Genomic DNA, 72089 nt, shown 5'->3' on the forward strand with positions numbered 1-72089 from the left:
AAACCTGTTGGAAATCCCACTGATTATGAAGTTGGAGCAGGCACCAGCAGATGGGGTTCATGTCTGCAGTATGTCAACAAAGTGGCAGGATTTGAATAGCCCCAACTGGGAGAGCAATGTGTTGCTGTTAACTTGCCTGAATTTTTTGTCGCTCTGAATCTTTCATACTTCATTACTGGGTTCCATGATACTCAGAGCAGTGTAGTACTCAGATGCATTGTGGTTGTTTCACAGTGGCTTGTGGTCCTTTGCAGCACAGGATTCTACTCTATGAACTAGAACTAGAGATCATAGGTTAAGGGTGAAAGGTAAATTATTTAAGAGGAACTTGAGGGGGAACTAATTCACTCTGAGGGTGGTGTGAGTGTGGAAGAGGTGGATATAGGCTTGATTGCAACATTTGAGAAACGTTTGAATGGGTACATAGTTGGGAGGGGTTATAAGGGCTGTGGGCCAGGTGCAGGTCGATGGGACTAGGCAGCTCGGCACAGACTAGGTGGGATGTAGGGCCTGTTTCGGTGCTGTAGTGCCTCCATGGATCTATGAATCTGTGTCACGGATAAAGGAGTAAGGTAGGTGTAGTTGCATACTAAAGATATCAGAAGCCTCTCTCCCTGTTTTCCCTTATCTCCACGGCCACCTTCATGCTGTCATTCTGTGGCTGTTACAAAGAGAGTTCTTTCCGGATGAGACCTAGTTTCTAGTGACAAAGGCACAGCAGCCATGACATCTGTTATACAAACAGCCTTTTGGGAGTCTTCAAGAAGAAAATCCCCAAATTGGTAAAAGTCACTTTTAGAAAATATTTGGGCTGGTTTTCATTTTGACTGCTGCATTAAAATGGGAACAGTGGGCTTCATATTGGGAATGGCTTAAATTTTCCCAGTTTTTGGACTTTGTTTTACAGATTTTCCCATCTGAGTATTCATGCTAAACAAATATGCTATTTAATAGTAAGGTGAAATGTATTTAATTTCTAGGCAAATATCTTTTTGATGGCATATTAACCAATCCAAAATGCACTTTCCTCTATTTCTTAGTTAACTTTAACTTGATGTATAATTGTGGGTTAAAGCTTTCAGACCTTATCCTGTTCAATGCCAATGTGGGCCATTGATGATTGAGTTTGTTGACAATATTTTGTTGCCATCTTCGAGAATCCTTTTCGAGATTATTTAGAGAACATTCTGGTAGTGTTTGGACTATATCCATTTAAACCTGTCCAATCCATGTGCATGTTCAAAATTCTTTTTTTTTTAATGTTGTAATTGTACCCATTTCTATGGTTAGGGTGCATTCTGGAATTAAATTATATAGCAAAATATTAACTTCAGCAACCAATCTTTATTACAGAGTACCATTACCATTATGGTTTAACATGCTCTTCATGACTTGGTGTTGTGCTCTGTCCGTGTCCTCTGCCTTTCCATTTGCTGTGGCTCTGTTTCCATCAGCTGTGGTCAGGTTTGATGCAGCTGGATGACGTTCATCGCATGGCTTCTCGGCATTGACACCGTTACAAGGTACACTTGATCTTTGTCTGTGAGGGTGACAAGAAGGTGGGTCATACGGTTTAACTTGAGTCCTGTGTTTCCGCTGGCTGCCTTGCCATGACTGTACACCAACATACAGTGCATTGCAAAAGTTTGGGCACCCATAGAACCATAGAACCATAGAACACTACAGCATAGAAAACAGGCCATTTGGCCCTTCTAGTCCGTGCTGAATTTTTATTCCGCTAGTCCTATTGACCTGCACCCAGTCCATATCTCTCCAGACCTCTCCCATCTATGTATCTATCCCCTGGTCAAAATTTCTGTTACTGTGAATAGTTAAGTGAGTAGAAGATGAACTGATCTCCAAAAGTCATAAAGTTAAAGATGAAACATTCTTTTCAACTTCTTAAGCAAGATTAGTGTATTATTTTTGTTTTGTACAATTTTAGAGTGAAAGAAAGGAAAGGAGCACCATGCAAAAGTTTGGGCGCCCCAGGAGATTTGAGCTCTCAGATAACTTTTACCAAGGTCTCAGACCTTAACTAGCTTGTTAGGGCTATGACTTGTTCACAGTCATCATTAGGAAAGGCCAGGTGATGCAAATTTCAAAGCTTTATAAATACCCTGACTCCTCAAACCTTGTCCCAACAATCAGCAGCCATGGGCTCCTGTAAGCAGCTGTCTAGCACTCTGAAAATGAAAATAAATGATGCCCACAAAGCAGGAGAAGGCTATAAGAAGATAGCAAAGTGTTTTCAGGTAGCCGTTTTCTCAGTTTGTAATGTAATTGAGAAATGGCAGTTAACAGGAACGGTGGAGGTCAAGTTGAGGTCTAAAAGACCAAGAAATTTTTCCGAGAGAACTGCTTGTAGGATTGCTAGAAAGGCAAATCAAAACCCCTGTTTGACTGCAAAAGACCTTCAGGGAGATTTAGCAGACTCTAGGGTGGTGTTCTACTGTGCAGCGACACCTGCACAAATATGACCTTCATGGAAGAGTCATCAGAAGAAAACCTTCCCTGCATCCTCACCACAAAATTCAGCGTCAGAAATTTGCAAAGGAACATCTAAACAAGCCTGATGCATTTTGGAAACAAGTCCTGTGGACTGATGAAGTTAAAATAGAACTTTTTGGCCACAATGAGCAAAGGTATGTTTGGAGAAAAAAGGGTGCAGAATTTCATGAAAAGAACACCTCTCCAACTGTTAAGCATGGGGGTGGATCGATCAGGCTTTGGGCTTGTGTTGCAGCCAGTGGCATAGGGAACATTTACTGGTAGAGGGAAGAATGAATTCAATTAAATACCAGCAAATTCTGGAAGCAAACATCACACTGTCTGTAAAAAAGCTGAAGATGAAAAGAGGATGGCTTCTGCAACAGGATAATGATCCTAAACACACCTCAAAATCCACAATGGACTACCTCAAGGGGCGCAAGCTGAAGGTTTTGCCATGGCCCTCACAGTCCCCTGAACTAAACAGCATCGAGAATCTGTGGATAGACCTCAAAACAGTGCATGCAAGACGGCCCAAGAATCTCACAGAACTAGAAGCCTTTTACAAGGAAGAATGGGTGAAAATTCCCCAAACAAGAATTGAAAGATTCTTAGCTGGCTACAGAAAGCGTTTACAAGCTGTGATACTTGTCAAAGGGGGTGTTACTAAGTACTGACCATGCAGGGTGCCCGAATTTTTGCTTCAGGCCCTTTTCCTTTTTTTGTTATTTTGAAACTGTAAAAGATAGAAATAAAAAAGTAATCTTGCTTAAAGTATTGAAGAAATACGTCATCTTTAACTTTATGCCTTTTGGAAATCAGTTCATCTTTTACCCACTTAGCTATTCACAGTAACAGAAATTTTGACCAGTGGTGTCCAAACTTCTGCATGCCACTGTAAACGTCAGTCGTCCAGAGCATCACCTGTGGTTCTATCAACCTGGGAAGAAAAACTGTCTTTTCAACCAGCTCCCTTACCATGACTTGGTCACCTGGCTGTGGGAGGACTACCTCCTTTCCCTCTAGCTCTCTCTGATCCACTGTATGTCGCTGCTGCTTTGCTCGATCCCTCAAAGTGTTGCCATGGTTACAGTGGTCCTTCACATCTCCATGTAATCTTGCTAACTTGGCATTTCTTCCTGTACACTTGTAATTTCTGTTGCTTCTTGTTTTTCCACTGCCCTCTTCACACTGATGTCTGCCCTCTCGTTCCCTTTGTGCTCCTTACTATCCCCTTTCTGATGAGCCTTTACTTTCATCTACCTTCTCAGGCAGGGCTGCACTACTCTAACAGCTCCTGGCTGAGCTTCGCCCCTTCCCTTGGAACCTCCAGACGTGATTTCCACACATCACCCTGTCTCCCCTCCCTGCTTGGGGCTGCTGTCTCTCCGTGGGCCATGTTCAGTAGATCACACATATTCACTGTCCCTGTCTTGTTCATGTTATTTTTCTTTATCCTGAGTCTATGATAGCACCTGCCTTACTCAGTGTGTCTGTCCCAGCCTAATACCTTCATTGTTCGGGCACATCCAAAAATCTACGGGAAGCTACACTCCCTCAATCTCAAATACTCAGGGCTGATTCCTCTCCGCTTTCACTCTTTCTCCTCCTGTATTGAAAGTGTAAATCGCCTCTCCAGTCATGGGCAAGGGTAGATCCATTTTCAATACTGACGATCCCATGTCCACTAATATTTCACATAGCCAGCCCCCTAATAAACCCCTTGTGTACATCCATTGATGACCGCCATTGGCAATAGAGGCTGCCGTCAGCCGTTTGTCTGACCTCACCAGCTCTATAATCTGGTCAGAAGTCAGATGAGAAAGAGAGGACACTGCTCTGGACTCTGCCTGCTTTGGAGAGTGATTTTCACACTTTCCTCTTTTTTCAGGGTTCTGCATCCAACCGCAGCTTGCAAAGCCACAGCTGTAACAAATCATCTCCTTTTCCTCCCCATGTCTATTCCAGCAGATCCTTACTACGTGCTTCAGCTGCTGACACACAAAGCAAGTTCTCTGTGACGTCACAGCAGCTACATTCACCCTACAGCCACTTTATGACTTCTCTACCCCCTCCTCCGGTCTATCTCATCAACCCATGATACTTTCATAGAGTAGGTCGATTCCACCACTATTCCCAAATCTAAAACACCCAGGTGGGCTCTCAGGCCTTCCTTCAGCATTTTCAGGAAGACTGGGCCATCCCTCCCTGGATTATCCAACCCTGAATATTCCTCTTGCGCTCAATATTTATGTTCCGCTTAATCCATGGCACTCTCGTCAGCTCTCTGAACTATTAACATTATTGTTCCCCAGTTACTATCACCTCCCTCCAGTCGCTGCCTCACTTCCCCCTTAAAGAAACACTTTCTCTTCATTGCTGGCATTCCCGGTAGTTGCCCATGTGCCATCCTGCATCTCCTAGGACATTCTGTCCCACATATTCCTCGGGCACTTCACTTTTACCAACGTGTGTATATCTTTAAGGACCATCTGTTGAATTTTAATCATTTCCTCCAGCTTGCACCAGAATTCTGCAGTCGTGAAAGGTGATTTAATGGAGGTGTACAAGATGATAAGAAGCATATTTATCAAGTGGACAGCAGCACCTATTTTCCAGGACAGATATGGCTAACATGAGGAGGCATAATTTTAAGGTGATTGTTTGAAAGTATGGGGTGGGGCGTCAGAGGTAAGTCTTTTACACAGAGTGGTGGGTGCATGGAACATGTTGCCAGGGGCAGGTGATGTAGAGGCAGATACATTGGGATATTTAGGATCTCTTAGATAGGTGCGTGGATAATAGAAAAATGGAGGATTATGTAGGAAGGAAAGGTTAGATTGATTTTAGAATCAAAAGGTCAGCACAATTTCATGGGTTGAAGGGCCTGTACTGTGCTGTAGTGTTCTATGTTCTATTTTCTAAGATGCTGGATGGACTCGATGGTCAGGAAGTATCTGAGGAGGGAAGTGGACAGTTAATATATAGGGTCAAGACCCTACATTGAAGTACAGGACAAAGAATGATCTCCAGTATAAGAAGGCAGAACGAAGGGATGGAGCAAGAGCTAACTGGATGCAGATGAGAAGTGTCCCTAGGTAGACAGAGGAGGGGAGAATAGGAATAGAAAAGAAACCAGGAGGTGATAGGTGGAGGTGACAAAGGGCATAAGATGATGGAATCTGGCAGGACATCAAGGTGGAACATGGATACAAGTAAGAGGTGGATCAGGCAGATGGGAACAACGGGGGTGGGGTGGAATCAATGGGAGGAATGTGTTTGTAATGGGTAGACGAAGACAGTGGAAGAGGGAAAAGGAACAGGGTGATGGGGCATGGATGAATGTAGATCAGAAGATGTGAGGACGGGGAACAGTTATCTAAAGTCCCTCCACAGATGCTGCCTCCACTGAATTCTTCCAGCATGTCCTGTTTCTCCAATGATGACAGAAAGATCACTATCCAAATTGTTTTCTTAGAATTGCTCTTCCCAGTCTATTCTGGACAGAGCTCTGAATACCCAATACTTTGTGAACGTTCATCCATCTAGGTTCTGCACCAGGAATTTCAAATTTTAATATTTACCAAATCTATTCTTACTTTCCAATTCAAACCATACCCTCATACAATATGTTTTATTACACATTGCTCTACCTCACTTTCAATGGGAATGAGCCTCAACTGACATCCCATTCTGGGTGTTTCTTCTTTGATCATAATGCTTAGTCATCTCTACATTGTTTTCTATGTTACTTCACTCAACTTCTCTTTAATTACTTACCTGCTTATTGTGCATCCCGTGCTAAAAAGCCAGGGGACATTAGCGAGAAAGATGCTGCTTAAATGTGAGCTATCAATTTTAATGACAAAATCAAAGCCGCAACTTATATAGATATCAAAATACCTCTTGGAAATCCAGGAAGTGACTCAAGCACAACTCCAAAGAGACAGCCTTGGAAAACTTGGATATCAGTATCTAACGACAAATATATACATATAAGATTAAATTAATGACCCTTCATTTATTGATGCCTGAAAGGTTGTTGATTTTCTTAATTACAGTAAATAATTTAAGCTTAATCCATAATTTTAGCCTCCTTTCTGCCATGATAACAAACAACCTATTTATATATATTTTCATTCCTTCTTTTTTATTCATTTTGGCACATGAACATCACTTCCAGCAAAACCATTTATTACCCATCCCTAATGATTTGTTGATGTCTGTGGTGATAGTACACCTACAATGTTGTTAATCAATTAATAATTCTTCTTCTAAGATCTTGAATTAGCAATGATAAAGAAATACTGATGTCAGAATCAGATTTATTATCACCAGCATGTGTCATGAAATTTGTTAACTTAGCAGCATATCAGCAACTGTTCAATGCAATACATAATATAGAAAAAATAATAATAAACAAGTAAATCAATTACACTATACATATATTGAATAGATTAAAAATTGTGCAGAGAAACAAATAATATATACTAAAAAAGTGAGGGAGTGTTCATGGGTTCAATGTCCATTTAGGAATTGGATGGCAGAGGGGAAGAAGCTGTTCCAAAATTGCTGAGTGTGTGCCTTCAGGCTTCTGTACCTCCTACCTGATGGTAACAGTGAGAAAAGGGCATGCCCTGGGTGCTGGAGGTCCTTAATAATGGACACTGCCTTCCTGAGACACCACCTCTTGAAGACGTCCTGGGGACTTTGTAGGCTAGTACTCAAGAGAGAGTGGACAAAATTTACAACCTTCTGCAGCTTCTTTTGGTCCTGTGCAGTAGCCACCCCCCCCGCCATACCAGACAGTGATGCAGCCTGTCAGAATGCTCTCCACAGTACATTTATAGAAGTTTTTGAGTGTATTTTTTGACATACCAAATCTCTTCAAACTCCTAAAGAAGTATAGTCACTGACTTGCATTCTTTGTAACTGCATCGACATGTTGGGAGCAGGATAGGTCCTCAGAGAACATGAAACTGCTCACTCTCTCCACTTCTGATCCCTCTATTAGGATCTTACCCTTCCTGAAGTCCACAATCAGCTCTTTCGTCTTACTGACGTTGAGTGCAAGGTTATTGCTGTGGCACCACTCCACTAGTTGGCATACCTCACTCCTGTACACCCCCTCTTCTTCATCTGAGATTCTACCAACTATGGTTGTATCATCAGCAAATTTAAAGATGGTATTTGAGTTATGCGCAGCCACGCAGACATGGGTATAGAGAGATTAGAGCAGTGGGCTAAGCACACACCCCTGAGGTGCACAAGTGTTAATCATCAGCGAGGAGGAGATGTTATCACCAATCCGCACAGATTGTGGTCTTCTGGTTAGGAAGTCGAGGATCTAATTGCAGAGGGAGATTCAGAGGCCCAGGTCCTGCGACTTCTCAATCAGGATTGTGGGAATGATGGTGTTAAATGCTGAGCTATAGTCGATGAACAGCATCCTGACATAGGTATTTGCATTGTCCAGTTGGTCTAAGGCCGGGTGAAGAGCCATTGAGATTGCATCTGCCATTGACCTATTGTGGCGAGAGGCAAACTTCAATGAGACCAGGTCCTTGCTGAGGCAGGAGTTCAGTCTAGTCATGACCAAACTCTCAAAGCATTTCATCACTGTCGATGTGAGTGCTACTGGGCGATAGTCATTAAGGCAGTCCACATTATTTTTCTTAGGCACTGGTATAATTGTTGCCTTTTTGGAGAAGTAAGAACTTCTGCCCATAGCAGAAAGTGATTAAAAATGTCCTTGAATACTCTTGCCAGTTGGTTGGCACTGGTTTTCAGACCCTTACCAGGTACTCCATTGGAACCTTCCACCTTGCGAGGGCTCACCCGCTTTAAAGACAGCCTAACATCGGCCTCTGAGACAGAGATCACAGGGTCACCAGGTGCAGCAGGGATTACCAAATGTATAAGCAAGAAGGGATCTTGCATGTTCCATTTTACTTGCTCCCGTTACCCCTTTAGGGTAGGAACCCAAAAATTTGTGAAGTGCTGCTAAACGGCTTTGACAAGTTCCTGCAAAGTGTTTTATTGGTTGCATAGAATGAGGCTGTGGTGCTGTGACGAAGGCTTCTGATGGACTATCGGTCAAGTGAATGCTCTTTAGAGCTTCATTTAAGCAGAAAAGTGAAGAATACTCCATCACATTTCTAATGTGTATGATGCTACCATCTTTAATGTCACCTCTCGGGTTATCATTATTACAACAACTTCACTCTTATAGTGGTGAAACGCTTGAAATTTAGTTCACAGAGGCATATAGGGAAGACGATACCAAGGTAAATAGTGAAGATTTGGGAAGAATAACCATAGACTCATTTCTACGAACAGCAGAACTAGTTTCCCTCATTCTCTCTCTGCTTTTATTGCTAACTTGGTCTCATGTGTGTTGATGCCATCCGTTCCAATACTGCGGAAGATGGCTGCTATATTGAATGACTTTTGTGTATTTTACTACTTAAAGACAAAATATGAATGTATATAGAAATGGAACCTATTGTCTACAGTGGTCAGCCTATAAAGGCACACTCATCAGTGCTGGATGGTAAAAGGGGAATTCTCAGACCAGCAGAGAATGATAGAAATGTACAAATCGGAATATGGATATTCAGCCCTTCTTGTCCACACCAGCTACATATGGACCTAAGGTTAACCCCACCCCAGCTCTTCCTCTACATTCCTGCAGATAATGGATCTTAGAGGATTTCTGCCTCCCTCATTCTTACTGCATCCTTGGAATTTGCAGATACCCCACTCATTGAATGAATTATAATTTTCCATAATTTCCTCTTTAACTTTCCTAACAAGTAAAATCTTTGTCACCATCTCCTCTCTCATTAACTGTTGACATCTCTCCTCAGGGAAATAATTCTAACCTCGTCTAGCCCAATCAAACGTGGCCTTTGTCTTCTTTGTTTAGAATTATCTACCCAGGTTGAGAGGGTCTCTCCTCATATCTGTAATCGTCCAGCCCTAGCAACATGATTGTAAAGCTTCTCGGCCCCTTTTTGGGTGCTATCACAACTTTCTATTGGGTGGTGACCCGAAGCGTACACAGGTCTCCATCTAACGACTTATCAAGTTATAGAATGACTTGATGAAGTACCTTATGCTTGGCCAATAAGGGCAATATCCTACTGTTTCATTCGTCACCCTAGTTACCTGTCACGCTGCTTTCGGGGATTTATAGACATCTACCCTTTTCCTCTACACTTTTTAGTACAATGGCATTTATTGTGCATTATTTGGTGTTATTTCCCTATCTCAAATGTATGACAAGTGCTACTGAGAAATGTTACATAGATAAGGGGTGATAGATTTAAACAAGGTTGGAAATACTAAATCTGAGACACTAATATGCTGGGGCAAGGGTTGGGAAATTCACTTTTGATTCCCCACACTAAATGTAGGTTACAAATATTGACTACTGATTGTAGCGACCTCTGGACATTTGCTTCTATTGAAGTCAGTGGGACTAATAGAGTATAACCAGCTGCTGATTCTCTGTCTTATGCTTAGCATGAACAAGAATGAGTTTGTCCCCTTGTAGGTCAATGTACTTTAGTGAATGTTATAGATCTGTAAACAGCATTTGGTGACATTCATAATGAATACGTTGGTGGGGGACAAAACGGATATATCATGGGTAAAGCCTTCCCAACCATTGAGCACACCTTTATGAAATGCTGTCGTTAGAAAGTAGCATCCTCCATCAGTGATCCCACCACCCAGGTCATGCTCTTCCTCACTGCTGCCATCAAGTAAAAGGTGAAAGGACCTCACATCTCGCAGCACCAAGTTCAAGAACAGTTACTACCCCTCAACCATCAGGCTCTTCAACAAGGGAATAACTACTCTCACTTACCCCATCATTGAGATGTTCTCACAACCAATGATCTCACATTAAGTGCTCTTTATCTCATTATCTCATTATTTACTTATATTTGAATTTTGTACAGTTTGTTCTGTTCTCCAGTCGGGTTGATCTTTCATTGATCCTGTTGTAGTTACTGTTTTATAGATTTGCTGAGTATTCCCACAGAAAAAAATGGATCTCAGGGTTGTATATGATGACATATATGTACTTTGAGAATAAAATTTACTTTGTGCTCTTGAACTTTGATGCATGATGTCTATCAATCTAGCAAGTGGACAGTCCATGTATAATCTGAGCTGGTTTTGGTTGAAAAACTTGCATGATCTTTTTTCTTTAGGGCAGCTAAATGCAAATAAAAAATATATCAGATTCTGTAAGTATAAATTGCATTTAATTGGACAGTCTCTATCAAATACTATTGTTTAGATACATAAATTGATGAAACAAGAAGGGAGGTGCCCACCTGATGACCCCTGGGAAGCACCTGCCACCCACCAAGCCCCACTGCAAGATTTCCATGCTATGACCCAAGTTAAGAACTGTTTATCAAAGGGATTGGAACACCTAGTCCTATGAGCTTGAACAAAGAATGAATTGCTGCAACTCTTGGGTCAACAAAAGACTATTACTTTGGAGAGGAAACAGGTTGCTAGGAGATCACATGACCAACATAGGAAATGATTCTCACTTGTAGAATTCACTTGTCCTAAGATAACAAGAGCCTTGATAATATAGTCTTATGCATTTCTGTGGAGTACAAACTGTGTCTTCAAGCCATTTAACAGTTGGACTATAACATCAGTGGTCAGCTAAAGCTGAATTGGTAGCATGGGGTAGGTTATGTCCAGAAGAATGAGTGGGAAATGATTCTATACAACATAAGAAAATCAAGAACTCAAAGCAAACTTGAGCTTCTTGCTTTGAAAGCATAAACTCTTAAGGTGGTTTCAAATCCAAAACCATCAAAAAGCCTAGAATTCCTGATCTGGTCACCTTATATTATAGCTTGATTACTTGTTTTTTATTTGTTATTAGATTCTCAACTCTTAGTTACGACTGTAGAATTTAAAGTAGTTTACAACTCAAAAGTTAAAAACAAAATTGCAAATGGGAAGCTGCCAAAGTCATATGAAAACACCAGCTCAAGGTTGGCAGGTGCAAAACAGAGACCTAAATATCCAATGTGGTAAGTGTATGGTCTTTTTGATCCAGAAAGATGTCACTGTATAAAACTATTGACATGGAAAAAGACCTGAGTATGAAGTGGTTATTGAATATGATAAAGTAGTGATAAAATTATTGGATTAAAAGTGTGCGTTCTGGAGCCATTATCTAGATTCATAGGTTTGAATCTGACAATGACAACCAAGGACTTCATATTTAAGTAATTAAATGAATCTGAATTTTCTTTTTGAAAAGGAAAAGTTAGTCTCAGTCACGATGACATAGCAGCATAAGGATTAGTACATCACTTAACAGTGCCAGCCAGCAATCATTGATCGGGGTCAATTCCCCCGCTCGTAAGGAGCTCGTACATTTTTCTCATGGGTTTCCTCCGGGTGCTCCGGTTTCCTCCCACAGTCCAAAGACGTACAGGTTAAGGTTAGTGAATTGTGGGCAGACTAATCTGCCACTGAAAGTGTGGCAGCACTTGCAGTCTGCTCAGAGCAAACTTGCTGATTTGGTTTGATGCAAACGTTGCATTTACTGATTTACATGTGACAAATAAAACTTACCTATCTTTAAACAATTGGGTTATTGTAAAAACTCATCTGGTTATGTGTAACAAAAAGAGGATGTTGGAAAACTCAGAGAGTCAAACAGCCGCTGAGAAAGCAAAGGATGCAAGTCAAGCATCTGCATCCGGGTGATGGGGAACATTGTCCTTGACGATCATAATTTCTCTTCCATCTTTGGAAACAAAAGGTGTAAAGCACTGTTGACTTACATCTTTTGTTTCTATAGGTTCTGCCTAACCTGCTGAGTTCCTCCAGCAAACCCATCTGTCCAGATAGACCTGTTGTTTCTGCTTGTTCCTGCCCCACTCAACTTAGTTTTTTCCCTCTGGTTCAGTCCCTTCCTACATACATCCATGACACTTCAGATGCTCTTGATCTTTTCAATGATTTCAAGTTCCCTGGGCCTAATCATCTCATTTGCACTATGGATGTCCAGTCCTTACATACCTCCATCCCCCACCAGGAAGCTCTTTGTTATTTTCTGGACACCAGACCCAAACAGTTCTGCTCCACCAACACTCTCAACCGACTGGTGGAACTGATCCTCACTCTCAAGAATTCACCCCCCCCCTTCACTATTCCCCATTCCCATTTTCCTCTCTCACCTTATCTCCTTATCTGCCCATCACCTCTGTCTGGTGTTCCTCCGCCTTTTCTTTCTTCCATTGCCTTCCACCCTCTCCTATCAGATTCGCCCTTCTCCAGCCCTGTATCTCTTTCACGAATCAACTTCCCAGCTCTTTACTTCACCCCTCACCCCCCAGTTTTACCTATCACCTACTGCCTTCTGCTTCTTCCGCCCCCTCCCCTCTCTTTGTTATTCTGATTTCTCATCTTTTTTCTCCAGTCCTGATGAATGGTCTCGGCCCGAAACATCGACAGTACTCTTTTCTACAGATGCTGCCTGGCCTGCTGAGTTCCTCCAGCATCTTGGCTCTTGTTCCAGATTTCAGCATCTGCAGTCACTTTTGCCCTCAGGTGACTCCAAAGCAGCAGTGAACTTGATTACCTACTGAGTTCAGATGTAATTAAAATGGATGACAACTGTCCCTAAGCTCCTTGAACACATTGATAGTGTTTTATCTATTTCCCTTCTTTCCAGGAAAATGTGGAAAATCTAGAAAACTCTTATTTCTCACATGGAAACCTGATTGGTTGAGGTCTAAACAATCAGGAGGGATGGATGACAGGAGTTGAGTATATATACCACCGGACTAGACAATCCTAGGCATCATACCTGACGAAGGCGGCAGAGTTTGTCATTGAAATATTGGTTAAAGTCAATACCTGGTCCGGCTGGAAGCCCCAGGAGAGTTTACGTGTCGTACACCAGGAAAGCACTGGATCCTCTGATTTTCTCTTTCAATTTCAGAATAAATAATTTTACCCATAAACTTTGTTGATCATGCTGCAGTGGGTGAATTAGAATGAAATTATCTGCTATTGATTGAAAGCACTTGGAAACATATGGGATTTTTGTTTGAATCTGATATTTTGGTCATATAACCCATTCGGCTGTTAATGGGTTTTCATTCAATAAAGTGCATTGCGACCCTTGATCTAGTAAATAATGGGCTCAAATGCACTGTACAAATTACACTCAGGCTAATAATGCTTACTGTGGTCAAAGTATAAACTGGACAACTTCCGACTACATCATATGCCCAGTTAAGCATGGAAATCGAGAAATTTCTTGTTCAAGTTTGTCTCTTTCTCTAAAAGTTGTGCTGCATTTTTTTTGGGAGGCTCAGTAGTGAAACACATGAAATATAAGCATTGCTATAAACTCATTGTTGGCAACTCGTGGAGCATAACAGACAAAGTAGTGCTTGTCTTTTTCCATGTGTATAACCATGTAACTGATCTTAATTACTGCCAAGCAATCTAACCTCTCTGGCATTAATAAATATCTTGAACAAGTGTGACATTTCATTCCATCACAATTTAAGTATTGTTACGGTTTTGAATATGAATTTGTTGTTTGTATGTGTTTTTATGTCACTTAATCTAGATTTTAATTTGATATTTCTTTCCAATTCTTCATTTTACTTTTGTTGATTAGTTGTTTTGACATACAGCATATGGTTCAGACTGTGTGTGTGTGCCAGTAAGGATTCATCAATCTGATTTGCTGATGAGAAATGCTATTGATTGTCCTAGCCACACAAGTCCAGATCCTCTTTAGAAGCATTGCACTGAAATGCCTCCTTAACTACAGTTTCCCACTCTAAAACTCCACGTAAACGGAAACAGGAAATGTTGGGAACTCTCAGCAGGTGAGTAGCATCTGCTGAAAGAGAAACTGAGTTAATATTTCAAGGACTCTTTGTCAGAACTGAAGAGAAAATAGTGTCAAACTGTAGAGAGGATAGGGCAGAGGGAATATCTCCGATAGGGTGAGGCCAAGATTGCCCTGGCATAATGGTTATCTGGCTGATGAATTAATGAAGACTGTGAGGGAGGGAATCGTTTTTTTTAATCATAAAACAGAATACAATGAGTCTCTTTTCATCATTTCTGTTGGCTTCAACCAAGCTAACTTCAAGAGTGTTCTACCAAGACACTACCAATATTTCTCCTGTCCCATCTGGAGCCTAGCCACCCTGGACCATTGCATCACAACCATCAAAGACCCCTACCGAGCAAACCGCGACTACACTTTGGTATATCAAACTAAGGGGCTGTGATCTTCCTCCCTGCCTGCAAACAGAAGCTGAAATGTAGGATGCAGTACAGAAAGTCATACAGTGCTGGTCTGAGGAAATAGACAATCTTCTACTTAACTGCACTGAGTCAGTAGTGACATTGTGTCAGTGCAACAACCTTTCCATCAATGTCAGCAAAACAAAAGAGCTGCTCATTGATTTCAGGAAAGAGATGGTGAACATATTCTTCCTTACACCAATGGTGCTGAAGTCAAAAGAGTTAAGAACTTTAACTTCCTCAGGAGTGAACATCACTAAAAGCCTATCCTTGTCCGATCACATTGACACAATGGCCAAGAAAGCTCCTCTGTGCCTCTCCATTCTCAAAAGGCTAAAGAAATTTGGGATGTCACCTTTTACCTAACCAACAGTCTTTTTTGTCGATACACCACAGAAAGCATTCGATTCACATGCACCGCGCCTTGGTATGACATCTGCTCTGCCGGTAACTGCAAGAAACTGCAGAGACTTGTCAAGATAGTTCAGTCCCTATCATCGTCATTTTGTGCCATGTTGCATGATATGGGCAATCATGATCACATGACTATGACTGTTCTTGGCAAATTTTTCTACAGAAGTGGTTTGCCATCTCCTTCTTCTGAGCAATGCCTTTACAAGACAGGTGATCCCAGCCATTATCAATATTCTTCAGAGGTTGTCTCCCTAGCGTCGATAGTCAAATAACCAGGACGTGATAACCAGCAGCTGCTCAAATAACTAATCCACCACCTGCTTCGATGGCTTGGCGTGACCATGATTGCGGGGGGGTGGGGAGGTGGTTACTAAGCAGGTTCTACACCTTGCCCAAAGGTGACCTGCAGGCTAGCAGAAGGAAGGAGCACCTTTGGTAGAGACATCTACCAAGACCCCACCAATCTTGGCTATTCTCCTCCACCCTTGGACCAAGCATAAGATATAAAAGTCAGAAAGCATGTACAGCAGTGCTTAAGGAAATCTCTCATTCTGAAATAAGATTATGGACTGGTTATCTAATATAATAAAATGTACTCTTGACCTCATTTTACTCTGTAATGACCTTGCAACCTATAATCTACCTGTACTGCACTTTCACTGCAACTGTAACACTATATTTTGTACTTTGTACCTTGTATTATCTGAATGCATTATTGTAATGAACTGATCTGTAGGAACAATATTCAAGACAAGTTTTTCATCGACAATAAGAAACCTATTTATGCATTTAAAACCTATAGGGACAGTCGAAGACTGAGAACACAGAGACAAGAATATTGGTGTTATGATATGCAGGTCTGGGGGACATGCTGTACTGATGTGGGTAAGAAAATCAAGGTAATTTAGCAGATGTATGACCTGGTCTATCCATCTTGTGAACTGTTTGAGAACCGATACTTGCTCTGTGTTAATCTAATCAGAGCAATTGAATGTGGACACAAGGAGATTCTGTTATTGACCTGTGAATCGTGAGATCACTGAGATAAACTTTGTACTGTGTACCATTGTAGGTCTGCAGAAGTAATCTTGTTATGTTATGTCAGTGTGTGAGTGACCTGATTTGACTGATTTGAACCAGAGTCACAGAGAATAAATAAGGCCACCTAAGACATGAATTTGTGTAACCCTTGGACCAGAGCCAATAAGAAGGAACTATAGGTCTGTCAGATGACCCATAGCCACTGACACTGAAATGAAACATTTGAACTGGTAAGGAATGAGTAAAGAAGCAGAGGTTTTGAATGCAAGGTAGCAACAAATTTGAACATTAAACATCGCAGATAAAAGTGTAGGCTACCCTATGTGGAGTACATGGAGAGTGGATGGGGACTATGAAGAGCACTTGGCCAACATTGACTACTTTGCCCGGGTATTGCCTGTTCTATTCTTTGACTATTCAAGAAAGTCAGGGAAACCCAGCGGGTTGTAACCATTCAGTGTCTCTCTGATCATTATTACTAAGGAGTGATCTTTGTAACAGAGGTATTGTTTCCCAAGCTTATGTTGTGCCTTGCTCGACTTGTCCATTGCAGAGGAGACTATGTTGTGATCACTGGATGTAGTAGACTGGACTGGAAGAAATGGAATTTAAAATCTACACTGGAGCACTGCATTTGGTGAGCAATGAGGAAGGGTTAATTAGCAATCTTGTCATGAGAGGCCCCTTGGGTAAGAGTGACCATAATATGGTGGAATTCTTCATTAAGATGGAGAGTGACATAGTTAATTCAGAAACAAAGGTTCTGAACTTAAAGAAGGGCAACTTTGAAGGTATGAGACGTGAATTAGCTAAGATAGACTGGCAAATGATACTTAAAGGGTTGACGGTGGATATACAATGGCAAGCATTTAAAGATCGCATGAATGAACTACAACAATTGTTCATCCCAGTTTGGCAAAAGAATAAATCAGGGAAGGTAGTGCACCCGTGGCTGACAAGGGATATTAGGGATAGTATCAATTCCAAAGAAGAAACATACAAATTAGCCAGAAAAAGCGGCTCACCTGAGGACTGGGAAAAATTCAGAGTCCAGCAGAGGAGGACAAAGGGCTTAATTAGGAAAGGGAAAAGAGATTATGAGAGAAAACTGGCAGGGAACATAAAAACTGACTGTAAAAGCTTTTATAGATATGTGAAAAGAAAAAGATTGGTTAAGACAAATGTAGGTCCCTTACAGAGAGAAACAGGTGAATTGATTATGGGGAACAAGGACATGGCAGACCAATTGAATAACTACTTTGGTTCTGCCTTCACTAAGGAAGACAGAAATAATCTTCCGGAAATAGTCGAGGACAGAGGGTCCAGTGAGATGGAGGAACTGAGGGAAGTACATGTTAGTAGGGAAGTGGTGTTAGGTAAATTGAAAGGATTAAAGGCAGATAAATTCCCAGGGCCAGATGGTCTGCATCCCAGAGTGCTTAAGGAAGTAGCCCAAGAAAAAGTGGATGCATTAGTGATAATTTTTCAAAACTCTTTAGATTCTGGACTAGTTCCTGAGGATTGGAGGGTGGCTAATGTAACCCTGCTTTTTGAAAAAGGAGGGAGAGAGAAACCGGGAAATTATAGACCAGTGAGCCTAACATCTGTGGTGGGGAAAATGCTAGAGTCAGTTATCAAGGATGTGATAACAGCACATTTGGAAAGCGGTGAAATCATCGGACAAAGTCAGCATGGATTTGTGAAAGGAAAATCATGTTTGACGAATCTCATAGAATTTTTTGAGGATGTAACTAGTAGAGTGGATAGGGGAGAACCAGTGGATGTGGTATATTTGGATTTTCAAAAGGCTTTTGACAAGGTCCCACACAGGAGATTAGTGTGCAAACTTAAAGCACACGGTATTGGGGGTATGGTATTGATGTGATACAGAATTGGTTGGCAGACAGGAAGCAAAGAGTGGGAATAAACGGGACCTTTTCAGAATGGCAGGCAGTGACTAGTGGGGTACCGCAAGGCTCAGTGCTGGGACCCCAGTTGTTTACAATATATATTAATGACTTAGACGAGGGAATTAAATGCAGCATCTCCAAGTTTGCGGATGACATGAAGCTGGGCGGCAGTGTTAGCTGTGAGGAGGATGCTAAGAGGATGCAGGGTGACTTGGATAGGTTAGGTGAGTGGGCAAATTTATGGCAGATGCAATTTAATGTGGATAAATGTGAAGTTATCCACTTTGGTGGCAAAAACAGGAAAACAGATTATTATCTGAATGGTGGCCGATTAGGAAAAGGGGAGGTGCAACGAGACCTGGGGGTCATTATACACCAGTCATTGAAAGTGGGCATGCAGGTACATCAGGCGGTGAAAAAGGCGAATGGTATGCTGGCATTCATAGCAAGAGTATTCGAGTACAGGAGCAGGGAGGTACTACTGCATTTGTACAAGGCCTTGGTGAGACCACACCTGGAGTATTGTGTGCAGTTTTGGTCCCCTAATCTGAGGAAATACATTCTTGCCATAGAGGGAGTACAAAGAAGGTTCACCAGATTGATTCCTGGGATGGCAGGACTTTCATATGATGAAAGACTGGATGAACTAGGCTTATACTCGTTGGAATTTAGAGGATTGAGGGGGGATCTTATTGAAACATATAAAATCCTAAAGGGATTGGACAGGCTAGATGCAGGAAGATTGTTCCCGATGTTGGGGAAGTCCAGAACAAGGGGTCACAGTTTGAGGATAAAGGGGAAGCCTTTTAGGACCGAGATTAGGAAAAACTTCTTCAAACGGAGAGTGGTGAATCTGTGGAATTCTCTGCCACAGGAAACATTTGAGGCCAGTTCATTGGCTATATTTAAGAGGGTATTAGATATGGCCCTTGTGGCTAAAGGGATCGGGGGTATGGAGGGAAGGCTGGTACAGGGTTCTGAGTTGGATGATCAGCCATGATCATACTGAATGGCGGTGCAGGCTCGAAGGGCCAAATGGCCTACTCTTGCACCTATTTACTATGCTTCTATGTTTCTATTGTGTCGTCTCCTCTGCTTTGGAAAAACCAAACAAAGAATGTGAGACTGCTTTGTGGAGCATCTGCATTCAATCTGGATGGCTGCAGTTGAGCTCACCTGTTGCCTGCCATGCTCATTCTCCATCCTACTCCAGCTATCACCTAGCTGCCTGTAGGCTCTTACACTGTTACAACGTGGCCCAGCATTAGCTTGACGAACAGGCCTCGTCTTCCCCTCTGGACACATAGCAGCCTTGCAGATCCAATAATGAATTCTACAACTTCCAATGCCTTACTTCCTCTGTCTGTATCTGAATCAAGTCGTCGGTCTGTGCTGTTGACTTAGGTTTCCTCTTTCCATTAGCACAGCTTGTCCTGCTGGGGCCTGTATTTCGCAACCTGGTCTCACTCTCCAACTGCCCTTACTTTGTAAGATTTAAGAACAAAGACTGTGTCCTGTCTTCCTATCAACTCCCATTAACCTATTAACCAGATCAACCTGGTCCCACCCTATCAGAAACTTTCTTTTTGTCCTTTGCATCCTGCTGTGTCCTCCCTGCACACTGATATTAACTTGTTTTTTTTCTCCTACCCAGTCCTAAGAAAATATCTTTGGCTTAAACAATTAATTCTGTTTTCTTCTGACCGATGCTGCCTAACCTATAGTGTTTCCATTATTACATGTTTTTATTTCACATTTTCAGCATTGCAGTTTTTTTTAAATTTTCGAACCCCGTAACAAATAACTGGCTTTATCAATGAAGTCCACATCCGAAGACTGATTGTTTGTAAGTGAGTAGAAAGTGGAAAATTCTCATTATTTTGTAATGTCTGTCAGCAGTTTCATGGCTGATGATAAATTATTAGGTGTTGTCTAAAACTAATGTGTTATTTTAACATTTAACATTTTAACATTTTATTTTTAGTAGGGCTGCAGTTGGTTTCTGATGCTTGATCTATGTGGAGTGACTCAACCAGTTACAACAATTTAATGTTAAAGAGAAATGTTCACTATTTCTGATGATATATAACATAAAAGTCCACTTTCTTGCTGATTTAGCACTCAACCTTGGATGATTTTCCTGAAATTACAGCAAGTCCTACATTTTTCAAGTTGTCTCACAAGGTACTTGTATTTACCCTTCAAATCAATATCTTCAGGCCAAGCTGTTTTTTTTTAATATAACTGTACAGGGGCATGCTGAAAGATACAGGCAGAAACATCAAAACGTCTGTGCTGTTGTGTGATGATTGAAGGCCCATACCCAAAGATATAATTAATTTTGGTTAGAATATAGAGTGCAAGTCCAGAAGTGTTAAATTACAAAGAACTACAGCTCTGGTTCCTAAAATTGTTCTCTCTCCCTTTTAATAGATAGTCCTTCAAACTTGTTGGCAGATTAGTTCAATTCTCACCACTCACAGCTTCTCACTGAATTCTTTGCTATTTAGCTAAACCACACCAATTAGGAAATTCTCAAACTACGTTCTTGTTTGGCCCAATGGGTAACACCTATCAGTGAACAGAATTATTTCCTAATGACTGACCAGAATTAGCAACTGTAGGCAGGTGACAAGAGATCTTGGCAACCCTGAGCTAGGCTGGGAGAAAGAAAATAACAGTCGCGCAAGTTTCTGTTTCTTTATCAACAGAACATCATTAGTTCACTTTACATTTCTTTGACAAGTACTTGTAGGATTTTTTTTCATTATCTTCTGGTAGGATCTACACAACAGTAACATTCAATGTACTGAACAATCTCTCATCTTCGCACATGCCTGTGTTGGAAAGCTAGACTGACCAGTAAAAATTCAAATGATTGCAAAGATATTCTGAACTATTTGACCTTGAGGGAAGCTATTAATTCATTTTGGATCACATTGCACATTTATCTGAAATTTCCTTGCCAAAAAAAAGTTAATTTTCTCTGTGCTGACTAAATGCCTTCTCTTGAACTGTGTTTAAAGTAGTCATGCGAATTAAGTAACATCTTAAAGGAAAGATTGAGTTTTAGTGGAAAAAAGAGCATGAGTTATTTCAGATGCACTCTGGGACAAAGGAGGTTGATTCTGTGGTAAACTATATATATATGTTGTAACTGGGTTACCTGTCTGGACATGCCCCTCTGCTGACTGCTCCTGTGGCTCCTCCCACAGATCCCTGAATAAAGGCGATTGTGCCACTGCTCCTCCTCTCAGTCCAGGGCAGATACTCAGCATGGTCGAGGTCACACTTTACTGCTAATAAAAGCCTTTCAGTATTTACTCTACTTCCAGTCTTTTGGAGTAATTGATAGTGCATCAGATTCCGATACTTTTCTAAGGATAAGATATTTATATAATTGATACTTTAGTTGTTGTGAAGATGCTCAACACACAGTTACCATCTAAAGGCTGATTTATACTTCGGCGTCAAATCGACACCGTAGGTACGGTGTAGCCGCGAACCCTACACAGAGCCTACATGGTTCCCTACACCGTAGCCTGACTCGCACCTCTCCCAAAATGTAACTATACGTCACGGCAATGCAGACCACAACAACTGTGATTGGTCTGCTTGGTAGCATCGCATTTCCTCCTACGCTGCAATAGCTTCCCATTGGGCGACTGAAGGGCAGGGAAGGAACTCTGGCTGCAATGCTTTCCATAAAGCTTTACAGACCTCCGAAATTATGGAGGACACATTGTGCTTTTGCAAAAAAAGTCGCTCGCTTTAAACTTGTTTACCCTGAGAATGATTACTATGACCATGAAGCCTTGCACGGGCAGATGTGTGGGCATGCGCGATGTGCCCAAATTGCAGAGTGACGCAGACACACCAACGCACAAGTATAACTGCTCACAACGCACGTAGGCCACTTGCATAGGTTACAGTGTCCATTTGATGCAGAAGTATAAATCAGCCTTTAGATTTGAGCCATAAATATAATTTCTATATAATTGTTCTGTCCTCTAATTTCCCCATTCAACTGAGGCAAATTACATAAAGCATGATCCATCACTTCCAAGTACTTTATCCATCATCTCGAAAATGAAATTTTCAATAAAAAATGAAGAAGGCCTGATGGCTGACCATTTTCAGTGCTGATGGAACATCATTTCAAGTGTTGTTGCCACGGTAGACTTTTTGTGGAGGCAGCGAATTGAGTTAATGAAATGATTTGTAATAGTGTGTGACTTTAACAAAAGTGCCTGCAACTTATCACTGATAGTTTTTTGGACAGGAGTTCAGATTCTAATCTTTTACAAAGTAATACTGAGGCTTCACACACTTTTAAAAGTGAATCTTGACCTTGGCTCATAAAAGTTTGGGGAATCCGAAGCTAGCAGTCATCCTGAGGTAACTAAGGAATGGTTAGTATCAGCTAGTTGAAAATAGTTAGTGGCTAGAATTTTGATTGGTTGAAGAGAAAAGGGAATTTGGAGGAGAAGGATCATTAGTGCCTATTATGAAATGATTGGGTGGAGGAAGATTGGAAGTTGCAACCAGTTCAGGGTTGGAATAAACATTCCTGTTTAGTTCAACTCTTCATTAAGGCACGTATATATTAAGATCTCATTATACTCAAGACCTGTAAAGGCAGAAGTAAGATGCTTTTCAATGTGGATTTCCAATAGATGTTGGTATCTTATTTATATCTTTAAAAGGATTAATACCTGATTCAATCTTGGATACTACACACTGATTTTTTTAATCTGTTCATTTTCTTTTGGTTCATATTGGACATATGTGACAGAGTTCTTTGTACAATTCTAAAAAAATTTATAGTGTCTTCCTAGTATTCCTCAAAATTACTAGTACCAGCTCTAAATTATGTGGCTTCACTTTGAATAAGCTGTAAGCATGGCATGGTATTGTAGCAGATAGTGCAACTCTATTACAGAGGTAGCCACCTGGGTTCAATCCTGCCTCTGTCTATAAGGAGTTTGTATGTTCTTCCTGTGACTATGGATGTTCTGATTTCTTCACACATTCTGAAGCGCACAGGTTAATTAGTCACATGGGTATATTCGGGTGATATGGGCTTGTTGGGCTGGAATTGCCTGTTAACCATTCTGTTTCTCTAAATCAGGGGTTCCTAACCTTTTTTTTCAATGCCACGGACCCCTACCATTAACCAAGGAATCTGTGAACCTTAGGGTGGGAACCTCTGCTTTAAATGAGCAAAAATTATCGCTGTCTTGTAAATGGAAAGTTATTACAAGCAGGCAATCTAATCAGAGGTTCCCAAGTAACACAGACAAAATGTGGCCTCATCACAAAAGTGGAGGAGGCCATGGATTGAGACATCAGAATGGGGAGTGGAATTAAAATAGGCGGCCACTGGGAGATCCCACTTGTTCTGGCAGATGGAGCCTAGATGCTTGGTGAAGCGGTCTCCCAACCTACATCAGGTCTCACTGATATACAGGAGGCCACATGGGAGTACTGAACACAGTAAATGACCCCAACAGGCTCACAGGTGAAGTGTCGCCTCACCTGTTTAGGCCTCAACAGTACTTCCAGGTTGGAGCCCACACTTAGGTTGGAGGAACAATATCTTGCATATGCGGGTAGCCTCCAACCTGATGGCCTGAACATTGATTTCTCAAACTTCTGGTAATGCCCCCCCAAACTCACCCCCCCTTCTCCATTTCCCATCCCCTTTTCCCTCCCTCACCTCATCAATCAACTATCCCAGCTCTTAACTTGATCCCTCCCCCTCCAGGTTTCACCTGTCACCTGGTGGTTCTCTCTCCCCTCCCCAACATCTTTTAAATCTACTCCTCAGCTTTTCTCTCTCCAGTTCTGCCGAAAGGTTTCGGCCCGAAACGTCGACAGTACCTTCTTCCGTGGATGCTGTTTGGCCTACTGAGTTCCTCCAGCATTTTGTGTGTGTTGCTTGGATTTCCAGCCTCTGCAGATTTTCTCTTGTTCGGGATTCCCAAGTTCTGTAAATAGTTAAAGAAATTGGTAACAAGGTATACGAAATCAATATAAATATGTATGATAGGCAGTTGACCTACTATTATCTGTCATATGACATAAAGTCAAGATCTACCACATGGTATCTGCTTGAAGATCTGAAGTAATTGGAAATTGGAAGTCAGATACACGTACCTATTGCTTACAAAGAAGTAAGAAATCAACATATCCCAAATGAGCTAATTTGAGGATTAACCTTGAAATGACCTACTGCAGATCATTTCAGTCATGCCTGATTACACAAGAATCACCGACAGCACAGAATTACAATGAAGTTATTGTCCAGCTATATGATTCATACGAGTTAGCTGTAAATTGACATTTTAGCTCTAGCAATCTTCAATTTTAAATGAACAGTGAATTCTGTGTCTTTAATTCAAGTTAAAGCCACTTCTAAAACAAGAACAGCCAAATATAATAGTACAAATTATATTATATACGTCAATGCATAATAGCAGTGCACAAAAAAAGATAAATCTAATTAATTGTCTCGAGATGAACATTTACTATTCTGCTGGATGAGATATAGCTGTGGAATGATATCAAGATGCTATTCCTGTAAAATCTTGCCACGCACCTCCTACAAAGCTGTAAACAGCAGGCAATGAGCTATATTTACAGATTCAGAGCATGCTCTTTGTCATATCTAACAGTCTGCAAAGCAATTCCAAGAACTGTAAGGAATAATTTATAGACAAGCATCTTGAGTCATTTATGGCATGATTATAGATTTTTAAAATCTATTTAAATTAACAGCTGTATAGGTGTAGTAGGAATTTTAAATTGTGCGTGGCAGTCACACTTTATCTTTACAAATGATTGTTAATTGTCTTTCAGTTACCTCTACAGATGTTCTCAAATGTGTTAAGTTTCTACTTCACATCAACCAATTAAAAGGGCATAGGTCAGGCTACCCATGTGCATTTAAAGAATTACATTTTGTATCAAAGATATGCCAAATTTACTCATTCCATTATTAAGAAGTCTATGTGAAAGAGAATTTCAGAATAGATTAGGATTCCTAATCCTCTAATTTGGGTGGGTTATCTCAGAATTTGTTCAGAAGTTGAGAGGAATTGCCCTGGGTAAAAGTGTCCAAAGCCCTTGCATCCAAGCTATTGTGGCTGAAAATAAATTAATTGCCTCGGGCTTACTGGTCTCACTGATTTTTTTTTTTTGGAATGTGCAATTTCAGTGCTATTTGAGGATGATGCCACCAAGCCCAACAACAAACCAGTTGGAAACTTCTGCCATTTCAGAAAGAGCAAAAATAACTAGGTGCTGATGGGGGAGGGAGTAACAAATCAGAGTAGAAACAAGACTAAATTGGGGTAGAAGCAAGAAGCACAAATATGGGGTGGGGGAAGAAAGATAAACCAGAGGATTAAGCCACATAAATCAGAAGACTTACTAGCCATTTGATCCGTGAGGCCAAGCAGAAAAAAGGCAACCCCCTGTCTGGTTAGACCTCGCGAACGCCTACGGGTCTATTCCACATGACCTCATCCTAGAAGGACTTGACCACTACTACATCCCAGTGGCTATTTGAGACGTGATCACCAGCTACCTAGGAGGATTCAAACTCAGAATTACATCAGCCCATTTCACAACTAGTTGGCAGGACCTCCAGAAGGGGATTCCAAAAGGTGCACCATCTCCCCCATCCTATTTATTATGGGAATGAACCTCCTATTATCAGCAGCAGAAGATGTAACCCACGGCCTGACGCTGGAGTCGGGCATTGTTCAGCCGGCTCTACGGGCATTGTTCAGCCGGCTCTACAACTGTGTCACGTGTCCAAGCAAGATGGGTATTGGAAACCCTGGGTTATGTAGCCACTTGGGCGAGGATGTCCTTCAAGGCCAAGAAGTCCAGGTGCATGGTGATCAGAAAGGGCAAAGTTTCCAGCAAGTTTAGCCTCCAAGTTCAGGGTGAGGTCGTCCCTTCCATCGAAGATAACCCGATAAAATGCTTGGGGAAGTGCTTTAATGTGTCACTGACAGATGGGGCCAATGTCACCAACGCTGTGAAGCAGACAGACGAATGGCTGAAGAAGATCGACAAATCCGGACCTCCCGGTAAATTCAAGACCTGGCTGTACCAATACAGCATTCTGCCCAGGCTTCTCTGGCTCTTCACACTTTATGAGTTCCCCATGACTGCCGTAGAGAGCACCGAGAGGAAAACCAACAAGCACCTGCGGAGATGGTTGGGAGTTCCCCCAAGCTTCTCTTCAGTGGGTCTCTATATTCGATCTGGGCAACTGCAGCTTCCCTTGTCATCTGTTGTGGAGGAATTCAAGGTGGCAAAATGCAGAGCCTTATTAAGCTTGAGAGATTCCAATGATGTCTTGGTAAAGCAAGCAGGCATTACAACCAGATCTGGGCGCAAGTGGGTAGCCAACACAGCTGTGAAGCAGGCAGTGTGTTCTCTGAAGCTGCGAGATATCATCAGCAACCCCTGCGTCAGGCGGGAAGGCCTCGGCTCAGTTCACTTCCAGCAGTGGGGAAACACAAGCATAAGGACAGGCGAGACATGGTACAAGCAGAAGTACGGATCCGTGAGGAACAGAAGCGGATGTCAAAGGCAGTGGAACAAGAGTCCCAGGGTGCCTGGACAAAATGGGATCTGCCCAAGTGCAAGATCTCATGGGCAGAGTTATGGACACTGGAGCCCTTCTGTTATTTCCTTCGTCTTGTGATCCATGTATGACACCCTTCCTTCACCATTACATCTGTACACATGGGGGATGAGAGAGGACCTGAACTGTAAGCTCTGTGGTCAAAAGGGGACAGTGGCTCATATACTGTCTGGGTGTAAAACAGCTCTAACTCAAGGACGCTATAGGTGGCGCCATGATAAGGTGCTTCTGGCTCTTGCTGACACACTAGAGTGGGAGAGATGCAAGAAGAGGACGGCTGGCACAGATTTGAGGAAGGCCGTCACCTTCATCAAAGAGGGAGCCAGACCTTTCGTAACCAAACAACCAAAGCCCAATCTGCTGCTAACGGCCAGGTCCTGGGAGATGAGGGTCGATGTGGGAAGGAGGCTGCAGTTCTCAGATGTGGTGCATGCAACCCCACACCCGGACATTTTACTGTGGTCAGCTGAAGACAGGAAAATCTAGTTGAGTTGACTGTGCAGTGGGAGAAGGAGGGATGGGAAGAGGCCCACGAGAGAAAAGCCTTGAAGTACCAGCAGGAATGCAAAGACAAGGGACGGCAGGCATCATTGTTCCCTGTGGAAATCGGCTGCAGAGTTTTCCCAGCCAAATCAGCATGGCGGTTGTTGTCAGCTCTGGGATGGACGAAAGGAGCAAAAAACAAGCAGCTCGTAGGTTGGGGGAAGAGGCAGAATGAGCCTCTTGTTGGATTTGGAGTAGGCGAGAGGAGGGAAGCTGGAAGCCAGGAGCAGATGGGCAGTGATTTGGCCACCACTGCCTGCCCACCAACTGGAGAGTGTCGTGGTTAAGGGTCGAAACACTCGGTGAAGGTTGGGAACCACCTGATGACATCTGCTCTTGGCTGAAGGCTACGGTTACCTTATAAGGTAACTGGAGAATGCACCCTAACAGGTGTATGTAACAAGTACAAACTGAATTAGATTTGGTTTTAGTTGTATTTCTTCTAATATGCTGTATCTTGTAGAAGATATCACATCATCTTCACATTTTTGGCCACGGATGGGAATCCTTTACTATTTTCCCCTCTCTCCTGGCTCCACCTTGGTGCTTTTCCTTTTAGGTGACCCAGAAATGAAACTGGTCATGCACTGGCAGAAAAAATTGTGTAGCACTCGAGGCACTGGCTGAGCTGTCTGCTTTCTTTTCCTTCTGCTTCCAGTTCTGCAGGAGCCAGCTGTGGCAAGGATTGATCTCTTATGATAAGGTTGTAAAGCATACAGCAGGCCAACACAAATCTTGACCTCCTTTGGAATTCTTCAGAGCGGGCTGGGAGCCTGACTTTCAAATATCTATCACACTGTGCATAGCAGTAAGTTTCTGTCGTTTGTACTTGGCTTTAATTTTTGTGGCCCGTGCACCATCTGTACAACATGCTGTCTGAATATCTTATCTTCTCAGTAGCTTTCTCCCTCTTTCTCCAGCTAGATTGTGGCATGCAGGGTTTTAACCCTAAACACTGACAGTTCTGGGGGTTCCCAGCCGGGGGTTCACAGATTCTTGCTTAATGGTAATGGTCCACGGTACGGAAAAAGGTTGGGAACTCCGCTCCAGCAGATTGCTTGTTGCTCAATATTCCAGCATTCCATCTATTGCGTTGCCTGTGGATTAATTTGTCTTGCATGGGTTCTCATCAAACCAAGAACAAGAAATGAAGTTGGAATTGGTGTAGACCTATTCTTGCTGTGGATGACTGGTCATGATTTTTGTAGAAAAGGGCTGTAATATTTTTAGTCGGTGGTTAAATATGTAATGACAACCTTGAAAACATTTATAATTATGCATGAACTCACTTTCTTGGTATCATTATTCAAAGGAGCCTCAGGTACCACAATGAGCAGTGATGGAAGTTGTGTTGCGAGATCGACTTGACTTGAAACTGATACCTTTTGTATGCATGTTATTTCCCAAGGGACACATTGGATCTGGCAGACCAGGCAGAATGGATAAAACTACTCTGCCAATCATGAGATGTTGTACTGAGGGGAACTGAGAAAGACAAGCCGACTTTAACTACACTTTTCAAAGCAGTCAAAGGCAGCAGAGGGGCAGACATCAAGTCTGTGCATTTTGGCATTGATTTGTGATTCCTTATTAACTATTCAGTAAGCTACACCATTGCCACAGGCAAAGAAATATCAGTTAAGAGATTTTGGTGTTTAATTTGTGCTCATACTGAAACACTTCCAGCATTTAAAATACTCGGGAGGAGAAGGTGGCGACACGACACAGCTCGCAGCGGCCACTCCGGTGGTGATATCTGTTATCTGTCAAGTAGGGTTCCGTGCACAATCCTGATTTGATGGAGACAGACGTGAGCGCACGGAGGAACATCTGGTGAAACTTCTGAAATGCCTGCTTCGCTGCAGCTACTACTGTGTGATCCAGAATCTCCGGAGGGGAAGGCCCCGAGTCCTCGGCTTTGCTTGTTGCTCAGCGGCCGGGGCGGGGTTGAAGCGCTCGGCAGAGGATGGCGCTCGGTGCTCGGTGTCGGAGGGCTGGTCGGAGGCTCGAAGTTTTCGGATGGACTCGGAGTCCACTGAGGTTGGGTGCTTCCAACGGTGCAGAATCGGCAAGTTTGCGGTGCTTGGAGGTTCATGGCAGGGAGAGTTTCTCCCTTCTACCGTCTGCGTGAGATGATGAGGCTATCAGAACTTTGAGACTTTTTTTTTTACCGTGCCCATGGTCTGCTCTTTATCAAATTACAGTATTGCTTTGCACTACTGTAACTATATGCTATAATTATGTGGTGTTGTCAGTTTTTGTCTCGGTTTGTCTTGTGTTTCTGTGATATCATTCTGGAGGAACATTGTATCATTTTTTAATGCATGCATTTCTAAACCACAATAAAAGAGGACTGAGTGTCCTCATGATCTTATCTAATCTAATCTGATTTAATGTTTCCTTTTCTATTATTTCCTTTACTTCTCTCCTTGTTTATCTAAAGTTGTTGGACAAGCTAAGGACAAGCTTGTGTCTCACTCCATGGCCATTTTAATGTTTATGCGTTTATGTTCTTGGTGAGCTGCGTTATGGACCATAACGGTCTTTATGGTGAATGACTTTCTACAATATCTACTTCACTTCATGGTACCAGTTTTGGTGGGGTGTATGGGTGTCCAGGGAGGGGTAGCACCTCTGGTAGTGGGCTTGTCGTGCTCCACTCAGGGGCAGCTCATCTACCTTTGGTCCCCACCTGCCACCCAGCTCTCACCTGTGGCTCCATGTAACTGTTGCATGCGACAGTGGCCACACGCCGGTACACCACTTCAGCAGTCAGGCTAAACCAGTTGAGGGTAGCTGGAAACATCCAACCCCGGTGATGTAGGGACATGCCTACCCCAGCATGTGAAGCCACTTCTGGCAGACTGGGCGGATGAGATCAAGATCCAACAGCTAAGAAGGCGGTGCTGCAATGCTTTGTGGAGAGCGAAGGGCATGACAAGGCACAGAAAACTTCATGGTCATCCACCGCAGCCAAGGAAGTCTCCAGTTGTGATGATTTTTCATACCATTGGGCCAAGATTTTTGAGGCTGAGAGAGTGGAACTGTCCCAGTACAATGGATTTTTCACTATAAAGCTCCTCTCACACAGGTTATGTCGTCATTGGAAATGACTGACAGCCAACACACCAGTTTTGGTATAACTGCATGGCTTGCAAGATTACCAGGGAGTAGCCAAGAGTAAATAACGTCAATGAAGGTCAGAACATGTACTTTTTTTTTAGGCATCCGTTAGTCTTGCGAGACCATGGATCTGCGCCTGGAAAGTCTTCACTCTCCAGGGCGCAGTCCTGGGCAAGGTTGTATGGAAGACCAGAAGTCTTCCATACTGCAAGTGCTGCAAGTGCTACAGCCCATGCTGCAAGTCTCCCCTCTCCATGACACCAATGTTGTCCAAGGGAAGGGCATTAGGACTCTTACAGCTTGGCACCAGTGTCGTCGCAGAGCAATGTGTGATTAAGTGCCTTGCTCAAGGACACAACACGTTCCCTCGGCTGGGGCTCAAACTCACGACCTTCAGGTCACTAGTCCAATGCCTTAACCACTTGGCCACGTGCCCAGAACATGTATAATCCAAAACTAAATATGAGCAGTAGATCTGCTTCTCTGAAGAACAACTTCAGATCAGATGTGATTTTACGATAATCTGTAAATTTCATGGTCATTAATGCTAATACTATCTTATAAATTCTAGATTATATAAGTAGCATGAATTTATAATTTTCAATCCTCCATGTATAGAGTTGAAGTAATTTTTGGATGGTTAGTGGAATAATCTGACTGTGGAACGACCATTTCTGCTTGCATATATCTTTCTGGTGAGTACTGCAATGCTAGTCAGTGCAAAAGTACCTCTGGCATATTTGATGTTCAATCAGGTTCGTGAGTCTGGCCAGTGATACAGAAAACACTCTCTGTGAATAGGTATATGAATCATTTATTTACAAACAGTAAAAATTCAACCAGACATTCATGTTCCACAAGTTACTGACTCTACAAAGCTGAATACTCAATAGATATATGTGCTTTCAACAAAGATACTTAATTAAAAGTGCACAGAACATAACTCCCCAATGGTCATGTCTTAAAGGAAGAAGAGAGCAAGTCCCTTCCATGAGCTATTTTAAATACCCTGGATATTTGACACTAGACACAAGACAGTAATCCAATAGGAAAATCAGCCGCAGCTTTTAACCTACCCAATCACAATGGAAGTGACTTTTGGCAATCAGAATAAGACACATCCCCACAGGACATCATATCCCATCCCGTTTTGAGGTTCACCATGTGTCACTGGGTCATGACTAGGAGAGCACTGCCTAAAGCTTTTGTTTTTAATTTGGGCTAATGTCAAATTCTCTGCAACCCTAGCTTGCATTTGGCACAATGTTTGCACCACCAGCAGAACCCATATTTATTTGTTCAGACCTTACATTCGGATCTTCGTACATGAACAACTTGCTCATCAAATTATTAAGTTCTAAATGAGCCCCGTAAGATTTGGCTTTTTCTCATAGAATTGCATCAAACTTTTTCAACTCCTGTAATGATTTATTTTTACACAATTTATGGGATTTAGGCTTTGCTGGTAATGCCAGTATTTATTGAGCAGTTTTGCACCCCCCCCATCTAAGAAAGGATGTACTGACATTGGAGAGGGTTCAAAGGATGTTCATGAAAACGATTCTGGGATTGCAAGGCTTGTCATTATGAGGAGCGTTTGATGACTCTGTGACTGTACTCACTGGAATTCAGAAAAATGAGGGATGGCCTGATTGAAACCTATAGAATGTTGAAAGGCCTCGATAGAGTGGATGTGGAGAGGATCTTTTCTATGCTGGCAGAGTCTAACACCAGAGGTCACAGCTTGGGAATACAGGGGCATCCTTTTAAAACAGAAGGAGAAATTTCTTTAACCGGAGAGTGGTGAATCTGTGGAATTCATTGCCACAGGTGGCTGTGGAGGCCAAGTTTTTATATATATTTGAGGCAGAGGTTGATAGATTCTTAATCAGTCAGGGCATGAAAGGATATGGGAAAAAGGCAGGTGACTAGTGCTGAGAGGGAAAATGGATTGGACTTGATGAAATAGCAGAACAAACTAGATGGGCCAAATGGCCTAATTTTGATCTGATATCTTATGGTCTTATTGCATATCTCTAGTTACCTTGAGAAGAATGTTGTAACCTGCTGCATTGAACCAATGCGGTGTTTGCTGTGAACGTACTCCAAAATGCCTTTAAAAGTGGAGTTTCAGAATTTGATGAGTAGACAGTAAAAAAAAAATGACAATATACATCCAAGATAAGACTGTGCAGGTAATGAATGGCACAGCACTGGATTGAATTGAACTGAAGATGCTTGGACTCTTTCGATGATTTTGTGGGTTGGAGTTTTATATTCTGTTTTCTGTTATTTTTTTCTCTCTGCCATTTGCAGAGATTTTTTTTTCACGCATGGGGGTGGATTTGATGTTTTCTTTTGAACAGGTTCCAGGGTTTTCTTTGTTTCATGGCTGTCTGTGGGAAGAGGAATGTCAGGGTTGTATATTGCACACAGACTTTGATAAATAAGTGTACATTGAACCTTTGGAATAAACATGCAGATGATGGTATTCCTAAACATCTGCTGCTCTTGCACTTCTCTGTTGTGAAAAATGCCTTTTTTTTTGGAATTCGAAGTTCATTCTGTAGAAGATACCTACTGGATCTTCAGTGTGTTGTTATACTGAAGCGAATGTTCACAAAGTGGAGAAGTGACCTGTCTCGTTGAGTTTCCTGGCTGTTGAACCTCTTTCATCTACACAGGTGGAGTCACTCATAGTGGCCTGTTGGTGGTGGAAAGGTGAGTCATAAGCTGAGTTGCTCACCACTGCCCTTGTATCTATTTTTTAAAAAAAGAACAGAAGAGTGCAGTTACAGGCCAGATTTTTAGCTGTGATCATTCTGGTTATATTTCTGGTCAAGTGTGATCCCTGTTGGGTGGAGGGGCTCAGAGTTTTCCTCAACTCCTTCACAGAGTTGAATAAATACCAGACACTGTAGAACTGCTCTTTAATTAGGCCATGGGGAAGAACGGTGAAACAATTTGGTTTATGGTATAGGAGCACAGTGGCACAGGAGTGGAGGCCAGTGTTTTGCTGTAGCCTATCCACTTCAAGGATCAGTGTATTGTTCATTCAGAGATACTCTTTAGCACACCGCTGCTGCAACACGTGGTTAGTTGAGTTACTGTCATCTTCCTAGTATGACCAGTCTGGCCATTCTCCTCTGTCCTCTCCCATTAACAAGGCATTTTTACCCACAGAACTGCTGCTCACTGGATGTTTTTTGCAACATTCTCTGTTAGACTGTTGTGTGTGAAAATCCCAGGTCAGCAGTTCTTGAGATACTCAAACCACCCCATCTGGCACCAATAATTCCACAGTCAAAGTCAATTAGAACCAACGGAATCTCTTGACCATGTCTGCATGCTTTTATGCTTTGAGTTGCTGCCACATAATTGGCTGATTAGATATTTGCACCAAATGCCAACCTTCTAGCATTTCCAATATTTATGCACCGTAACAAATTAAGAGAAACTCAAATCTCAGTGACAATATCCTTGTGTGCAGCCAGCTATTCTCTTTTATACAAGTCATGGAAGTTAGAACCAAACATTTCAAAACAACAAATGTTTTGGTACAAACAACTACAAAAAAATGTAATTACTCTCAATTCACCCTTATGTATTACTTACAGCGTTCTGACTTTGTCTCACCAGCTACATCTAGGCAGCTCTCCCTCAGTGGCTGTAACCAAACCAGTGGATGGCTCTTCCTTGGTGTACATGGGTGATGGTGTACAGCCATGATGGGTCACACGACCAAGGAACAGCCTGGGTATGACAGGCCAGCTTTGGACTACAGCATTTCATGTGGGCAGGAACACAGTCAAGGTGAAAGTGACAGGGATTCTGCCACAGGATGGTTCATCTTTATTCTTTTAGAGCAAGAGTTCCCAGCCTGGGGTCCATGGATCACTCTGGTTAATGGTAGGGGTCCATGGCATTAAACAAGGTTGGGAACCCCTGTTTTAAAGTCCTGACCAGTCAGCTAAGGCAGGTGTTCAGCTAGTCCAGCAATCTACTGGAGGACGGATTGCAGGAGTGCTTTGACTTCTTCAAAATCCCTCATACAGTGGGATCATGAGGAAATAAGTCATAACTTTCATTGCAGCATTCCTGTGTTGTGCTGCAGTCAAGGCTGAAACTGTACCATAGTTACGGTTCACATCTTGTCAGACAATAAATTCCTTACCAGAAAAGGTGGACTTGCAGGCTCCTGGGATCTTTTGGGCAATTTACTGGTGGGCCTGACAATGCCCAATAATCTTCATCTGCATGACCATCAGCTTTCAGTTCCAGGCTGCCGCATTATAGTCCTCACTCAGTCCCTCGGGAGACTTGGCACATGACCTTTCTTTTCCTTTCAACCTCCACACTGTCAGTGCACTATTGCCTGGTGTCTATTCTCTACATGAATGTGGGCATAGCAGGTCCACCCTGTCAATCTGTTGGTACATAGTCTGTTGTTGAATGCAGGCATCTGCTGTAAGAGAAGGGGAAGAGCGTCAGTGAATTCACTACAATGTTTCATATGGTATGGCTGTTATGATTCTATATGACATTGCCACTCAGCCTATTGAGGCTGCTGTATCATTCAATCATGATTGATTTATTTTCCTGTTCAACCTCATTCTTCTGCTTTCTTCCCATACCCTTTGATACCCTGCCTAATTGAGAACCTATCAACCACTGCTTTAACTATACCCATTGATTTGGCTGCCTCAGGTAGCTGTGGCAATGAATTGCACAGATTCACTTCCCTCTGGCTAAAGACATTCCTCCTCATCTCTGTTCTAAAGGGATATCCCTCTATCCTAAGGCTGTGCCCTCTGGTCCTAGACTCTCCTACTACTAAAGATATCAATTATACCTCCACTCTGTCTAGGCCTTTCAATATCCAGTAGGTTTAATTGAGATCTCCCCTCATTCTTCTAAACTCCAGTGAGGATAGGCCCACAGCTGTCAAACACTCCTCATGCATTAATCCTGTCATTCTTGGGATCATTCTTGAAAACCATCTCTGGACCCTCTCCAATGCCAGCACATCCTTTCTTAGATATGGGGTTCAAAACTGCTCAGAATATTCCAAATATGGTATGACCAATTTGTATAAGAGCCTTGGCATTACATTACTCACCTACTACCCGATGAGCCTCCTCATCCAACACACCATTCACTACAACTTCCGCCAATGGGACGCTACCACCAAATATATCTTCACCTTCCCTCCACTCTCCATTTTCTACAGGGATCGCTCCCTTGTCCATTTGTCCCTCCTCACTAATCTCCCTCCTACCTAGACTACTCTTAAACATTGAAATCGACCTCACATGTACCACTTGTGCTGGCAGCTCATTCCACACTCTGAGTGAAGAAGTCTACCCCCATGTTTTCCTTAAAATTTTCACCTTTCACCCTTAACTCATGACCTCTGGTACAACTTCAGTGGAAAAAGCTGGCTTGCATTAACCATATCTATACCCCTCATAAATTTATATAGCTCTATCAAACCTCCTCTCTATCTTCTACATTCTAAGAATTACAGTCCTTACCTATTCTACCTTTCCTTATAACTCAGATTCTCCAGACCCAGCAGCATCCTTGTAAACTTTCTCTGTACTCTTTCAACCTTGATTATATCTTTCCTGTATCATCTACGTTTATCCAGTTATGTTATATAGCTCAGAATGTTGGACGATATTTAGTAATGTGAGGAAACGAATTGAAGCAGCAGAGATGTGGTTTTTGAGGAGGATGCAAAGAATATCATGGATGAAACGAATATCTAACGAGGATGTCATGAACAGAACAAACACAAAAAGAGAAATAATGTACGAGATCATAAAAAGGCAACGTAACTTCCTTGGGCATGTGATTAGGAAAGAGGAGTTAGAATGCAAGGTAATTACTCTATGAGGAGGAAGAAGGGAAGAAAGCAAGAGGAAGACGAAGACACATGATGATGGAGACAGCAGCTAGAGAACTGGAAATGAATACCAATGATTTGATCCACTTGATCAGAAACAGGAGTGTGTGGGCCATGGCAGTCAAAGCTCAAACTGGGAAAGACACCTGATGATGATGATGAGTTATTTAAGAAAATGAATAGACATTCGCCGTTTTTAGGCTGCTATTATCTCCAAACTGCGAGATACCGAACAGTTGCTATGCTGTTTGATTTTATTGTGTGTTCTCCAGGGTCTTTCAATAGTTTAACAAAGAAATCTCTTCTGCATGCAATTGGTGAAGACCACTTTAATTGTTGAATACCGATTAAGCAGTATTTAATGGCCCAGGATTTTGTTGTAGCGGGGTGTTCGTAGCCCAATAGTTCGACTTTTCCCTTTGCTCACCTGATCAAATGTTACGAATTTAAATTGCTGAAGTTTAATCTGTTAACAAATAGAATAGACCATCAGGAATACTGATACAGGAAAACAGGAAGGCTGACAATTAATCCTCTAGCGCAAAAAGATTTAAGGAGTCAAACAATGACAAGGAATTCAGGAGAATTTGAGTCAAATCGGTTACAGAAAAGGAAGTAAAGGAAGATAAGGATTGGAGTAAAAGAAAATGCACAAAGGAACAAAATAAAAGTAGGCTTAAAATTTTAAATCTCAGTCATTTAATCCACGAGGTATTAAATTCATTGATTAAATTGTTTGACTGGACGGGAAAACGTTTCTTCAATAAAGGAGCTTGCACTGTCGAAGAGCACTCATAAATTCCTACAGTAAATTTTATCAGCAATTACTGTTCAAAAGAGGTAACTTTGTGGAATTAATGGAAATTGATAGCAAGCTGTGCTGTTGGTCCTTTACCACACTGGGCCCTACATTTATTTGCCTTTGAATGAGGTGAGAAGCAAACCTGGAAAGGTGAATGAAGGAGATTTCAGTCTCAATTTTTTGAATTGTTAGGCTGATTTTTTTTTTTGAATACTGTCTATGCTGATCTCTCTCAATTTTGAGACAAGACTCCAGTTCTGAATCACAAGATTCTAATTAAAGGGGATGGGTAGCTCACAACATCTTAATGAGCCAGTGAAATATTCCAGAAATGCAACTACCCCCCCCCACCCCCTCCCCAGTACAGTGCTGGAGAGTCAGCTGAAACTATCTACTCAAGGCCTACAATGGGACTTGACTTCAAAGCTTTTAAACTTGAGGGCTATAATGTCACTACTGAATGCCAGGTGTTGTTGTGAGTCTTGGATCTGATTTGCTCATAAAAAAAGGACTGAATGGTTGACTTCAATGTGATTCTTCTGCCAGTAGACCTTTTTGTACTACAGAGATAAATATGAAAGAAACATGAATGTTGAATCTGTTGTACTTGTCAAAAGACATGTCATCCAGGGATTTTTTTTATGCAACAGACATCTAATCCTGATCTCCATCTACATGTCTTGTTGCATATTAGTTCGTGTTATTGGTACCTTAATGTGCAGAGTGGCTTGATTAGCATTAGAAGAATATCAGCCATTCACCAAGAATAATTCAACTCTGTCAAAATCAGTGTTCTCTCTGAACTCCAACCATTTCATTAATTCAATTTCAATTGCTATGAGGTGCATTAAAAATGAAGCAATGTTGAGAATTGTAATGCTGGCTGGCAGGATTGGACATCAGTCTTTTTTTTAAAAGGAACTCCGATAAGGCAACAGGGAAATACGAGCAGGAGTTGAAACAAGACCCCTTATTATTCTTGCTCCTAGTTGAAAGCGGGTATTACTGTTATTACTGTTATTAAGCGGGTACCACTGCTTATTACTGTGGCACCAGAAGACCATATGACATAGGACCAGAATTGGGCCATTCAGCCCATCAAATATCTGCTCCACCATTCAATTGTGGTTGATTTATTTTCCCCCTTCAATCCCATTCTTCTACCTTCTCCCAGAAATCTTTGATGCCCTTACTAATCAAGAAACTATCAAACTCTGCTTTTAAAATACCCAGCTGTCCCTGGCAATGAATTGTAATGTGTTAAATTATATGACTTTCAGTTGCTTTCGAGCATTATTCCAAACTGAAAGGTGATGCTTATTAAATGCCATACGGAGACAGATGACTTGATATATTTGTTTTTTGAACAAGAAGGACGTTGCCAAAGCTGCACTTATTGCCAATCTCCTTGTTTTGAAAAGGTAATAATGTGCTCTCTCCTTGAACCTCTTCCATCCCGTTTCCAACAATCCTGACCTAGTAATGATGAAGTAATAGTGATAAATCTTCAAGTCAGGATCAGTGCAAATTTACTTGGAAGCTTAACGTAATGCTATTTGTATACTCATATTTGTCATATTCTCACAGGCCTTTCAACCCATCAAGTTTATGCCAGCTCTCAGAGCATTCCCATCAGTCAAAATCCTCCACCTATTTCTCCGCAACCAATTCTTTTTTACATACCCAAAACCTTCCCAGTAGTTCCCTTGTCACCCACCTATACCAGGAGTAAATTATAATTGTCAATTAATCTAGCAATATTTTGTGATGTGACAAGAAACAGAGCATCCCGGAAAGCCCACATGCCCACAGGAAAAATGTCATCAATGACCAATGTTAGAATCAGACTTGAATCTCTGAAGTTGTGCAGTAGCAACAATAACCATTTTCTCTGCTCTTGCTATTCTCACTGTTGGAGACCAATGTGTCCTGATTAATGTTTTATGAATTTGTACCAAGATCTGATTTATTTTCTATGCCCTGGTTATTGGCCAACATCCCATATGCTACCTTGTCCAACTTGTGTACCTTTACTACTAATTTTTAGAATCTATGGACTTGCACGCAGTAGTCCCTCTATTTTTCAATACTATATTGAGTCCAATCATTCATGCCATATGTCCTATCCTCACTTAAGGTCTCCTGTCGGGAGGAGAAGATGGCGGCGCGACGCAGCTCACAGTGGCCACTCCGGTGGTGATGTCTGTTATTTGTCAAGTAGGCTGCCGTGCACAATCCTGATTTGATGAAGGCAGACGTGAGAGCACGGAGGAACATCTGGAGAAACTTCTGAAATGCCTGCTTCCCTGCTGCTGCTACTGTGTGGTCCGGGATCTCCGGAGGAGAAGGCCCCGAGTCCTCGGCTTTGCTTGTTCCTCGGCGGCCGGGGCGGGGTCAAAGCTTTCGGCAGAGGATGGTGCTTGGAGAGGCTGTGTCGGAGGGGCTGGTCGGAGGCTCGAAGTTTTCAGATGGACTCAGAGTCGGCTGCGGTCAGGTGCTTCCAATGGTGCTGCATTGGCAAGTTGTCAGCGCTTGGAGGTTCATGGCAGGGAGAGTTTCTCCCTACTGCCACCTGCATTAGAAGATGATCGATCGGGACTTTGAGACTTTTTTTTGCCATGCCCATGCTCTGCTCTTTATCAAATTACGGTATTGCTTTGCATTGTTGTAACTATATGTTGTAATTATCTGGTTTTGTCAGTTTTAGTCTTGGTTTGTCCTTTTTTTTGTGATATCATTCTGGAGGAACATTGTATCATTTTTTAATGCATGCATTTCTAAATGACAATAAACGAGGACTGAGTGTCCTCATAATCTAATCTAATCTAATCTAAAAAAATGTATCACCTCATACTATAGTGATTACATTCTATCATTGTTTTCTCCTATTAACCTAAGATCATAGTCATTACAAATGACACTCACAACTTTCATATAATCTGCAAATTTACTAATTGTACCATTTACATTCATATCCAAATCTCAAAATCATTAATGTATACCTTAAATATTAAGGGCCTTGATCTCTGTGGTATACCACCAGTTACAACAGCCACCCTCCATTCTGACCATCTTAATCTGGTCACTAAGCCCATTTTGGAGTCAATTTGCCAATGTCCCTTGGATCTAATGGGTTCTAAACTTTTGGATCATCTTTCCATTGAGGAACCTCTCAAAGGTCCTATTAAATTTGATGCAAACTACATCAACCATACAGGCCTCATGCAGTTGCTTCAAAAAAATATTCTGTCAGGAAGGGTCAAAGCAAGGGCAATTATTCCTGATCAATTCCCTACCTTCGCAAATGTTTATCAATCCCTGTTGCTGAATTCTTTTCTTATAGTTGTTGTCGACCATACTCTTTACAAGTTTTCAAAATGTGAAACCCTTGGCCAACAGGTCAGCGGAGTAATTAGGGAATTGGATAGTTCCAATGTCAGACCAAAATATGTTTATCTGAAGAAGGCTCTCCTCTTTCCACCTAGTTATTGACTTCAGGTCGAGGATTAAGCACATGGATAATTCAAATCCTGCTGCCTTCTGTAATTTCAATGAGCAGGGCATTGGCATTCTCAACAAATGCTTCATTTTCTGGATAGCTGTGGAGGTGTCTTGGAGTACACAAAAGAGTAAGTTTCCATACTGGTAACCAAGTAATACATGTGTTTTAATGATCACTCGTGCAAGATCCTTCTGAGTAGACGAGAGACTAATGCAAAATGATAGGCTCAAGAGCAGAACAACTTTTCAAACAGGTGCAAAAATAATAGAAACCTTATTTAAGTACCACAAAAGTATTTTTGAGTATTTTTGGTGCACACGTCAAAGACCAATAGTTAAATTTCTGGAATATAAAGCCATGAAAATTTGTTAGGTTGCTGGAGACTTAAGCATTCTATTCTATACCTGAAAATTATTAACCTGTTTTATGTAAATCCTGGAGATCTGTGGATGCTTAGTCATTGAGTAAATTAAAGGTCTCTAGGCATTGAGAAAATCAATAGTTTTTATGATGGGGCAGGAAAATAGATTATTTGCACCAGTTATGATCTTGTTGAGTGGCAGAATAGTGTCAAGGGACTTAAAGGATCAATACCTGTTCCTGTTTATTTATGTTCCTCTTTCATAATTTTCCCCAGAGTTTTTTTTTATTCAGTTGCAGTAGCCAGAGCAACAGAAGGGAAGAGTCAGAGAAATTTAAGATGTTGTTTCTGATTGGTTGAGTAGCTACACACTTTGCCAACAAAGAGAAGATATGGTCAAACGGAGTGGCTTTGAGAGTGTGGCCCGGTTTGGGGGAACAGAGCTACAGCTTTGGTTCAGGAGGCACCAGGTGAGGAGATTCTGTTAATCTGTTGCCTTTTACAGTTTAGATAAAATGGCAGTCGGTGCAGTGGAATACTCCTCCTGCAAAATCAGAATCACTTCAAAGCCAGTATGTGAAAATACCAGAATTGATTATGGTTCAGTGCCAAGCATAAAGTACAAGAATCCATTCAAAATACTGGAGGAACTCAGCAGATCAGGCAACATCTATGGAAATGAATAAACAATCGATATTTTGGGCCGAGACCCTTTTTCAGGGCTGGGAAGGAAAGGGGAAGATGCCAGAATAAAAAGGTGGGGGAGGGGAAGGAGGTTAGCTCGAAGGTGATAAGGCATAAGGTCAAGTGCTGGAGAAGAAGGAGTCGAACAGGAGAGGAGAGTGGACCACTGGATAAAAGGAAAGAGGAAGTGACAGGCAGATGACAAGAGATGAAAGGTCAGAGTGCAGATTAAAACACATTTCGATACCAGTCAATACAATAGCTACCAGCAATTTACAAGGCAATAGTGCAAACAGCCATGAACAATCAACAATTATCAGAATGGTCACATGCACAAATATCAATAATCAAGCTTAAATGAATGTGAGCACAAAAAAAATTAATCCGAGGACAGAAACAGGCCATTCGGCCCATCTGGTCCATGCTGAACTATTACTCTGCCGAGTCCCCTTGACCTGCACCCAGAACATAGCCCTCCACACCCCTAGCATTCATATACTTGTCAAAACTTCTCTTGCGTGTTGAAATCAAACCTGCATCCATCCCTTCCGCTGGCAGCTTGTTCTCACTCTCACCACCCTGAGTGATGCTGTGTTACATCGGGGAGAGCCTGTACTTATTGACATTGGATCAGACTAGCAGCAGCCCAGTCTGACGTACTGTTTCCTTCCTGTCAGAAAGTTCCTAATCCACCGACAGACGTGGGAAGTCAGGGAAAATCATGGTCTCCCAGATGACTACATCTGTGGGAAGTGCCTCTGGCCGCAGCTCCTGAAAAAATCAGGTCGAGGAACTGGAGGTGCAGGTGGATGTACTTAGGATCATCGAGACACCGGGACCTTCATAGATGAGAGATTTTGCTCAAACATTTGGTAGAGGGGTGATCAGCAGAAGATGTAAGGGGAGGAGGCAGATAGAGCTGGACTCCCATGTGACCATTCTCCTCACTAACAGGCATACCCTTTTGGATACTGTTGGACACCAGTAGTTAAGTCAGAGACACTGTGCAAGGCTTTGAGGCAAAGGAGGGAAGGGTGAAGTTATAAATACAAGAAATTCTGCAGCTGCTGGAAATCCTGAGCAACACACAAGAAAATGCTGCTGGACCTCAGCAGGTCTGGCAACATCAACAGAGGAGAATAAATAGTTAATGTTTTGAGCTGAGACCCTTCATCAGGACTGGAAAGGAAGAAGGCAGAACCCAGGATGAAAAGGTAGGAGATGGGGAAAAGAATATATGCTGACAGGTGTTAGGTAAGACCAGGTGAGGGGAAAGATGCCTGGGTAAAGGAGAGGGTATGAAGTAAGAGCTGGGAAGGCAGAGGTGGAAGGGATAAAGGTGCTAAAAGACGGAATCTATTAGGAGAATACAGTGAACTTGGATGGAATGAAAGGAGGAATGCTGGAGGGGGGTGATGGGCAGGTGAGAAGAAAAGAAAGGGAGAGAGGGTAACCAGAATGGGAAATGGAAATAGAGGGTAGGGGTAGAAGGGGTGGGGGAGAAATTACAAGAAATTTGAGAAATCAGTGTTCATGCCATCAGGTTGGAGGCTGCCCAGACAGAATATGAGGGGTTGCCTCTCGAGCCTGTGTCTGCCCTCACAATGACAGGAGAAGAGGAGGCCATTGACAGACATGTCAAAATGGCAATGTGAAGTTGAACTGAAGTGGGCAGCCACCAGAAGATCTTGCTTTTTATGGCAGACAGAGTGAAGGTGCTTTACAAAGTGATCCCTAAATCTGTGTGGGGTCCCACTAATGCAGAGGAGGCCACGCCAGTAGGTAATAGTGACAAGGGACTTAATAAGAAGAGACACAGAAAGGCATTTCTGTAGCAGTAATCAAGACTCCAGGATCATTTTGCCTTTTTGGTGTCAGAGTCAAGGGGTTGAGGTGTGAAGCTGAGTTCATGGTTCATACACTGTGTTAGTAATAACATGACCAGAAACAGGAATGAGGTTCTGAAAGATGATTTTAGAGAGCTAGCTAAGTTAAAGTGCAGGACTTCAAGGGTTGTAATTTCGTGATGTACTGGCAAAGTATGTGCGAATGAGATGAGAAATAGACACAGTTTAATATGTGGTGAAGTAGCTGGCGCAGGAACAAGGACTTCAGATTTATGGGTCATTGAGCTCTGTTCTAAAGCAGGTGGAGCAAGATGGTTTGCATTGAACTGAAGGGGAATCAATATCCTCACTGTGAAGTTTGCCAGTGGGTTAAACAAGAGAGGAGGGGGATAGAACTATAGCAGCAGGGCAAGAGGTTGAGGAAAGAAAGTTGGTATGAAAAGTAAGACCGAAAGGAAGGACAGCAAGGGATAGGTTAGTAAACATGGTAGGACTATGGACTGAAATATTAAGACCGTTATGGGTATAGAGTCAAGATTAGTACATGGAAGTACAATGTTGTTGATATTAAAGAGACCTGGATGCATGAGAGACAAGACAGGCAGCTCACTGTCCCTGGGTTTTAAGATCATAAGGCAAAGGAGCAGAATTAGGCCATTTGGCCCATTGAGTCTGCTGTACCATTCAGTCATGGCTGATCCTTTTCTTCCCTCCTCAGCCCCACACCCCAGCCTTCTCCTTGTAACTATAGATGCTGCATCCAATAAAGAGCCAATCAATCTACACCTCAAATACACCCAATGACCTGGCCACCATAGCTGCGTGTGGCAACAAATTCCACAAATTCCCCAGCCTCTGGCTGAAGAAATTTCTCCACATCTCTGTCTTAAATGGACGCTTCTCTATCCTGAGGCTGTGCCCTCTTGTCTTAGACTCCCCATCATGGAAAACATCTTTTCCACATCTGCTCTGTCTTGGCCTTTTAACATTCGAAAGGTTTCAATAAGGTCCTCCCTCAACATTCTAAGTTCCAGTGAGTACAGACACAGAGCCATCAAATGATCCTCGTATGATAAGCCTTTCATTCCACAGGATCATCTCCGTGAACCTCCTCTGGACCCCCTCCAATGCCAGCACATCTTTTCAAGGATGAGGAGCCTAAAATTGTTCAATGTGTGTCCCCAACATAGCTTTATAAAACCTCAGCATCACATCCCTGCTTTTGTGTTCAAGATCTCATGAAATGAATGCTAATGTGGCACTTGCCTTCCTCAACACCAACTCTACCTGCAAGTTAACCTTTTAGGTTGTTCTGCACAAGTACTAAGTCCATTTGCATCTCAGATTTTTGGATTTTCTCCCTGTTTAGAAAAGAGTCTGCACATTTATTTCTACTACCAAAGTGGATGATCGTGCATTTTCCAACATTACATTTCATTTGCCACTTTCTTGCCTATTCTCCTAATCTGTCTTAAGTCCTTCTGCAGCCTACTTGTTTCTTCAACACTACCTGCCTCTCCACCAGTCTTCGTATCATCCACAAACTTGGCAACAAAGCTATCAGGCTAACTGGTCTATAATTTCCTTTCTGCAGGCTTCCTACTTTCTTAAAGAGTGGAGTAACATTTGCAATTTTCCAGTCCACTGGTACCATGCCAGAGTCCAATGACTTTTGAAAGATCATTGCTAATGCCTCTACAATCTCTACCACTATCTTTTTCAGAACCCTAGGGTGCAGTTCATTTGGTCTGGGTGACATGTACATTTAGGTCTTTCAGCTTTTTGAGCACCTTCTCCCTTGTAATAGTAACTGCGCCCACTTCTCTTCCTTCACACACCACAACATCAGGCATACTGTTAGTGCTTTCCACAGTGAAGACTGATGCAAAATACTCATTTAGTTCATCTACCATCTCCTTGTCCCCCGATATTATTTGCTTGGCCTAATTTTTCTAATAGTCCTATATTCACTCTCATCTCTCTTTTATTTTTTAACATACATGAAATATCTTTTACTATCCACTTTGATATTGCTCGCTGCTTGCTTTTATATTTCATCTTTTCCCTTCTAATGATTCTTTTAGTTGCTCTCTGTAGGTTTTTAAAAGCTTTCCAATGCTCTATCTTCCTGCTAATTTTTGCTTTGTTGTATGCCCTCTCTCCTGTTTTTACATTAGCTTTAACTTCCCTTGTCAACCACCGTTGTACTATTTTGCCATTTGAGTATTTCTTCTTTTTTGGAATACTACATCTGTTCTGCACTTTCCTCATTTTTCCCAGAAACTTGTGCCATTGCTGCTCTGCTGTCATCCGTGCCAGCAGCTCCTTCTCATTTACTCTGGCCAACTCATTTCTCATACCACTGTAATTTGCTTTTCTCCACTGCTAAGTCAGACGTAACTTTCTCCCTATTAAATTTCAAGTTGAACTCAGTCATATTGTGATCACTGCCTCCTAAGGGCTCTTTTACCTTAAACTCCCTAATCACCTCCGGTTCATTACATAACACTTAATCCAGTGTAACTGATGTCCTAGTAGGCTCAATGACAAACTGCTCTAAAAATCCATCTCATAGACATTCAACAAACTTGAGATCCATTAACAACCTAATTTTCCTGCATGTTAAAATCTCCCATGACTATCATAACATTGCCCTTTTGACTTGCCTTTTCTATTTGCTATTGTAATCTGTGGTCCACATCCCAGCTACCGTTGGGAGGCCTGTATGTAACTGCCATCAGGGTCCTCTTATCCTTGCAGTTTCTTAACTCAACCCACAAGGATTCAATATCGTCTGATCCTATGTCACATCTTTCTACTGATTTGATGCCATTCTTTACCAGCAGAGCCACACCACTCTCTCTGACTACCTTTCTATCCCTCCGATACAACATGTAACCGTGGACGTTCAGCTCCAAACTACAACCATCCTTCAGCCATGATTTAGTGATGGCCACAACGTCATATCTGACATTCTGCAACAGTGCAACAAGATCATCCTCCTAATTTTTTATACTCCATGCATTGAGATATAACAGTTTGTGTGCTGTATTTGCTACCCTTTTTGATTTTGTGTCTCTATTGCTCTGATACTCGCCTTGCTGCCTTCAATTCTGTCCTATCATCTGCCTGCCCTTTCTGACAGTCTGCTATGTTTGCTTTTTTACCATCTGTCCTATCCTGCGTTCCTTCACTCCAGTTCCCTCCCCCTTGACAACTTAGATTAAACCCTCCCCAAAAGATCTAACAAACCTGCGCATGAGAATATTGGTCCCCCTTGGGTTCAGGTGCAACCTGTCATACCTTCCTCAGTAGAGATCCCAATGATCCAAGAACCTGAAGCCCTGCCCCCTGCACCAGCTTCTCAGGCACACATTTATCTGCCAAAACATCCTGTTTCTACACTCACTGGTGCATGGCACAGGTAGCAATCCAGATATTACTACCCGGGAGGTCCTACTTCTCAGCTTTCTACCTAGCTCTCTAAATTCTCTCTTCAGGACCTTATTTCTTTTCCTTCCTATGTCATCAGGACCAATATGTACCAAAACACTTGGTTGCTCTCCCTCCCTCTCTAAAATGCTGTGGACACGATCCGAGATGTCCCTGACCCTGGCACCTGGGAGGCAACATACCATCTTGGTGTCCTTTTCACGTCCACAGAATCTATTGTCTGTTTCTCTGATATTGAGTCCTCTATCACTACCACTCCCCTCTTCTCCCTCTTTACCTTCTGCACCATGGACCCAAGCTCAGTGCCAATAACCAGTCTCTGTGGCATTCCCCTGGGTTTTGTTGTTATAGAGGTGACATAGAGGGGAGTAAAGAAGGCAGAGAGGTTGCACTACTGTCAGAGAAAGAATGTCATAACAGTACTTGAAGGACAGACCGGAGACATGTGGACTAAATTGGGATGGAGCACAGAAATACATTAGGTTGGGTGCAATTATGCTGATAGCTTAGGCATCCCAGTAGTCACCAATAGGTAGAGGAAGAGATAAGTAGACAAATTATGGAAAGCTGAAGAAACAACCGGATTGTCCAATTGGGGGACTAAATGTCCCCATTATTGAGTGGAACAAGAAGCTTAAATGGGGTTGAATCAATATGTTCAAGTGGAATTCTTGAAACAGTACGTATAAAATCCAACCGGAGGAATGAGCATACTTCACTTAGTTTTGGAGAATGAGCCAGGCCAGGTTACAGACCTGATAGTGGGTGATATTTGGAAAACAAAACCTGGATCTTTTGGGAAGGTACTAGATTGAGGGCAAAATATGACAAGATAAGATAGACGCTAAGGGATGCTGAATAGAAGGAACTGCTGTTGGACAGCAGTGAGGGTTGTGTGAAGAACAACTGATCAGAATTCAGGATCAGCATTTTCTGGTAAGGAATCATAGTCATAGTCATACTTTATTGATCCCAGGGGAAATTGGTTTTCGTTACAGTTGCACCATAAATAATAAATAGTAATAGAACCATAAATAGATAGTGGATAGTAATATGTAAATTATGCCAGTGAATTATGAAATAAGTCCAGGACCAGCCTATTGGCTCAGGGTGTCTGACCCTCCAAGGGAGGAGTTGTAAAGTTTGATGGCCACAGGCAGGAATGACTTCCTATGATGCTCTGTGCTGCATCTCGGTGGAATGAGTCTCTGGCTGAATGTACTCCTGTGCCCACCCAGTACATTATGTAGTGGATGGGAGACATTGACCAAGAGTAAGGACAAGGATGGTAAGGCAACAGAACACGGGATTACCTGAGAGGTCTAACTTTAGTCAGGATGGGAAAGGAAGCATACGTAAGGTTGAGCAGACTAAAATCAGAGTGGGTCCTTGTAGAATATAAAGATAGCAGAAAGTGCTCACACAGGCAAATAAGAAGTCCAAGAGTGGCCATGGAGTATTGTTGGTGAACAGGATCAAGGGAGATTCCAAGCATTTTATATCTATATTAAGAAAAAGAGAATTACTGAGGAAGGGGTAGGTCCACTGTATGATAATGAAGGGAATTTGTGCTTGGAGTCAGAGCAAGTACCTGAAGAGCTAAATGGGTACTGTGAATCTGTATCTACCAAGGAGAAGAGATTGGAGGATAGTGAAAACAAAATGGGGCATTCTAATGTGCTGGGGCATTTTGAGATTCAGGTGCAAGTAGTGCTGGATCTTCTGAAAAGCATTAAGGTGGATAAGATTCCCCCCAGGTAATGATTATTGCAAGAAACAGCTGGGGTTTTGCTGGGGCTTTGACAAGTATTTTTGTATCTTCACTATCAACAGGAGAGGTCCTGGAGTATTTGATGAGGGTATGGTACACGTTGAAGTCAACACACGGACTTTAGTAAGACATTTGACAAGGTCTCTCGTGATAGGTTGGTTCAGGAGTATCAGATCCAGGTTAAATTACAAGTTTAGTTTTGCAATTGCCTTGCCTATAGGAAAGAGTATGGGTGGAACGCTGTTATACTGGCTGGAGGTCTATCATCAGTTCTGTTCTGCAAGTATAGTTGCTGGGACCTCCTTGTGATATATATCAATGATTTAGATGAAAATGGAGATGGGTAGATTAACAAGTGTGCGGATAACACTGTACTGGTAGCAACATCTCTGTTTCCATCGAGCTGAGACCATTGCTGTTCACACTGCTAGCACACAACTGTACTACTAAGTCCAGTTCTAACCACAATAAATTTGCTGACGACACAACAGTGGCTGGCCTCATCAGCAACAATGATGAAACAGCATACGGGGAGGAGGTAGAGCAGCGAGTCTCAACATAGACAAAACTAAAGAGATCATTGTGGACTTTTGGAAGTTGCAGACTGACCACACCCTACTGCACATCAACAGCTTCTCAGTGGAGAGATTCAGGAGCACCAAGTTTGTTGGCGTGCACATTACTGACGATCTCACGTGGTGGCTCAACATCACCTCTTTAGTCAAGAGAGCACAGCAGCACCTCCAGTTCCTGGGGAGACTGAAACAAGTGAGGCTCCACTCCCGCCCCACCATACTAACCACGTTCTACCGGATCATCACTGAGAGTGCCCCGGCCAGATGCATCACTAACTGGTATTGGAATCACAATGCTTCAGATTGCAAGACCCTGCAACGGATAGTGGGTTCTGCAGAAAACATTAGGGTCACATATCAAAAGCGCAGCATACGCAGTCATTCCAGCATTGTCCAAGACTCCTCCTATCATTCCTGCAAGCTCATTAACCTCCTGCTGTCAGGAAGAAGCTACTGCAGCATAAGAACCAGAACTACCAGGCTGGGTAACAGTTTCTTCTCCCAGGCTGTTAGACTTAAACACCCTGCTGCCACCCAGCACACACGTAGACCCTGTCTGAAAGTCCTGCCAACTCCTCCACTTCACCCTGCACTACCCCCCTCCCTTCCTGAACTCACTGACACACTCTCATCCTGCGTCGGTTCACATATTTATTCTGCTTGTTTTATAATCATCCCCCAAAAGGGACCACAACCTTGTTTGGTTTGGAGGTTTGCGTGCCTCAATGACCCGTAGAGCTTTAGGTTGGCGGGGGTCAGGGCTTTATGCTTTGGCTCTTGGTTGGGTCACCCATGTCAAACAGGTCAAATGGTAGAGGCCAGATAAAGAGCAGTCCACTGGTAATCCAGGTTCAGGGGTTCAGCTCTGACTAGTAAAACAGAATTGTTACGGAAACAGTCAGTCTCGGCCTTGCCACACAGGGTCTGTGCTCATGTGTATTATTTTGACTGTGTGCGCTGGACCATAACTATGTACTGTGTTTTGCAGCTTGGCTCCAGAGGAACGTTGTCTTGTTTAGCTGTATACATGTGTACGGTCGAATGACAATAAACTTGAACTTGAAGATTGGTGGAATTGTGGAGGGTGTAAATGGCTTTCAAAGAATACAGTGTGAAGTGGCAGGTGAAGTTTAATCTGATGTGTAAGCAAGGGTGATGTGTTTTTTTAACACACCTTGAATGAGTACCAGGGGTACACGTGGAATCGGGGACTTTAGGAGCCTTTCAGATAAATGTGTGAATATGAACGAGATGGCAGGATGTGAATGATAAACTGGAGGAATACATTAGTATCAACATTCTGGACCAAATAACCTTTAGATGTTTCAAAAGGGACAGGGAGAGAGGCAAAAGAAGTGAGGGAGTGACACTGCTGATCAGGGATAGTGTCACGGCTACAGAAGAGGAGGAAGTCATGGAGGGATTGTCTACTGAGTCGTTGTGGGTGGAAGTCAGAAACAAGAAGAGGGCAATAACTCTATTAGGTGTTTTTTTATAGACCCCCAACAGTAACAGACATCAAAGAGCAGATAGGGAGGCAAATTCTGGAATGGGGCAATAATAATAAGGTTATTGTGATGGGTGATTTTAACTTCCCAAATATTGACTGGCATCTCCTCAGAGCAAGGGGTTTAGCTGGGGTGGAGTTTGTCAGGTGTGTTCAGCAACGTGTCCTGACATAATATGTAGATAAGCCAACAAGAGCAGAGGCCGTACTTGATCTAGTTTTGGGAAATGAACATGGTCAGGTATCAGATCTTTCAGTGGGAGATCATTTTAGAGGTAGTGATCATAACTCTTTCTCCTTTACCATAGTGTTGAGAGGGATAGGAACAGACAATTTGGGAAAACATTTAATTAGGGTAGGGGGAAATATGATGCTATTAGACAGGAACTGGAGAACATAAATTGGGAGCAGGTATTCTCAGGGAAATACATTACAGAAATGTGGCAAATGTTCAGGGACCGCCATGGTTATTTTACTCAAACATTCACATGGCGTTCTGCATAGGTATGTTCCATTGAGGCAGGGAAAGGACAGTAGGGTAAAAGAACCGTGGTGTACAAAGGATGTAGAAAATCTAGTTAAGAAGAAAAGAAAAGCTTACGAAAGGTTTAAGAAACTAGGTACTGTTAGAGTTCTAGAAAATTACTAAGAGTGCTAGGAAGGAGATCTAGAATGATATTAGGAGAACCAGAAGGGGCCATGAGAAGGCCTTGGTGAGCAGGATTGAGGAAAAACCCAAGGCATTCTACAAATATGTGAAGAGCAAGAGGATGAACCGTGTGAGAATAGGAGCAATCAGGTGCAATAGTGGAAACATGTGCATGGAGTGGGAGGAGGTAGTGGAGGTACTTAATGAATAGCAACACACACCAAAGTTGCTGGTGAACGCAGAGGCCAGACCGAAGGGTCTCAGCCCGAAACGTCGACTGTACCTCTTCCTAGAGATGCTGCCTGGCCTGCTGCGTTCCCCAGCAACTTTGATGTGTGTTGCTTGAATTTCCAGCATCTGCAGATTTCCTCGTGTTTGTGTACTTAATGAATACTTTGCTTCAGTATTCACTGGGGAAAAAGACATGGCAATTGTGGGGATGACTTACAGTGGACTGAAATGCTTGAGTGCATAGACATTAAGAAAAAGGATGTACTGGAAGTTTTGGTATTAAGTTAGATAAGTTACCAGGACCGGATGAGATATACCCCTACTGTGGGAAGCGAGTGAAGAGATTGCTGAGACTCCCGCGATAAACTTTGCATCATCAATAGGGACGGGAGAAGTCCCAGAGGATTGGAAGGTTTCAAACATTGTTCCTTTGTTCAAGGAAGGGAGTAGAGATAACCCAGATACTTATAGACCAGTGAGTCTGACTTTAGTGGTGAGAAAGTTGTTGGAGAAGATCCTGACAGGCAGGATTTATGAGCATTTGGAGAGACATAATCTGATTAAGGATAGTCAGCACGGCTTTATCAAGGGCAGGTCATGCCTTAAAACCCTGAATGAATTATTTGCAGATGTAATAAAAAACATTGAAGGTAGAGCAGTGTATGTAGTGTATATGGATTTCAGTAAGGCATTTGATAAGGCTTCCCATGCGAGGCTCATGCAGAAAGTAAGGAGGCACGGGATCCAAGGGGACATTGCTTTGTGGATCCAGAAATGGCTTGCCCACAAAAGGCAAAGGGTGGTTGTAGATGGTTCGTATTCTGCATGGAGAATGGTGACCAGTGGTGTTCTGCAGGGATCTGTTCTGGGACCCCTTCTCTTTATGATTTTTATAGATGACCTGGATGAGGAAGTAGAAGGAGAGGTTAGTAAGTATGCAGATGGGGTAAGAGTTGGGGGTGTTATGGATAGTCTGGAGCGTTCTCAGAGGTTTCAGCGGGACATCAATAGGATGCAAAATTGGGCTGAGAAGTGGAAGATGAACTTCAACCCAGATAAGTGTGAAGTGGCTCATTTTGGTAGGTCTATTTTGAATTCAGAATATATTATCAATGGTAAGACCCTTGGCAGTGTAGAGGATCAGCGAGCTCTTGGGGTTCATGTCCATAGGACACTCAAAGCTGCTGCACAGGTTGACTGTTGATAAGAAGGCGTATGGTGTGTTGGCATTCATCAACCATGGGACTGAGTTCACAAGCTGTGAGGTAATGTTACAGCTATATATGACCTTGGTCAGACCCTACTTGGAGTTCTGTGTTCAGTTCTGGTCACTTTATTACAGGAAGGATGTGAGTACTATAGAGAGAGTGCAGAGGAGATTTACAAGGATGTTGCCTGGATTGGGGAGCATGCCTTAGGTTGAGTGAACTTGGCCGTTTCTCCTTGGAGCAACGGAGGATGAGAGGTGACCTGATAGAGGTGTACAAGATGATGAGAGACATTGACCGTGTGGATAGCCAGAGGCTTTTTCCCATAGTCAAGATGTACTCTTCCATCTTCTATAACCTTTGTAATATCCTGCTCACTGATCAATCCTCCACTATTATGAGGTAAAATTTCACTGTTTTAAACCCCCCAGCCCCGCCAAAGACGAATACCGATGGTTAGCTTATTAATTAATTAGGAAGCTTTCATCTAAATTATCAGTCATTATAAATAAAGTTTGTAAGTAGAAAAGCTTGTGTATAAAGTTATCTTGATAGTGCATTCTCACAAAGGTCACTTCAATGTGGATATGTACTATATATCAGAGGACAGAAGAAATAATAATACAAGTATTTTGACCTTCAGTGGATGAAATTGACTGATTAAAAGTCCAATCTTTTTATCTCTTCTACAATCAATACTAAATCAATAATTTAAAAAATCATAATGTTGTAATGCTACTTGTTATCTTTAACATTTGATATCAAAGAAAATATAAGCTACACAAATTCATTCTGTTGCATTGTTCTTGTTGTCAGACCAGTAGATCTCTCGATATATACTTTAATTCAATTCTATTTCCCCCATTCATTACAAATTGCTGAGGCTCAAGTTTGGATGCACTTGAAATATTAAAGCCATGGACACTGACTTTGAACTCGACTGCATCATGTGCATAGTGCATGTAATATAGTGATATTATAAAATATTTCTGATTGTGTTCAAATAGCTTTATTTTCTATAGGCAGCAATTTTAGCTGCTGTGGCAAAATGTCTTTTCTACTTGCTTTGAAGTAGATGGCTCAGCATTCTAACCACACGTTAAAATGTTCCTTCTGAAAAGGAATTTAAAACAAAGCCAGGAGATCTGGGTTTCCTAGTCCTTCACTTATCCCAGTTACCCACAGGGGTAATTAAACCATGTAATGATATCAAGGACAGGGTCATTTGCTGGCTTTTGATTCAGCTGACCTCTGCTTGGACAACAGATGCGATGTTACATTAAACTCAGTGCTTTGGGCTAGGAGAGGTTAATATAAGCACTCCCGATTAACTTAACACTGGAGAAGATGCATTCTACTCTGCAATGTAGTCTGCCAGCAGTAACAAAAGAAATAATCCCTCAAGAGTAAAGCAAAAGTTCAATTCTGTGGAAATTTTGAAATCCAAAGTAGTAACACAAAAGCCCTTAAGATGGTTGGGTGTGGAACTGTTTCTACTAATGCAGAGGCTGCGATGTTGACGCCTCCAGTAGATGAGCATTTGCCAAGACAGAGGAAGAAAGCTGAATTGAGTTTAGTATCACTGACGTGTTATGAAATTTATCATTTTGCAGTAGCAGTGCAATATATTTAAAAGTACCGTAAGTTACAATAAGAAATATAAAAAGTGCAAAAAGAGAGAAAATAATGAAGTAGTGTTCATGGGTTCATGGACCATTTGGAAATCTGAAGACGCAGGGGAATAAGCTGTTCCTAAGATGTAGCGTGTGCGTCTTACGACTCCTGTACCTCCTCCCTGACGGTAGTAATAAGGGAGCATCTCCTGGATGGTGACGATCCTTATCAATGGATTTCATCTTCTTGAGACACCACCTTTCGAAGATATCCTGAATCTTCGAATCTCTGCATCTTTTTTTTTAAGTTAAAGATAATGGATTAAAACAGATGTAGAGTAATGTAATGTCCTGGTTAAGATTTTTATTGCTAATGCTGTAGGGTATTTCACTTAGTACCTTTCTGTAGAAGCAGTGTGTCCCGCTGATAGAATGTTTGAATTTTGGCGAAAGAAAAGGGGCCGTGCTGTTCAGCTTAGGAACGTTGCATCAGCCAGTCAGGATGATGGAACTTGGAGTAGGTTCTAGAGAGATTTGTGACTGCTGTCGTCTTTTTGGCAGGAGATGGATGAGAGAGGAGAAGATTGGGAGAGATGGACAGAGGATTCAATCAGAGAGGAAGATACATTTGGAAGAAGTGCTTCGCGAGATGAAAGAGTCTAAGATGGGAATTTCTACTGGTGATTGGAGATGAGAATTCAGTGCTGTGAGTAATGGTCATACCCAGCTTTTGGTCAACACGGGCTCCAACACATGGGCACATTTAGTCTAGTTTAATTGTAATTGGCCCTATCATTTATTTTTCTTTTTTTTTTCCTCTGAATAATTATTTGATAAAGCTGAAGTTAGAAACTACACTTTCTTTATAATTGTATGAGGTGTAGGATCTTTTATTTCTTGCTGACGGATAACCGTGTATGGGCAGTATTTACACAGTGTTCGCTCAAATCAAGGTTCCATTAATCAAAACATCCCAACTTTCCTGTTTGGTTGGATCTAAATCATACTGACCTGAGACGTATATTGCTTAAGTGGTGACCTTCTCACCACTGAGTCCAGTGGCTGTTAGCAGAGCCGGCTGACGAGCCAAGTTTGCTATGAGCTCGGTGAGGTGGGGGCCGGTGTGGGTACCATAAGCCAAATTAAATTACTATTAATGTAATATAAATAGTATCATGAGATAAATAGACATAACTTATATCGGCAGTAATATCATAGAGTGAGTGAGTGAGGCCTCCATCAGTTGGGGTCGACCATGGACGTTGTGTCCTGGCTGTCTAGATGTGAAAGCCTGGGCAGTACAATATGGAGAACAAGCTCTTGCCCATGTAGCAAGCTCCCCCTCTCCGTGCATCTGATGACCCCAAAGGAGCGGCAGAGACCGATACAGTTTGGTACCAGCAGCGCCGCAGGAGTTGCCAGTCGATGTTGAACTCGACATAGGATTGTCTTTGGGACTCCAGCTCCAGATTTTTCCTTCAGCGTTTACTCCCGAAGCCTTCCCCTTGAGAGGGTGCAGCCGCAGGACAGTGGAGGTTTGAGATCAGCGTTCTCCTTCTCCTGGTTGAGCTGCCAACCATGGCTGATGAACCCCATCTGCCCGAGAGGACTGGTTTTACGGTGCCAGTAACTCGCCATTTCTCCTGTCAGTAGAAATGTTTCTGCCGGGCTTAGTAGCTAAGCCACACATGAAGCCCAGGAAATGGACTTTGACAGAAGCTGTTTGAGGAGCTCGCCATTGGGAATATTTAACAGGTAGTGAGAGCTTGTCCCATTACCACCCTCCCCCCCCCCAATTTAATATAGTAATAGCAATTTAATACCGTATAGATTGACCAAAAGAAACTGAGACCAGCTAGTAATGGGATGATGATTGTGTAGGTAAGAGACAATCACTTTGCTCCAGCCACCACATTAAATGAGAGGACAGAATGCTGTGTACTATTTCCACTGCCCATCTTAACCGACATATTGCATTAAAAACAAGAGAAAACTACCCTTACAGCTGATGAAAATTAATTTCAGTGCAATGAGTCAATTATCCTGCTCGATAGAAAAATACAAAGGTAGCAGATAATCTGGCAACAAATAGCCATTTAACAGCAACCATATCCCATGGGTGGATTTAAAATTAAAACACACTATTTATTCTCCTATTTTGCAGTTTTAAACCAAACTCAATCTTATCGTACTTTCAATAAATTAATTAAGGCGTTCAATAAAAATAGATGGAATGAAATTACACTGCAAGAAATCAGCAATGAAATGCTTAAAATTTTAATGGTGTCAATACTTTGGACATAAGAATTGTAAAGAAAAAGAATTTCATGTGAATGAATTAGCAATGTTTTCATAGGAACAACAGACTACTTCACTTGAAACCAAAACTAAAAGTTAGAAGTCTGTCCTGAGGTTGTTGTAATGATTGTGGCACCTTGCTAGGGAGAGGTGAGTTAGTCGCACCCATCCTCCCTTTAGATTAGGCTTCTTCCCTAATATTGTTCTAATCAGACCTGTATAACTTTTGTAATCAGGCAATTCCAGGCTAGTACCAACTAACAAAGATTGAAACAGACTGACTTAATTAAGGAAAGTTTCAACATCTACATTGCTTTCCAATTCAAATACAAATAGAACTCTACTGCCAAATATACTGCCCTCAGGCTGATGAGTATGACCTGCCTACCTCTACAGCAGACAATTTAAATCGTGCAATACTTATTGCACCATTTTAGATTTTATTAACATTTGGAATTGAACACAACTCAGATGAGCTCCTTGTCTGCACTTTTCCAATTGTGTTGATTTTGGACATTATCCATTACCCAAGATTTAAAAAAAAGCTGCATTTGACAAAACTGGCTTAAATGCAGAAACACTGGAAATTCACAGCAAGCTAGTCAGTATTTGGAAAAGGTGCAACGTTATGGAATATCATGGCAATGCTACACTTCAGGAGGAGTTTAAAATAAAAGAACATTCCTCCACTTACTTCACAGAAGAGTTTTATCCAACATATTTCTGACTGTTTATTTTAATCCTTTTAGTTTCATGGATAATAAACCCAATGATCCTTTGATGTATTATGAATATTAAACCTGATGATGTACTTGAAACATATTAACTGAATCAATTTTTAGTTACTAATCATGAAACTTAACAGGACAACATGTGTCGTGTGAAACAACGTTAAAATAATTTTGGTTCTACCATAAAGCAGTAAATTGATAAGGTGGTGATTATAAGAAAGATATTTATGTTCTACTATGTTATTTCTACTATGTCATTTCATTTTGCATGTTAAACAATAAAATTAGTCTTCAGCTACAATGATGAAAAACATCAAGACAGTAGAAACACCGCTATTTTCATTACATTAATTATGAACGTTATTCACTGAATCAGGACTGAAGTATTTCTTGGAATATTTTGTAATAAGTTTTGGTTTTGCTTTGCATTTTTTTTTCAAAAGATTAGCTGTGCCAATGAATGTATCTGATTTCTTTCCAGATATATACAACTCTGAGATTTTGAGGTCTATGCACGACCTAAAACTAAACTAACTTGCACATTTATCCTGTCACCCATTGAGGTTTAGGTGGGCACAGACTGGATGAGATTGAGGACAGAGACCGATATGAATGATGAGTCAAGAGCAATTGCTGGGCAGGAAGATGGTGGGGGTGGTAGAGCGTGTCAGAGTTTGGGTGATGGGAAACATAAATCAGAAATGATCCTTAGTAATATCAGGGCGGTAAGGGAAATGCAAGTGGGGACCAACAACACTCACATACTAAAACCAGACTCTCACCACCTCCAACAGCAGTTTGTGACTCTATTGGATAACAGAGTCACGTGCTGTACTTGCTTCACAGGGAAAGAAATAAACCACTGACATTCATATTGCACATATTAACGTCTCAATATGTAACTGATGTGCTGTTTTGTAACAAAACCTTCAGATTCTTGGATGTATATCTGTCGCAATTCAACACAGCAGCTCAAAGCTTCTGGGATCCAGATCCGATCCTGACATTGGATGCGATTTTTGTGAAGTTTATGCATTCTGTCTGTGACCTCTCCAATTTCCCCTCATTTCTTGATGTCCTGGTAGCTCAACTGGTTCCTGTAAATTGTCCCTTAATGTTGGTCAATGGGGGGGGGGGGGAGATCAAAAGGGAGATGATGGCATTTGTGAGAGAATAATTTGCAGGGTTGATGGGTACAGGGACATGGTAATGTTGTGGTTAGTATGACACGTTACTAAACCAGCTGTAAGATTGGGGTTCAATTCCTGTAAGAAGTTTGTGCATTTTTCCCATGACCTCATGGGTTTTGTCTGGGTGCTCCAGTTTCCCCTCACATTCCAAAGACAAATGAGTTAGGCTTAGTAAGTTGTAGGCACTGGAAACATGGTGACACTTACGGGCTGCCCGCAGACCACATAACAGACTGTACTGGTTGTCCAAAGGTTCACTTATTATCGAAGTATAAAACAGTGAGCTTGGTCTTCTCCAGATAGGTACGAAACAAAGAGAACTATGGAAGTCAGTTCAAAGAGAAACAGCAAACCCACCACCCACGCAAAAGAAATGATGACATGATCATCAACCCCTCTTCCCCACACAAAATCCACCAAGAATGTCGACCCCCAAAACCCCCTCCCCTGCACAAATGCAACAAGAAAGTCGGCCACCGAAACCCCCTTCCCCGCACAAAATGTAACAAGAACATTAACCCCCAAAACCCCTTCCCCCTCACTAAATGCAACAAGAACAAAGACCCTGAAGCACCTTCAATTACTCCAAAAGACTGAGGTTTGGTAAAATACTGAAAGGCTTTTATTCGCTGTACAATACAACCTCCACAGTGAGTGTCTGCCCTCGGACTGAGGGGGAGGGGCAAGGCGAACACCTTTATACAGGACTCTGTGGGAGGAGCCACAGGGGCAGTCAGCAGAGGGGTGTGTCCAGACAGGTAACCGAGTTACAACATATATACATGGTTTACCACAGACCCCAAAACCCCCTCCCCTACACAAAAAAAACAAGTATTTTGACCCCCAAGCCCCCTCACCCTGCACAAAATGCAACAAGAATATTGAGCCCCCCTAATCCCTCCCCCACACAAAGAAACAAGGAAGAATGGGCAAAAATACAGGATATAAAAATTATAAGCCTGAAAATGTCCATAGTCCAAATCCATAAACGGAGAACCTCGGTAACATCCACCGACATCATCAAGAGAGAGAAACACAGCTCGAATACAGAGGCCTACCTTCCAGGCACAGTAATAGGCCACACAGGCTCCTACTCTGGCAGCAGAGGGATCCCATCAGTGGTCAAAAGGCAGGAAGTTGGCGCTGAACCCTTGCTCTCCTTCCATTTTCACCTTGATACTTCAATCTTCCTCGACAATTTAATCAGGAAATAATAGACACTTTAGTCAGTGAAATGGCGTCAAACATCAGCTCAATGCCTGGAGGGTTCGAGCTTGAGTTTGCTTCCTGGAATCCTCTAATGCAACACAAATATTATACTGTGGGTATTGGTGTACATTTGACAAGTAAAGCTAATTTTTAATTTTTAAATAAGGAGAGGCAAAACAGAACTAATGGATTACCCGGCCCTCCCCCCCCCCCCGGACCCAGCATGGGCCCATGTTGATCCTGTGTTATTGTAATAGTGCATTCTGATGATGGTTAAGAATTAGCTGATGTTCTCTGCGAGTTTATGCATTGCCTCCACTCCATTCCCAATTATAGATGTCCTAAAAATCACTGATAGTCTCTGACCTTCACCTAATTTCCAGTACACTTCACCATCCCCACCTTCAGAGAAGGAAACTTTGAAGATCACTGTCTAGTGAGATAAGCATTCAAAATTCTATTCACCCACTAAGGTGATGACACAGCAGCCTACAGGCAATCATTATCATTACTGCCAACCAATTTACAACACTTTTCAGAACTTCCAGTCCAAGTGCGTGCTGGAAATTAGTTACTTAAGAAGTCATCTTAATAAACTTACTTAGGCCTAAATTGTTTCTTTTTTAAGTTGTTCCCACCTTCTAGCTTAAAATCAATGCATGGTTCTCAAAAATGCTATTTCAAAAGTTCTGGTTTCTTAAGAGTCACTTTAATGTTAATAACAAATGCTCTTATGCATGGATTGTGAAGGATGGGAATACTGACAACAGCACAAAACAAAAATATGCAGTACTGATTTTCAGCTCTCAGATTGTGGCTGGTTGCTCTCTGAATTTTGTATTTTTAAATATGATACAGCTGAGGCCAGCAAATAGAAAACTAACTTATCTTCAATTACCTATGATTTAACAACCATAAACAAGCTTTTGTGGAACAAAATGGATAATAACATTGACTGAGGTTATCATGCTGATTTGTATTCTGCTCATGATGTGCGATTGTGAGCAGCATTCCATGACACAAAAAAAAGCATTAAAGTTACGTGCTTACATATCGATAATATTTATTTTGTGTGTATGAATACCAGTGGTGATCTTCTGTGGGTGCTGTTGTAATTATAAATGCAATATTTTGAGGCATATAACCTTGCATGGTTAAAATTAAACGTTCTATTTCTTGGTAAATAACTGACTAGAAATTGATTTTATTTAACCTAGAATTTCAGAGATGAATATAAAGGGTTTCACATAGTATATATATAAAAGTATTATGCAATTTAATTCACATTTGTATTTTTGTGCAAATAGTTTAAGTGTAGTATTTTGTATGAATTATTTAATGTATACATAATATTCAAAATACCAAGTAACTTATTTTAAATTAATTTATCCAGCTATATTATTTCTGATATGTACATGCATAAGGCTTGCTAATCAGCTCAAATTTCACCCTTAATAAAATACGTCGATGTTTCTATTCCTTAAAAAAATGCAAAATTCATTCCTACTACAAACTCTGAAAACGGTTTGTTATGATAACCTCCCATTACCATCTGCTTTTAATTTTGATCCACACCATCCATTCCATGGACTCCTTAAATAGTTAATAGATAAAGCCAGGCAAATCAATCTGTGATGACGCTATTTACTGTTAGGTTTTCATCTAGATCTCCATTTCAATCCTATTTTCTTGTCTTTTCCCATGAGTGATGTTATTGTATACATCACAACTGACACTTTCAGCAAATGTCCAGTAAGTCAGCATGAAGATTTTCTCATAACCTCTGCTTTCATTCCTGTTGTAATAACACGGAATCTATTTCCCTTGTTACAGAGTCATGAACCACTGGACTCAATCTTTCACTACTTATTCTCTTGAAACCTTTGATAATTTTGAAAACCTCCAATAAAATACTTCTAAATCTCTTCTATTCATGTGGAAAATATTTCAATATTTTAAGACATGATCCTGTTTCTGGATATTTTTCTGGCAATCCTTTGCTGTTTCCATTCTGTAACTTCTGTATCGCACATATGTGATATCAATCACAAAGCTTTCCAATAATTTTACACTCCTTTACCATTAAATCAATTGTACCATGTATAAAATGAATCAAAGAATCATTACACTGATGTGGCACAGAGTTTCTGTCAGCTCCTAGTGCTACACTTCCATTAGTTGTCTTTTTTCTCTGCTTTCTTCATAGTTCTGCAAGTTGTTTTCATTTTAGTACCTGTCCAATATCCTGTTGAAGAAACTCATTGATTCTGTTTCCACCACCCTGCCAGGCAGTGAATTCTCTGAGGTGAATCGTTTTCTTCACACCCTCCCTTGCAACTTGCGCCCAAAGTTTTAAATTGTGTTTCCTGGCATTAGCAGAATCTGCTTCCCTCTACTTGCCCTATCTAATCTAACCACCATCTTACAATCTCCATCCAATCTTCTCTCAAATCTATACTCCCAAGAAACCAGTTCTTTCATTCTTGAAACTATTCATGTAAATTTTTTGCTACTTTTGTTATGACATTTGCATCCTTCCTAAATTGTAGTGACTAAAATTGGATACAATATTCCAATCGCAGCCTTACCACTGTTTTATAAATCTTCAACCTAAATTCCTATTATTCTACTTTCTGCCTCTATTTGTGAATTCCGAGTTCCCATATGCCCAATTAACCATGAATTTCTGTAATCCTTGCTGCTATTTCAAAGCCCTTAGAAGCCAGCAAAAAAAAAACTACAATTTCAAAATTTCCTATAGGATCAGTCCAGTGGCTGTAAAATTACATATTTACCACTCATTCATAGTATGTAACTATTTATAGTCCCATTATCTTTGAGATTCTTGGTTCATTTCTAATAGCTAATAATAGCCATACAGTATATCGGAGGATCTGCAGGACATATGTGTCCATTTAATGATGAAGCAGTTTTACCTGGCCTGCTGCGTTCACCAGCAACTTTGATGTATGTTGCTTGAATTTCCAGCATCTGCAGAATTCCTGTTGTTTGACTTTAATAACTATATTACTTTTCTTTTTCTTTTCAAATCTTTTTATTATTATTATATTATTCAAAAATAACACAAGTACATTAAAGTGAGCAACACTAACAATGTCTCAAGGAAAAAAACACATTATTTTAAGGATTGAAAACTAATTAAAAAAAAACCCTACTGAGCAGAAAAAGTGGGGGGAAAAAAACCCATTAGGTGTACAACCCAGAGCCACGCGTCATACAAAAGCTTCTAAAGATAAACATGAAACCACCAGCAAGAAAAAAAAAGCAAAAATTTACAATTAGATTGTGGAGGAAATCTATCAATTAACTCAAACGATAATAATGAGCAAATGAACCCCATCTTTTCTCAAAATCAAATAAAGGTTCAAAGGTTCGACTGTATTACTATTAATGATTACATCTGAGAAAACGTTACTACTAAATGCTTACAGTATTATCAGAAAACCAATGACTTTAAAAAACAAATGGTTAATCTCTGTTTATAGAAAAAACACTAAGGAAAGTAAGACATAGAAGTGTTCATTTATATTTACCTACCTTAATTATTATTAATAATTTTAAAACTACATTGGCATATAAACTTTTGAAGTTATTAATACTTGTGCCATTTTCAAATTAGTTTAAGTTTGGTGTCATTATCTTAATTAGCACATCATGGGCCAAAAGGCCTATTCTTGTGCTATTCTTTGTTCTAAATTTTCAAACTGACCCTATCCTCCTGCCACCCTACCAGCGATAGGATTCCTCTTGTCCTCACTACCACTGCACCAGCCTCCGGAACTTTGGTCATCTCCAACTGGATTCCACCACCAAGCACATCTTTCCCTCCCTCTCACTTTTTGCTTTCCACAGGGATCGCTCACTACGCGACTCCCTTGTCCATTTGTCACTCCCCCACTGATCTCCCTCCTGGCACTTACCCTTGTAAGTGGAACAAGTGCTACACCTGCCCCTACACCTCCTCCCTCACTACCATTCAGGGCCCCAAACAGTCCTTCCAGATGAGGCAACACTTAACCTGTGAGTCTGCTGGGGTTCATATACTGTATCTGGTGCTCCCGATGTGGCCTCCTGTATATCAGTGAGACCTGACATAGATTGGGAGGCTGCTTCACCGAGCCCCTACACTCCGTCTGATAGAAAAAAGTGACACCTCCCAGTGGCCACCCATTTTAATTCCACTTCCCATTCCAATTCCGATATGTCTATCCATGGCCTCCTCCACTGTTGTGCTGAGGCTACACTCAGATTTGAGGAACAACACCTTGTATTTCATTTGGGTAGCTTCCAACCTTATGGCAAGAACATTGATTTCTTGAACTGGTGGTAATGACCCCCATTAGCCCATCTCCTTCACCATTTCCCATTCCCTTTTCCCTCTCTCATCTTATCTCCTTGCCCGCTCACATCCTCCTTCTGGTGTTCCTCCCCCCCCCCCACGCCTTTTCCTTCTTTCTTCTGTGGCCTTGTGTCCTCTCCCATCAGACTCTCCCTTCTCCAGTCCTGTTTCTCTTTCACCAATCAACTTCCCAGCTCTTTACTTCATCCCGCCCCCTTCAGGTTTCACCTATCACTTTGTGTTTCTCTCTCGCCTCCCCCACCTTTTAAATCTACTCCTCAATTTTCTTCCTTCAGTCCTGCTGAAGGGTCTCAGTCCGAAATGTTGACTCTACTTTTTCCATAGACGCTACCTGGTCTGCTGAGCTCCTCCAGCATTTTATGTGTGTTGCTTGGATTTCCAGCATCTCTTATTTGAGAATGTTTATTGTCTATTCTTTCTCCTACTCAACACTGACCCCTACATTTACCCCTTAAAACTCTATAGCCTTATATGTTTTGGACTGACATTATTTAACACATTTTCTATTCAAGGCCTGAGTGACCAAGCAATTTTACATTTTCATACTACTTCTCTCAAAATAGTTCATATTTTATACCTTTCTCTCAAAATATTTGAGATTTATAGTGCATCCAAAGGCATCACTGATGCACTGCTCTTCTGTTCCTTTTACCAAACAAAAGACCATTCTAGCATCAGGCAATAATCTCTTGCACTTAGCTCCAGCAGAACACCTTTGCTGTTGGTGCATTTAGAAAATTTGCTTATTGAATTAGAACTTCCCATGCATGCTTTCTACATCCATCTTTCACTCAGTGAATTAATCTAAAACTAGCATAAATTTATCATCTATATGTAAATAAGGGATTACAACAGATTAATCATTTTATTAACATTTTTCATATTTTATGCTGGCTTTTGTTATATTAAAATGATATTTCTCTTTTTTTAACAAGTTTAGGAAAACAAATATTTGAATATTCAGTTTTTTCTTAAGAAATGTAAAAAAATGATTTAACTATATTTAACAGGAGATCCTACATTCAAAAATATGGTAAGATTTGGATTTTGTATTTTTAATAATATGGTTGAAGGACCATGAAATAACTACATCGATAAATAAATGGAAATAATGAAAGCAATCTGATGGTTATGTCAAAGTAAAAAGCACAATATATACAAAGTCATTCTGTTGTCCATCAAGTATAATGCCTTGAATGCTCAGCTGACAATGATGAGCACTCATAGGGGAAAATGCAGCCTAAATGTGGAATTTGCATTAGCCTAATAATAAAACCAGAACACCTCTATCAATGTTTTGAAACTGTTAGTTTGTCTTGAGAATAATGACCTTGCCTTTTGTCTTTGTTGCACATCAGTAGGTCTTCAACAGACATCTATCGTATTAGCTGTCCCCATTGGCAAAGCACCTTAATTAACAAATAAACAGTTTCATTACCTCTATGCACTATTGATTCATCTGTAAATAGGCAATATAAAGAATTCATATACACTAATCTAGATTTTTGTATATTTAAAGCAGCTGTTTCTCATTTCTTTCTTTCAAGGGTTGTGGCATTTCTGTCAAAGCTATTGTGCATTCGTAGTTGCCTTTGGAATGCTGGTGAGCCACTTTCCTGGACTATTTGCAGCAAGTAAAATCAAGTTTAGAAATAGAAGCAGAACAGATTCCTGGTGTTAGCTGTGGGAATGTACAATCAGGTTTGTCTGCAGTGTCAGTCACTTGGGATTCCACTAGAGTCCAGAGAAAATAGTGGATCAATGACATATCTCCATGTTATGATGGTCTGCGAATTGGAGGGGACATTGCCTTTTATGATGTCCCTATATGACGTTTGCCTTTCTTGTATGTAGTTAAGTGCTTTTGAAGAATCTTTCAGTTCTACAGTCTATCTTGTAGATGATACACTTTGCTAAAATGGCTTGTCAGAGGTGAAGTGAGTTGCAGGAAGAATTAAAGTTGTGTTTGTAGACTTTTTGAATATCTTCAATTCTTGACAGCAATGAAAGACTCTTTGACCTTTAGTTATTGTTGAAATTCAGAAAATACAGCAGTCAGTTCACTGATACAAAGAGCAATTTTATAAGGTCAGATAATCAGTTTGTAATAATCAGCAAAAGTCAATGATAAATTTACACACGATGATTGGACAAAGGACACTATCCTGATGAACTCCTGCAGGAATGTTTTAGTGCTGAGATGATCACTTCCTCAATAACTGCAGCTATTATTTTTACTAGATTGTGTAGGGTTTTCTACTGTTCCCAGGGTACAAGGAAATAAGCTTTGAAATGTGGCCTATAGTCAAAGTAAAGATTGCGGTGAGAAGTTCCATAGGGTCCAGATGTACCAAAGTACATTATTGTTACTATAGCAAGTGATATGGAATCAGTATTGTAATATAGCAACTATAGTAGTTGTTTGAGATACCAAGATATCCCACAAGCTGGCAGTTGCTGCCATTGCTGATCTACACATAGAGAAAATACAGGAAGGAAAAGTTTTGGAAGTTGGAAAAGAAGAAAGCTGATGGGAGAACTGCAAGCATCAAGAAAACAGCAAGGGTACCAATCTACAGATCTTGGAAATGATACAAACCTATTTATCAAAAACTGACTTAGTACCAATATAGTCCCAAAGTGCTGTCCAACTAAGTTACGCCTGAGCAAAAATCTATTACAAAGAACATTCCTTCAGGACAGCCAAGTAAGTTTTAATTACATCAGACTTCTAGTTTCTAATGGTGTGTTTGAGATTACTTTCTGCAATGTAGTTTCTTTGCAGTTTTATGAAACATAAAGTACTGCAAGTAATTAAGAATGCAAATGGAATTCTTTATGTTGTCCAACAGAATTTGACTTCCCCATTATCTTGCGCTTGTCTGAAATAATTTCCATCTGTCATTGCTCTACCCAACTTGCTCTGCTCCTCTATATCTATGGACAGCCTTCTTCACTATCTATGACTCCATCTATTTTTACGTTGTCTACAAGCTTGCTGATCAGATCATAATTGCTGATGAAATGGGGCTCTGTTGAATTATACCATGGCGATAAACAGCAATACCCTATGTGCCTTCAGTAAACATAGTAAGCATGCATTATAATTCCACTATGTGATTCCCAGCACCATCTATATAGCTTCCAGTGGTTTTTAAAATAATTCCCTTATTTATGATTTTAAATGATGGCTCAATCTGCCTTAATTTTAAACTTCTAAGTTCTATTCATTATTTTAAAAGCAATTAGAAAGTTTGCATCATCCTTACTAGTTTGTTGATTGTGATAATTATTTATTATTGTTAAGTGACTGTACTGGGCTTGCTCATCACAAAGGTCCTAACACAAGCAAAGTCCTTAAGCCCTATTGTATATAAATAGCCACAACTACCCTGACTAAGGGAGATTATACTGTAGTTACCCAGTCTTTAAAGACTAGTTTACTTCTCTGTCTAATCCCCATGGTGCAGATGAACAAGTCATCCTTCTCAGAAACTGAAGCAAGAGGAATGGATTCTAGTTCACCTTGTGCTACTTCCATGTTTCTTCTTGACGTTCTTTACCCCATTCCTAATAAGCTGGAATGTAGTAGATTATATCTTTTACACTTGTACCTTTTCTTCTCTGACTTGGGTGACTTCATATGCATATGATATTCCTTCAGATATTATTTTAGCACAAACAGTCTAAAGGCTCTGCGGTGACATAGATCTCAGCCTAGGCTACAAATGCTGTGAAGCTAGCTTCCTTGAGAAAATAAAACTTCCAGCTATGAACACATCAGTTATTAATATGCTAATTGATAATTATCCATCTGTTTTGCAGGCTTCCTTGAACTAAGCAACTTAAGAGTCAGCTTGTCTGTATGAAACAACCCAAATTAAACAACCTATCTTCTTATACTCTTGAACAGTAATAAAGCAGGTGTCATGACCTGCTTCTACAGACAGTGACCTAAACAGAGGCTTGTTTGTAATGCCAGTCTATAGAGAATGCTTTTTCTAAAATTTAAAGCTGATTACTGCTTTCCATGTACATTTTAAGAATGAAGACTGACTTCCTTTTATGACCAGAAGTTAAACAAATCAATATAGTTAGAATTTTACTTCCAACTGTTTTTGATCTTACAAGTAGCAGATGCTGTGTGTTTAGAAAGCAGTCTTAGCAGGCTTAGGGATCTCTTCTCCCAGAACAGTGGATATCCATTACAATTGGTTGCTTAGTCATCTTGATGATTTTATACTTACTGACACTGGATACTATCAAAGTTAGGAAGTCCAAATCACATCTTGCTAGAACATAGAGGAACCTTTCTTTGAGGTTAGTAGTGGGCTTCATGGCTTTGACTATGGTTACAAAATCCAGGTTTCCTTACCAGCTAATGATCATTATGATTCTTAATGTTCAGCTTGTTTCAAGAGTTTTCTTTTAAAATGTGATCACTTCTAATATTGAATTTCTATTGAGTATATACCCCATAAATCAGGTCTGCTATAAAAGGAAGGTACACTTATGAAGGGTATTACAGACAGGTGAAATTACTTATCATAATGAGATGCTTGCTGTATTCATTTTTGAAAGGCAATACCATAAATCTCTCTCACTGCCAGTATGTACCTTTGCTTGTATCTGGATTCTAATTTAAAGGCTCTGGCCTCGTAATTCAGTTGCATAGCATATTTATGTATTAAGTTGCAACACATGCAACTTGTAGTGGTGAGCTCATAGCTGTGTGGAATTGATGTGGAGTGGGGAAAGGTGGAGGACATAGTTGTGATACTCATATTCAGACAATTCTAATTGATACCTTTCTTATGAAATGGGTCTTATGCCAGGATATCCAGTCTGAGGAGCAGGGACTACCCTTGAACCTGCCACATTTAAAGGAACTGTCAATACTTTGTAAGTTTGGGGGTCATTTGCAGCTGAGCTGTTGAACGAAGCTGAAGACGCAGTTTGGAAACCTTCAAATCATTAATCCTGAAATCTGAGACAATGCTGCCCTTATTTGAAGTTAGAGAGGTTTTGTGATCACTTTCATGAGGTCCCACTCAAACAGAACTAGAAGCTGATAAACAAAGTCAAGGCTTAAACAGGAGTGAGATAGAGTTTGGGCAAGAATGCCTATACCTCGAGAGATTTCCAGGAGTTATGTTCCTACCCCAATCTGAAGTGTAACCGGACACAGGCATTCTACCTCAGAGATAACAGTGTACTGCCACTCTTCAATAGCCACTCAAGTCTGGATTGTATTTTTTGTCGTGAAGGTGGTTCATATCTTAATATGACTTCTTGACCATTCCAGCTGACAATGAACAATCGATGCTTTTTCTCCCAGTTGACAGTCCTTCACTACAAGTCATTATGGGTGCCTTCTACTTATGGAGAGGGAGGTGCATCCCATTTCTGTGTGGAGGAGCATCAGCAAACTCTACTGTCGGATCTGGCCTGACTGCAGCTTCCCGATAGTTCAGGCCAATGTACCCGCTTGAAGCTCCCAGTTTCACATACGTACCTGCAGTTCTTTGTCATCTGGAAAGACTGTTACTCTCTGAACATGCACATTGAGTGGGGCTACCAGCAAAATCTCCTTATGGGCAATACCGTATCTCATGGCATCTTCATTCTGAGGCAGTCTGGTGTCCTCATTGTATTTTAGTTGTTGCACCCGAAAGGTGGATGTATCTTGATGAATAAAGGTATGCTGTCGGGCTTCATGTACATGGTCCTGAGTACAATTTTAACCAAAGTCACAGGGTCAAGAAGAACTTCCTAAAGGATTGCGAATGAGGGCAATTCAACACAGTCTATTGCTCTGGGGCAGCCCAGCAGATTACTCTGCAGAGGAGCTGTGCTATAACTCTTTTTGTACAATCTGGCGGATATGACTGCCTTATCTTTGCCCACTGCATGGCCGCAGGAAAAATATGATAGTCAGTGACAATAAACGAAGGACCCCTCAGGAGATAATGTCAAAGATGCCTGAGTTTCACCTGAGAATGACACTCCACAGCTCCTGTGGGTATTAATGGACTACACAGGTGTTTATACTTGCAAGTGGAGCCCAAGTTACCTGTTCTTGCTTGGAAATATATCTTTCCTTTCTTGTGCTTACTCATCTGCCTTGTTGGTGCTGTCCCTCCTGAAGCAATGTCTGATTCCTTCTGTGGAGGTACTACAGCAGTTTAGAAAGATGGCTTCTCATATTTCTCAATGCCAAATAATGACTTGTTTTAGCCTCCCTGGAACAGGAAATAACAAGGAAAATTTTTCAATACCTCATTCAGCACAGCACTCATCTGCAGCTTTCTAGGCTTGCTTTAGTCAATTCTACATGAAGCAAGGACATTTGTAGTTGTTGTGTCTGTTCTCCTGATTTAGTAATGAGATCCCTTCATCTTAGTACATTTTATATTTGAAGATGGAAATTGTTATTGTGAATGATAATCATAGCCACAGAGTCATACTCCATAGAAACAGGCTACTCAGACCATCAAGCCAATACTAACCATCCAGCACCCTTTTCCACTAATCCAAAACCAACCCATTTTATTTTTCTTGAATTCCCATCAGCTTCCCCACACTCCCACAAACTCATACACACTCACACTCTCACGCACACTCCCGCGCGCATGCGCGCGTACACACACACACACTAATTCGAGCACTCAGCTGTACAATAAGAGTAATTTACAGCAGCAAATGAACCCTGGCACATGAATGGAAATTGAAACACAGAGAAGAAAGTCACTTGCAGCACATGCCAACTAAACACATGACAGTAAAAATCAAGACTGAATTAGAGTCTCTGGTGTAGGGTACCATGCCATCTTACCTTACTCTAATGAGGTTAATGATTAGTATCACTTTTAAAAGCAACCATTTAAATAAGAGATTTCCGGGGAAGAAAATAGAACTGAATCCATTAATGCTCATGGATACTTTCTAGAGTGCAGAGTACAGAAAATCTTAGGAATTTGTGATAGGAGAAGGATTCTCCTGAACTGGATGGGACTAATATCTGAGCCAGAAGGTTTACTAATGCCTCATGGTGGCGTTTAAACTAAAGATACAGGTGAATGGGAACCAGAGCACCAGAACAGTTAGTGGAGAGGTGTGGAGGCAGATCTTAGTAAAACCCCAGACAAAGTGAGCATGCTGTGACTAGTGTCCTGAGCTGCGTTTATTTCAATGCAAGCAGTATCGTGTGAAAGGTGGATGATAGTGCTGAAGATGTTTGTAGCTGGTTTACAAACAGAGGCAATGTGTAGTGTGGAGAGGCTATTGACAGGGCAAAATTGCAGCCAACAGGATGATTTGCAATGTAAAAGGTGGACAAAATCGAAAAGAGTAAATACAAGATTGAAGTTGTTTGAATGCACAGTATACGGAATAAAGTAGATGAGTTTGCAGCACAGTTGCAGATTGGCAGGTACGATGCTGTAAACATCACTGAATCATGGCTGAAAGAAGATATTAGCTGGGAGTTTAATGTCCAAGGATACACATTGTATTGAAAGGACAGGCAGGAAGGCAAAGGGGGTTGTGTTGCTCTGTTGGTTATAAAAAATAAAATCAAATCAATAGAAATAGCTGACATAGGGTCAGATGATGTTGAATCATTGTGGATACAGCTAAGGAATTGCAAGGGTAAGA

The sequence above is a fragment of the Mobula hypostoma genome, chromosome 9 (assembly GCF_963921235.1).
Source record: "Mobula hypostoma chromosome 9, sMobHyp1.1, whole genome shotgun sequence".
In the NCBI taxonomy this organism is placed as follows: Eukaryota; Metazoa; Chordata; class Chondrichthyes; order Myliobatiformes; family Myliobatidae; genus Mobula; species Mobula hypostoma.